The sequence below is a fragment of the Alligator mississippiensis genome, chromosome 1 (genome assembly GCF_030867095.1).
Source record: "Alligator mississippiensis isolate rAllMis1 chromosome 1, rAllMis1, whole genome shotgun sequence".
Taxonomy (NCBI): Eukaryota; Metazoa; Chordata; order Crocodylia; family Alligatoridae; genus Alligator; species Alligator mississippiensis.
This window is the reverse complement of record NC_081824.1, coordinates 396,580,249-396,652,337: the sequence shown is the minus strand read 5'-3', so window position 1 is coordinate 396,652,337 and position 72,089 is coordinate 396,580,249. Positions and strand designations below refer to the sequence as shown.

Below are 72,089 nucleotides of genomic sequence, written 5' to 3'. Positions count from 1 at the left end.
TTCATAATTAATATTTGGATAAAAGTTCATTCCTTTCCAATATGTACCTACCTATACACATGCTCAGGGATGGGAGGGGAGGCATTTTAATTAGAGGAGTTCCCGGACAGCTGCTCTAATTAAAATGGCTCATTGCTACATGTATTATACCCCTTCATGTTTCAAAATGTCTGTGGGACACTTTATATGAAGTTCATTCACCGAGGTTTAGATAAAGTGCCTCCACATCCATCTTGAAATGCACAGGGGCTTAATATATGTGCAGTGAGGCAATGCTGGAGAATTCTAATTAGAACACGGGGGAGACTAAATTAATTGAATTTGCTCTGATGTGTTCTAATTAGAAAGTGAATGAGCACATCTATAGGCACCTTTAACTGTGAAGGTTCTTACAATCCATGTTTTAAGGAGGAAACCAGCAATATTTATTTTCCGCCTTAATTCCATTCATTTCTTTATCAGATTATTGTGCTCATTCCTTTCTTTTCTTTTGCCCCACAGCCTCCTGAGTTATTGATGTCAGCAACATACTCCATACTCCTGGAATGTCTGTATTTTCATATAATATCGTAGGATCAAAAGGAAAGAAAGGATGAGTTTCTCTTGCACAGTGTGACCCTGCTCAGACAAGCACATTTACTCATGATTTGCAAGACAAATAAATACTTACCAATATGTAGATACCTAATACACTACGGGATATTTCTGTTATAACATAGGAATTTACATGCAAGCCTTTATATTGACAGTTCCAAGATTGCAGCCCTGGCTACTTGTGGTCTGAAGCATTTGTACTTGAATATGTAATGATGTTGAATGTTGTAGGTTTGTTTATGTAAGGCATATTATTTTGCATCTAATGAATATAAGGTATTGCCTCATAGATTAATTTTGTTACATGGCCTCCAAGCCCATTAACTGGTCCGCCATAAACAAAACTTTGGGAACCCCTGCTTTTCACATAAACTTTTAACACTGTCAAGCCTGGATTGGTAAAAAAATATGTCAATAATGACTCAACTTTCTTGTCAAATTTGTTTGAATTTGAGGCTATGTAAATAAGTGCCAGGTCAAGCGCCAGAACATCAAAAGAAGTGATTTTTCCCCCTCTGATTTTAAAATGAGAAACTTTTCATGGGCTGTTCTTTGTGGGGTGGAGGGTTTAGTCTTTGGTTGTTTGTTTGGTTTTTGTTATAGGCCTGGTGCTGCTACATATATAAGTAGAATGGTGTAAACAGCAACACTATAATTTTATAGCAAGTATTTCATCTGTTTGAGTACTAATTTTGAAGCAAATGACTCCCCATGGGAGTCACAACTCAATTATACATCAGTTTTATGTGTGATGCTTATGAAGTATTCTCTAGTTTACTTGAAGTTATTTTCTCTTTCAATATGTTTTTGGGGCTGAATATATGCTTTTTGTTTATTGCCTAAGTGCATTATATTCTGTTGTGATTTTTTAAATTACTAATTTGGGCTGACCCAGGTTCAAACACACATCAGTGAATTAAAATGTTTTATTGATAATGATCATACTGGAGTTGAATGCAGGTAGTGATGGATCAAAAGTACATTGTTGACAGTAGGACTGGGTGCTGGGTGTATACTGCAAAGGAAAAGAAGGTTCCACCAGGCCAATACAATATCTACAGGCTACTTTTTTGATCTTCATATCAGAATGCATACTATCTGAATATGCTTCTCTGGGCTAAGCAGTTTGAAAGTCCTTTCTCTGGAAAGGCTGCCATTGTCATTGCCACTTGTGATGTAGTTTCATATTGCCTTGCAAAGAAGTCTCCTCTCAAAGGTCCAACACACATTACATAGGGTCCTGTCTTTTATCCTATAATCAGCAGTGAACTTTGGGCCCAGCTGCAGCTGCATTGCATCCAGTGTGGTACCATTTATATATGAATGGCATAATTTTTTTAAAAGAGAATCTGTTTAATTACTGAAACAAAAAATGAAAAGGTTTATTTTCTATGAAACAGAGTCTGTGGAACAGTTTTGACAGGAAGGAATGAGAGAGATCCACCTTAAGAGACCCTGTAGCCTAGTGGTTAAGATTCCTTTAAAAAGTAAGGAATGACAAATTCAAATCTATTCCCTGTCAGATTCGTAGCAAAGTATTGGAATCAAATTATTCCATTCCTTGAAGGTGTCCTAACACTTGTCTATAGGATATTCTGAGGTGGGATGTACCCAACCCCTCTGGATGAAGCTATTGAAATTTAGATAGAAGACTGAAGTATTAAGTAAGTAAATGAGTAATTATCTATGGATAATTTTTAAAAATCAGTTGAAGGATTTGAGTTTGGGTCTGCCAACCACATGGGTGAATTCCCTATCCACTGGGTCATTAGATTAAAGATTAAGGAAGCTGAGAAGAGAGGAAGGCACCTGGGTTGCTAGAAGTTTTGTGAATCTAGACTGTTTTCCCCCCCGTGATGAAATTTTTCAGCAGATTATCAATACTTTCAGGACAACTGAAACTACATTTTTGGGAGAGAATTTTATATTTGCCGATAAAATTGCTCAACCCTTACATTTAAATATTTGCATGTGCTTAAGCATATATTATAGAATCAGGGCCATACAATGTAATCACCAGGGATCCTGGTTTTCTCTGATAAAAAATCCCCAATTTTCAAATTAAAAAAGGAATCCAAAATCAACTTTTTTCTATGATTAAGATGAAATGCCAGTCTCATATATATATGTATATATAGATGAAATGCCATATACATGACTGGCATTTCATATATATGTCAGTCATATAAATGCCTTATATATGAGTGGCATTTTACCTTAATGTATATATGAGTGGCATTTCATCTTAATCATAGAATAGATTTTGGGTTACTTTTTTAATCTGAAAATTGTGGATTTTATTTTCAGACAAAACCAGGATACCCAGTAATCACATAGCACAGAAAAAGGCTGAATGCAAAATTTGTTCAGTAAAATTGTTTGGGGCAGAAGTTAAAACTATCTGGCACAATGGGACCTCAATCTTGGTGGGTGTCTCTACCTTACATAGAACATGTGGCTTAAATATAAGATAAGGATCCTGAACATTAGTCATCCTTCAACTCAGTGCTTACATATCACATTAGCAAGAACAGCTGGTAGGAACAGAGCTTTTTATAAAATATATCAAAATATTTACAATATATTTTAGTGGGATATATGTGTGTGTGTGTATGTGTATATATATATGTGTATATAAGTATATGTATGTATATATATATGTGTGTGTGTGTGTATATGTGTGTATACACACATACACACACACATATATACATGTATATATATGTATGTAAATGTATATATATGTATATGTAAGTATCTGAGAAAACAGGGCTCCTGCAAGCAGCAGCATCAATCCACACACAAAATGATCCATCTACAATTAAATGAAAAGTAAAATACCAAAAAGAGAATTTTGCTTTTTTTTTCCTCCATGGAATTGTAGTCTGTTACTATACTATAATCTTCACTACCTTTTCCCTCTCTGTCTTCTAAAGATCACATTGTAGCTACTAGCTTTTTGAGCAATAAAATATTCCTTGTTCCTGGCCGTTTCTCCATTCTCAGTGGCAGACTAGCCAGACTACCACAGCATTTGTAATTCAGTGAAAACCCAGGTGTAGAAACTGAACTCTGTTCTCCCAGTAGGCTGAACTGGTGGTCTGAGAGAGGAATAGCATAGGTTTTACAATTTATTTTAGGAAGCCTAATGAGACACACACTAGAAAAGAAAACGTTCTGAAGTTATAAATTAATCTGAAATCACAAACTGATTTCCACTTTCTGTATGAAACTAGAACCTTTGTCTCACAATTTTTTCTTGGTGTTTCTCTCCTCTTATGGAATTCTCTCCCATTTCTAAGTTTCTTGAATCATAAATCCATACGATCACAAAGATTATCTGGATGGTTTGACAAATCTGATGCATAAATTGGCTAAGCCTGCTTTAATTAGGGTGTTGCGAAGTTCATGTGAAGTCTGCAAAAGACTATCATGAGATAACGCCTAGTAAGTTCAATATCATAAGCTCATAATCAGTTACACAGTGATGGTTGGTTTTAAAAGGTCCCTCGTATTCAATTTTTGCTGATAGCTTCATTCATATGTTTTCACATTTTAGCTTGTCAGTAGCTTATGCCAAAATATGGTGGTCTGAAAATGCAATCCCTGAACCCAGCTATCAGATTATTGGATTCTGAATTCTAAGGCACATGACATTTTCTTAGATAAGAGACACAGGGTCCTAAAATATTGCACAAAATTTCACATATGGTCTAGTTGTAAAGAAGGGACTTAGAACTATATAGTTATCTCAGATCATGTTTAGCAAGCTGATCTTAGAAGTCAGTAAAAACCAGGCAAACAACTATTTATAATACTGTACAGCACTGTAGTGCGTGCTCCTATTGACTCCAGACTAACAGCTATGAGGGCAGAAAACATTTTTTTCTAAAAATGGGTGATAAAGAAGGCAGACAGGGAAACAAATTAACAGATGTTGTCTTGAATTAGTGTTTGAGCTCATCCCTTATTCAGAACAAGGGGGTTTGAGATGTTAAAATAATCATAATATCCTTTCATTATTCCTAAGAAGTACACAAATCTCTGGTGAAATATGTTTTTTAAGACTTTATTAATTTATATTTTTAGTAGAAAAAATATTGTATAAAACACAGCTTGCGTTGTCCAGCTTCTAATTTCTAAAAGCCTATTCAGTTGCAAGGTGAAATCCCAAAGGTTTCTTCTCCTACCATTTTTTTTCTAGCCATCCACTCTGTCTCCATTCAGAAATTAGCCTACTATACCAGCAGCATAAGACATAATTGGGGTAAATTTTAACTGCCTGAAAAAAAACCAACTTGTTTCCAGGAAGCTTGAGCTTCAGAACATAACCTCTTCTATTCTGATTTAGTTTTCTTTTTACTGTCAGTGCTGCTGATGGAGCCATGGGCAGGAGATGGCACTGCTACCTATTCACAAAACCCTGGGGTTTGTTCCCTTGATGCTGGCAGTCTTCCAAACAAGCTTGTCAATCCAAAATTGATCCTTGATACCTTTTGCATTTCACTTCCATTCTTTTTACTCCTATATGAAGTGTCCATGCTTGTACTGTTTATATAGCTGATATGATAAGATTGAAGTTCATCTGGCTAGAAGACACAAGATTGGCTGGAAGTTGGAAACTGATGTCTTTTCATAGTAAGCATTCTTCTGTCATACAGCACCCATGATGTGTTCCTCTCCTCTCCATCATCTCTCTCAGACTTTCACTTGTGTACATGCACTCATAACCATGTACAAGCCTGCCCAGAGCATAGTCCTACTGCACATGCTATGTGGTCAGGCTTATGCAGCCACCACAAAGCCAGAGCCAAAAACAGCCAAGTAGAGGGATAGAAAATTGTCATTTAGATACACAAAAAGAAACTGAATCTAAAGAAAGAAACAGGGCTTAGCCTTATATGATTAGAATAGCAGATCTAGATTTTTTCCCCCCTTTTGGGTCTCTGGAGAATGTTACTAAAGGGAATATCCTACAAGATTAGAATGTCTGGGCAAAAATATTAGGAAAAAATTCCATGCAAGAATTATATGTTGGATGGACTATGCTAGTACTCATCATAGTATAGTTGGCTATTGTAAGGAAGATGAGATACAGCAAGGAGAGAAGATCCATCAAACACTAAGCTAATGGAAGGTCACACACTATCATTTTCACTACAAACCAAAGAAATAATGCTTTCAAAAGTGCTTCTCTTAAAATCTTAAACAATACAAAATACCACTAAAATCTCAAACTAACCTTCACATAATTCTTAATACAGGGAATTAAAATAAAACTCTATCATATATGTCTCTTTAACATGTGTCTCCTACAAACAGCTTTCAAATGCTATTTTAGGAAAGGCATGCTCATACAAATACGTTAATCAACATGCTTACGTATACTTCCTTCCCCAAGGAAGACTCTGCCTACATTTATCTCCTTCAAAAAGTTAAAGTTACGCTTAGGATGATCTTTTCTTTCAGAATTATTGAATATCTTGTCATTTCTTCATTGTTTGATATAGCTCTAAGATTAATGAACCATCATTCTTTTTTATGTCACCTACCTCCTCCATTGTACTGTTTTTATGTATTATTTAAACATAACACCTGAAAGTTTCTTTTTTCTTTTCTTCCTGAGATAAAATTCTTGTCCTCCCCCTTATTAAAAATGTATTTTGAGATAAAAGCTACTTTTGCCTCCATTGTTTCTTTACAAATCATATAAATATGGCATTGTTTCAGTAAGACCAGGTAGAAATGCTCATTCATTACTAGTGTCACAGGGAAAACCAGAAGGTAGGACCCCAAAGTACCAGGGGGGAGCCCCAGGGTCAGGAACCCTAGGAGGGGAATGAAAAAAAAAGCAAAGGTAAAAGGAGATACTTACCTGCAGCAGGACCTGCAGCAAAGCCGGAAAAAACCTGGGCAAAAGGGCAGAGGGGTGCAGAAAGACCCTGATGCCTGTAGCTACAGCAGAAGGACTGGAGGGGCCAACACAATTCCTGGCACCAGACCAGGTGGGACTGTTGAGGGCACCGAGAGAGCCGAGGGGATGCACAGGTGGGAGACTGGAGACAAGGGCAGCATGAGGGGCTGCTAAACACAGCCATCAGCAGCGTAGTGCCAGCCCAGCGGGTGATGAGGGGACAGGCGGCCACCGGAGGACCACAGGTGACTTGAAGAAACCAAAAACTGGGCAACGAGGGAGAAGAATTGTGGTGGAGTCTGCAAGCTACCCCAGCCACTTATAGGGCCTAACATAGACCCATAGTGTCAAGGGCACGTTGTTAGCGACTAGGCAGAGGGAGCCTGGCAAGGGGGCACTTGGGCCTCTCAGAGTGCATCAGTGATTTTCTTTTGTATTTTATGTTTCCCCATTTTGGAGGGGTTGAGGGTCAGAGCTTGTGGAGCCTGATTGTTACTTAAGCCTCGGGGTTGGTTGGTAGCCTTAGGGAAAGAGCACTGGCCTCATAGCCCGGGTAGGATACCGCAGGCTGCTTACGCTTTGGCAGGGAGGACCACCCCGGCAAAAGTAATCAGGGGCTCAATGGTCGAGAACCAGGCCAAGAGGACAGCTGTGACCCATCGAGGCTGGGTGTAAGGGCGAGGTAGAGGGGAGGTGGAACCTCGCAGAAGACTGCTGGATAGATCTTCTGCCGTCAAGAGACTCCCAGTGGTTGGACCCTCCACTGAAATAATATTGAAAGTTGTGGCAGGTGAGATTGAGGAAGACCACACCAGAAGCAAATATCTACTCGATGCACCACCGGGGACGGTAAGGCGAGCACCATCGAACATCTGGGCCAGACCCACACATGACCGGATGTTCGAGGCCAGGCACAACTAGCTATAGAAAATGTCAGCCACTAAAAATAATTCTGGGAGAGGGATCAGTACAAGTGTTCAGTCTACAATCACCCCCCCCCTCACCGTTGCAATCACCTCTTTCTGAGACTGGAGTTATCAAAGTCTGGGGAAACCATGTACTCCTCCAGTCCTCCCATTTCTAGAAGGCTGAAGCAGTGGGCCAAACTCCCTTCCCACTTCTCTCTTGGCTCCGGTGAGAAAAATGGGCAGGGGTCTCACAGCACTGATTCCTTGGCTTCAGGAACTGGGAACTAAGCATACTGAGACCTACAGTAAAGCTCTGACCACATACCAATCTGGGACTCCAGTGTGAAGAGTGGATGGGGACTTTGTCCTTCTATCCCAGGGACCACTTCCAAAAGCCCAGTTTCCAGCCCCCACAGGCTTCCTCTTGGCACTCCCACCACCCAGATAAGTGTGAGAGGCAGCAATTTAAAAGCCAGTAGAGCCAAGAGCTGTAGGCTAGGGACAAACATTCAAAAAGCCTGAGCCTGAATTGATTCAATCTTTTCATGATAGTCTATCTTGGTTAGGCTAGACCAGTATGTAAGCACATGGACATCTCTGGACTGAAGAAATGCAGGCACATGCTTGCAGTGGTTCAGGCTAGAAGCTGGAGGGGGCGCTACAGCAGCCCTCCCTTCCCTTCCATAGTGCTAGGGGACATGGCCAGGCCCAGGCAAGATGCTCTGATTAGGGAGGCCATCTACCCCCACCGCCATTTTTGGTAACAGAGCATTTAGTCACACAGCAGGGAGTTACACAAGAAATTGTTAGAATTTATCAGCCCATCAAACAAAACAACTGTTTCTCTCATTAGTTTAAGCTCTTCTTAAACAACTTTTTCAAAGGAAGGAATGGAAGGACATTACCAGCTACCTATTGACTAGCTCCAAAAAGCCCTAAGCTGACATTGTCCTGTCCACCTTTGTCCTGTCTCCCACAGCATGAACCTTAGCCAGGATGTGCTATGCTAGCTAATGCTGAGAGGTATCTGTGTAAGGCAAAAGGGAGTGGGGAATCCCTGCTATAGTGGGGAGCTGTGGGGGATGGAGTGAGTAGGAGGAAGCCAGGCAGACGTTGCTGTACCTGCAGCCTCTGCCAGAGCTCCAGCCAGAGAACAGAGGGGCGGGGCCAGCCCTGCAGGGCTGGAGCAGAGAGCAGAGTCCTACACAGAGTTGCAAAGCATCTAGGATGCTGGGGGACTCTGGTTTAACTGAAACCAGGAAGGGCTTGGGGACAAACATTGCATAAACTGGTTTGACCCAAATCAGTTAAGTCTGATGCTACATTTAGCCAGGTTTATCTCAAACTGATTTCAGCCATTTTCAAACCAGCTTATGTGCACTGAACATCTATTCTGTTACAGGCTTAAACCAGTTTCTAATCACTTAAACTGGTTTATTTGTAATGTTGGTCCCTAATCATAGAGACTTGCAGAGATTTTTACCAAACCCTGCTCCCAGCTTCTGCTTGCCACCCAGCTGAGTGGTGGGTGAAGTTGGAGTGCTGAGAACAAAGCTTTGGGAAAGCCTCCACACAACCAGCTCCAGTCACTCCAGCTTTTAAATCATCATCCCCTCCATTCAGCTGAGAAGCAGCAGCATTAAGGAGAAGTCTTTGGATCTGGGACCTGACCTTGGGAAAAGCCTTAGAGCAGTTCCATTCCCTGAGTTTGGTTCCCAGTGCATGAGAACCAAACAGAGGAAATTATGTAGCAAAGCCACTACCTGCTCTCACACCAGGAATGCCAGTGTGGGAAGCAGGTAGGGAGAAGCAGCTCCTTCTCACTCCTTCTCTTCTTATCTCCAGTTATGGAATGGAGGGAGGGACATACTGCCACCTCACCTTCTCCAGATCAATGTGACTTTGGTCTCAGGAAGGCACAGAAGCTTTCCCCGCAGCAGTGTGCAGATGTTCAGTCTCCTTGGAGAAAAATTCCAAGGAACAATTTAACTCTGGTTCCCTGGTTATTTTTTTCTCCTGGAGCAGCCGTTTTTGCTCTGGGAAAAAAAAAGCTTGAATGTCTGCACATTTTGGTTCTCTATCAGGAGAATAATGATTCTGCCAGTAGAAACTGAACATTTGTATGTGGACTAAGTCTCAGTATCCCACCATGTATAAGAACACAAATCATTCTCTTGAAATTAGTCTAAAGCAACTGGATTGTGAAAATGGCCAAATTAGAGAGGGGAAAGTTGTTAAGAAAGTTAATACACTATCTAGAGCACAAGTTAAAGTAAAAAAAAATAATAATACTATAGAACAGAATGTTCTCTTGCAATGCTTTTAGGGTAATTTCAATAAATTAATTTTCTTCTAGGCTGATTTTAAATATCTCATAATAAAGATGATAATTTATTTTTTTTTTTTAAACAGAGGTATGCATACATACATGTTCAAAATGTGCGAAGTCATAGAAGTTTATCTACATTCATTTGAGAGGACCTCTTAATTCTGAGCAGCTCTACTGACAGGTTTATTTATTAGGATTTTTTTTTACTAAATGCTTATTTTTGTACTAATTTAAAAAAATGATTCATTAACACCAAAACTTTCTGAAGAAACATATCTCTTTTATCAAAAGGTCTCTCAGAAACCAAATTTCAGGATGGAATTTCTAGTCAAAACCAGAAAGAGGGGGATCCTAAGTGTATCTAGTTGCTAAAAGGCTAAGGTAACCCCTTGGGATGGTACAAAAGCCAGATTCAAGTTCCTAGTCTGTCTGACTCATATCAAGGATTTGAAACTGAGATCCTAGCTGAATGCTCAACCACTAAGGGAAGAATTAGGACTTCCCTAAGATAATCAAAGTGAAAGGCATTACACCCTTCTTTGGGTCCCAGACCCTCACTTAGGGCAACTAGGAATTAGTTGAAGGGATTAGGTACAGGCACCCAAAACGCTGAAGACAGGGTTTTGGGTGCCTGTACCTTTCCCCACCCCACTTAAAGAACTCAGCAGGGTTCACACTTTATATGGCATACGATATACAAACATCATCTCCCTCGTTCAAGAAAGATGAAATCATTGGAACAGGTACAGAGAAGGGTAACTAGGATGATTCTTTGTTTTCCCTGGCTCTGGCCTTAAATGCAATTGTCAAAGTGTAAGAGACTCATTGTATTCTTCCTCTAAGGCCCCAGATAGATGTTAATTTAAAGGCACAAAGGAATCCCCAGCGGGAGTCATAATTATAGGATTAAGCCTCAGATCTCTGTCAGTCTGCATCTGATGTCCAATCCACATCATTAATGAAGATATTGAAGAGTACTGGCCCAAGCCCTAGGGGACTCCACTGGTAACATTGCACCACGTTGATTTGTTCCCATGAACTAGTATCCTTTGGGTCTGACCCCAGATCCAGTCCCCCAGCCATTGGACCATGAGATGGTCAAGGCCACAGTTCCCCAGCTTGGTCATGAGGACATAATGGGAAACCAAGTCAAAGTCCTTCTTGAATTCCAGATAAATTACATCAACTCACTTCCCTTGTCCAGGCAATGCATCACTTGGTCATAGAAGGAGATGAGGTTGGTCAGGCAAGATCTTCCTGTAATTAAACCATGCTGGCTGGCATTCAGTAGGTAGCTTTCTGTTAGCCTGTTGCAGATAGGTCCCTTGAAAATTTTCTCTAAGATTTTTCCAGGATTGGACGTCAGAGTGATAGGTCTGTAATTTCCTGGATCTTCTTTCTTCCCTTTCTTGAAGATTGGGATCACATTGGCTCTTTTCTAGTCTTCTAGTATATCACCCAAGCATCATAAGCTTTCAAATATCTTGGCCATAGGGCACGCTATGATATTCATAGATTCATAGATTCACAGATGTTAGGGTCGGAAGGGACCTCAATAGATCATCGAGTCCGACCCCCTGCATAAGCAGGAAAGAGTGCTGGGTCTAGATGACCCCAGCTAGATACTCCTCTAACCTCCTCTTGAAGACCCCCAGGGTAGGGGAGAGCATCACCTCCCTTGGGAGCCCATTCCAGACCTTGGCCACTCTAACTGTGAAGAAGTTCTTCCTAATGTCCAATCCAAATCTGCTTTCTGCTAGCTTGTGGCCATTGTTTTTTGTAACCCCCGGGGGCGCCTTGGTGAATAAATACTCACCAATTCCCTTCTGTGCCCCCGTGATGAACTTATAGGCAGCCACAAGGTCACCTCTCAACCTTCTCTTGCGGAGGCTGAAAAGGTCCAGTATCTCTAGTCTCTCCTCATAGGGCTTGGTCTGCAGGCCCTTAACCATACGAGTGGCCCTTCTCTGGACCCTCTCCAGGTTATCCACATCCTTCTTGAAGTGTGGTGCCCAGAATTGCACGCAGTACTCCAACTGCGGTCTGACCAGCGCCTGATAGAGGGGAAGTATCACCTCCCTGGACCTATTCGTCATGCATCTGCTGATGCACGATAAAGTGCCATTGGCTTTTTTGATGGCTTCGTCACACTGCCGACTCATGTTCACCTTGGAGTCCACTAGGACTCCAAGATCCCATTCCACCTCTGTGCCACCCAGCAGGTCATTTCCTAGGCTGTAGGTGTGCTGGACATTTTTCCTCCCTAGGTGCAGCACTTTGCATTTCTCCTTGTTGAACTGCATTCTGTTGTTTTCTGCCCACTTGTCCAACCTGTCCAGGTCTGCCTGCAGCTGTTCCCTGCCCTCCGGCATGTCCACATCTCCCCATAGCTTTGTGTCATCTGCAAAATTGGACAGAGTACATTTCACTCCCTCGTCCAAGTCACTGATGAATACATTAAAGAGTATCGGTTCAAGGACCGAGCCCTGAGGGACCCCACTGCCCACACCCTTCCAGGTCAAAACCGACCCATCTACCATGACTCTCTGGGTGCGACCCTCCAGCCAATTCGCCACCCACCGGACTGTGTAGTCATCCAAGTCACAGCCTCTTAACTTGTTCACCAGTATGGGGTGGGATACCATATCGAAGGCCTTCCTGAAGTCTAAGTATACGACATCCACCCCTCCTCCTGTGTCCAGGCGTTTCGTTACCTGGTCAGAAAAAGAGACTAGATTGGTCAGGCACGATCTACCTGCCATGAACCCATGCTGGTTTCCCCTCAGCATAATTTGTCCTGCTGGGCTCTCACAAATGTGAGCCTTGATAATTTTTTCAAAGACTTTGCCAAGGATGGAGGTGAGACTGACTGGCCTATAGTTGCCCGGGTCCTCCTTCCTCCCCTTTTTGAAAATGGGGACCACATTGTCCCTTTTCCAGTCCTCCAGGACTTGGCCTGTGCACCACGAGCATTCGAATATTCCCGCCAGTGGCTGTGCAATGATATCCACCAGTTCTTTTAAGACTATGGGGTGTAATCCATCTGGGCCCACAGACTTATGGATGTTAAGCTTCTTGAGGTGTTCTCTTTTATATACAAGAGAGCAGTTGCATGAATACTGTTAGATTTAGTTGTTTTAAAAAGCTGACTCATAGGCATAACTCTCTCCCTTTGTCTTTTGGCTTACATAGCATAATTGATTGTGAACCGGTTTAGGCTAGCAGCATGATTATTTCAGCCAGTCCTCATGGCTATTTAACTGTGTACAGACAGTGCTATATTACACTTATTTATGTTAAAACAATATAGAAGATAAAATAAAATGATATTCACAGATCTTATCTAATCTATTTTGACTTCATAACTATAGTCTTTCCACATCACTTCTTTCTGCATGCTTCATTTCTTGCAACTACTTAATATAGTAAATGAGTATAAGATCCAGTCTTGCAAAAAATGTTCACGTATGGGCATGTATTCTTGTATACAGACCTACTGAAGAGTAATCAAAAAACTCAAAATGCTTTTTAAATGGAAAATGTGTTTTTGGAACAAATAATGTTTTCTACAAGGCATCTGTTTGCCTTGTATTTTGTAATCATAATATATTATCAAATATTTTGATATTTCACTATGTTTATTTTGTTAATTCAGGGTTTTAGTTTTTCAATGGAAAGTAGAAATATTCCACAATAGATGATTCCCAACCAGCACAAGAGTTAATAGAGCACCATGTGGTTTTAAAGATCTTTAAATGTAACATCCCTCCCCTCCCTCCCACCCCAGGAAAGGAGCTCTCTTTTTATTTGTTTATTAAGCACCATGAATGCTTCTATCATTAGATAACTAGTAAAGAATGAAGAACAGGATTGAAAGGATTCCTGTAGGTTTTAGTGGATGCATCTATGTGTGCAACTAATGCAAAACAATAAACTCTGGCACACATCGCACCAGAGTTTATTGCTCCCAGGCACCACATAGACACATGCGCCCAGGACAGCAACATGTTGAGCCAGGTCAGAGCAGCTCCAGCTGGCAGTGCACCTAGAGGGGCATCCTACCAGACCTGGTAGGCTGCTGCAATCTTGTTCAACATGCTGTAGATGGGCTGGCTGGGACATGATGGTGCTCCAGTGCATGGCTAGCACTGAAGGAAGGGAGGATGGTAGAGAGGAGCTGTATTGGGTGACAGGTATTGTGCAGTTCACAGCTCAAAAAACAACAAGCACATTTGCTGGCCAACTTTGCTGGCACTTATCAGATATCCTATGGGATTCTTCAGCCTGGAAAAGTGCAGGCTCAGTGGTGATCTGGTGGCTGCCTAAAGTTTATCAGGAGTACTCACCAGGATCTGGGGGAATGTCTGTTCACCAGAGTGCCCCAGGGGATGACAAGATCAAATGGTCACAAACTAATCCACAACCATTTCAGGCTGGACATATGGAAGGGCTTCATTACTGTCCGAGCCCCCAAGGTCTGGAGTAGACTACCGCCAGAGGTGGTTCAAGCACCCCCTTTGAACACCTTCAAGAGACATTTGGATGTTTATCTTGCTGGGATCCTATGACCCCTGCTGATTTCTTGCCCCTGGGGCAGGGGGCTGGACTCAATGATCTTTCAAGGTCCCTTCCAGCCCTAATGTCTATGAAATCTATGAAATCCTCTTTGGCAGATGTTGGAATGCAAGGTAGTGGATCAAAAATGAAATCTGCCACAGTTATTGTGTTTATGTGAGATGTGCAGGGGGAGAACAATGACACATTATATATGATGTTTTAAATCAGAGTAATTGGCACTACAGCCCTGTATTTTGCAACTAGGCAGTAAACAAGTTAGCTCAACATCATGCTGGGAGCACATAAGATGCTCCTTACAGCCAGGCTTCAATGAGTTCTTTTCAGTTGTGGTAACCTACACAATCTTAATTTTAATTGGTTTGGCTTCCAGAGAACTTGCCCCCCTGTGTTCCAGATTTCCAAAGCTGTGACCCAGAGACACGCTTGCACCCCAATTTCTATTGTTTAAGACTTTTCTCCCTTTGATTTTCTAATTCATTTGAATGGCCAGATTATATGTCTTAACTTTTAGAATTTCTAGAAACAAGTTTGATCAGTGGAGCAAATAATAATTAAGGCAAAAGGAGCAGCAGTGTAAAAGAAAGCATTTTATTATGATATGAATATTAGGTAAGGCTGCTCATAGCATGAGCACATCTTGTAAAACTAAGAATCAGGCTTTAAGCACAATTTCACATTTACAAGTTCATAGTTCACTGTCTATGAATATTCTCTTAATACTTCCTTAGAATATGATGTTTTCACACAAACCAACCAGTAAACTCCTCTCTAGAAAAGGCAGAATAAAGAAACAAAGCAAAGAAAAGGTCGCAATATTGTTTAATCAATTCAATTAGTATTTCTAGATATTTTTGACATTTTGCTCAGTTCTCCTCTGTTTTCTTTAATGGATAAAATGTGAGGAGTGATGTGTAATTTGTATTCTTTTGCTCTTGGTATAGTACTTCCCATAACTCTATTACAGTCTACCTCAGCAGAAAAGAAAAAAAAGGAACCCTGCCAATTTCTCTGTTTAAACCTACCTCTTTTCCTAATATCTCTCTCTTATTAGGATCATTTCAGCTCATTACAGCTCCCTTCTTAAGATTTCAAAAGAGCCAATGAAGAATGTTATCAGTCCTAAAACAGCCAAGCCGTATTGGATTATGTACAAGGTCCACCAGAAAAACAAACAAACAAACCAAAAAGCCTTTGAGTTAAATCAACAATTTGTTCAAGCGGACCTGGTTCAAAAATTGACAGAAGCACATTTTTTATTGTGCAATTCATGCCAAGGTATTTATATTATGGCAACTGAACTTCTTGTAACTTTTTAAAGTATCCACATTCATTATTCCAAAAGTAATATCACCTTTTCTTTTTGCCAGGGTCAATTTTTCATCTCTGTTCAGGACAGATGAACACAAATGAAGTCATTTGATAGTATTGACATTGGTCCCAAAAGCTAGAATTACAGAGCCAGTAAATACACAGAAACTTGTGCCTTGATATTAAATCAGCAATATAGAGACACACTGTGCCATTGACCTTAGAGAGGTTCTGTCTTGACATCATCTCAGCTTATTTGAAATAACCAGGCCAATTAATTCTGTAAAACTGAGCCTGGATGTTTCACAAGAAGCAGTTACTTGCTCGAGATAGAAATACCAAAGAAGCAACTTCTCCCAATATTTTGACATTAATACAACCAATCACATCTAAACCAAAGAGTGCAAGGACATTTTCAAATTTAAGGTGAGTTAACACACTGTTTACTATTTTTTAAAATCGTTAAAGGATAGGCATAGTAGCTGCATATTATTACTGAAGCCAGAACTCACCAGGGTTTAGAGTAAGATTATTTAGATAACAATATCTACAGTTATAACAGGAAATATTAAAGCACAAGGAAGGAAAATGGAGAAGTTTCAGCAGGAGAAATCTTTCCAATAATTTTCTCTCCAAGGGGTTTTATCCATCTTACTCTTCAGCTGCTGTTATTGGTCACTTTATGAAAAGAGTCTGGCCAAGATGGACCACTGCTTTGATCCAGTATGGCAATTTCTATATTATTCTGTCGATAAAAAGGTGATAAAATATTTTAAATCAATACTTCTTACATTGCAAATACGAATTCCATGATTACACCAGTCTATTTTGCCTTGCTTCCATCTATATAACCTTTCATCTCCAATTTAGTGCATCACGCTATTATCATCTTGATATGCTTTAGTGTTGTTAATAGAGTGTTATGCAAATGGTTCCTAACCGTAGGAACTTTCTGACTGTATCAGACAAACAACGGAGCTCTGATTCACAAAACAGTAGAGGAAAGTCCACCTTCAATACTGTAAAAGCACATTTTGGGCATCATCACATCAAGAATTGACCAAAAGCAATCAATGCTGGGAACTGTTTAAAATGAAACAAAAGGAAGCCATTTTGCAGGTTCCAAGTAACAGATAACTGTATAATAATAGCTTTCTTGTTAAGTAGATAGTTAGCTGTGTTTGTCTGAAGTTAGACAAAAGGATCCCTTCACAGCATCTGTTGAAGTAAACTACTGACTGTTAGCAAAAGGTTACTATGCATCTCTGATTTAGTTTATCTATAAGATGCAAATCTACCATGCCTTCTGTCCTTCTTGCTAATTGTAATTTAAAAAAAAATATTTGCCAATAACGTCACGTAGCAGGTTGTTACTCCTTCAGGCCCAGGAGGTAGGAAAGCCTTCCCCCTTTCCTATCTCAAATTAAACAAAACAGCAGCAGAAACCTCCCCACTAGCCTTTCAGCATGATCTGGGTTGAGGTCCAAAGAATTCAGGGTCTGAGAAGAGAAATATTTCCCCCAGCTCTGGCTCAGTGGAATTGGGGTAAACCTGTTTGAATCTTTGAACCAGTCATAACAGTTTGGCCATTGAGCTCCAGTCTGGCTCCATCATCACAGGGTAAGCTAAATAGTTGGCCACTGCAGCTGTCATGTTAACTTCCTGTCCCCCAGCGGTCAAGCTTAGATGCTTTATGGGGTCTGGTTGGGTATCTCCATAAATACTCCATGACATACACATTCATTTACTGGGAGGTCTGCCGGATTCACAAATTGCTCATGGACAAAAGTCTGGCTAGACCCCAAGTCTGAGCCCTACAACATGGAAATCCCCTATCTTTACTAGGACCACATACCTCTTCTGATCTGGACTGCCACACTTCTGACATATATGTGTGGGTATATCTTGGCCATAGGGCCTATGAAGGCAGTTCTGATATAAATAGCCCTTCCTCCTGGAATTGAAATGAGTCATCACATATCCTTTCCTCCTCCTGGGCTGTGGGGATGCCCTAGGTGGCTATCTTCTCCAGAGACCCTTGCCTTGGCTAGGGTTTCAGAGGAGAAAAAGGTTGCACCTCTACAAGAGGCCTCTTTAGAGACTCTGCCTATTTCTTCCACAGTCTAGGCTCTCAGCCCTGGAACCTGCTGGCCTTCCAAGGAATCCATACAGCCTAACTCCACCTCCATGAAGTCCTCTACTTTCTGGGTGGCTTCCTCAAAACTGGTCTCCCCGTCACATTACACCCACCTCCAGGTTCCTAGGAAGATATCTCTAGGGCCACCAGTGCCACTATTTCCACATAAGACCATGAGTCAGGGTTTAGCCAGCAGATGCACCAGTCATTAATTTCTGAGCCTTGGCTTGAGGTCACGCATTTGGGCCCCAAGTCTCTTGTTGAAACTTGTGGCAACAGGCCTCCTCTGTGAGACCAAACTGGTTTAGTATGGTAGCTTTAAGGGTCTTATAATCCTGGGTTGAATGTGATCCCAGGGCCCTGCACCTCACCCTCACAGCCCCTATATCCTGTGGTCACTGATAGGCCTTGGTTACCCACTCAAATGTTACAGGAAGGCTACTGGATCATCTGCACATTTCATCTTAGTGAGTACTCCACTCTCTATCCTCTGGGAACCAGGTAACTCACCAACTTGGGTGGGGATCTGTCTTGACTCCAAATACTATTTTGGAACTCCTCCTGTTGTTACTGCTGCTCCCTCTGAAACTGCTGCAGTTGCTGTTGCTATGCGCTCTGGAACTGGTGCTACTAGAGTTGGAGCTGCTGAAAAAGCCTCCGTTGTTGTTGATGCAGCCCCTCCAGCCATTTTAACTGGGCTCCTGACTCCATTGCTGGAATTAGAATCATAGAAAATTAATGTTTGAAGGGAACTCAGGGCTCGGGACAGACATTACACATAAACCAGTTTAAGTGATCAGAAACTGGTTTAATCCTGTAACAGAACAGACATTCAGCGCACATAAACCAGTTTGAAAATGGCCAAAATTGGTTTGAGATGCATCTGATTGAATGTAGTATCAGACTTAACTGATTTGGCTCAAACCAGTTTATGCAATGTCTCTCCCAGACCCCTTGCTGGTTTAAGTTAAATCAGAGACCCCCAGCATCCCAGCATGCTCTCTGGGCTGCTCCACAGCAGGGATGGCCCCTCCCCTCTGTTCTCTAGCCAGAGCAGGGGTGGGGCATGCTCAGGCACTGGCTTGTTATGGCCCCTGAGGCAAATAACTACTTCTGTCCCCTCTCTCCCTGCTGGCAAACCTTGCAGACTGCAGTTGGGGTTTGCCAGCCCCAGCTGCACCTCCACAGCTTTCCTGCAGCCAGGCAGAGATGGAGTTAATTCCTCCCTCTGTCCAGCCTGCCTGCAGCCAGGGAAGGGATTAATTCCACAGTGGTCCCAGAATGGGGGAGAGAGGCAAGACCTGCACCAGTGAGCCCAGAATTAAGATCTGCAGGACCAGACTGAGAGGAGGGGAGTGTCGGCAAAGACCTGACAATCATCGCACATTTGCTGGAGATGGAGTTAAGGGAAGTTGCAGACTTCTCCTGGCTGGAAGTTGCAAACCAAAGAATGCAGAGAGCTACATTTACATTATAAAGCAGAACCTTTAAAACCTAAACAAAACCTAGACGCTTTGCCCTCAGGATTAGTAAGACTTATGCAAGGCTTTCTCTTGTCTTCCTGCTTTACATTTTAAGTTAGACTATATTGTGTGTGCTGTGTTTCCGTGGGCTCTATCTTAGCTTAGATGAAGGTTTTGGTAGTTCCCTGCTGTATGCTTTGCAAACTTCTGTGTTCAATACATGCTTGCTTCAGAGAAAGGACTTTTTTCCAATCCCTACTCATCAGTCTGGCAGCAGCTCCCCCTACTCCCCCCCCACCTCCAGGCTGGTGGCTGGCATCCTGTGTGTCCTGATAGTCCCAGCTGATGCCTGGCCATACTCCCTCTACTCCAGCAGGAAGGGGTGAGAGCCTTGGAGGGTGCCTCTCTTCCCTCCCTTCTGGCAGTGGCTGGCAGGCATGCTCTAATATCCACTGGCTTCTGACTTGTGCCACTGCAGGCATGTGCCTGCATTTCCTGATTAACAGAGAATGTCTGTCCAGTTATTAATCAGTTTAAACTGTGCAGCTTAGACTAACCTGTAAAGAGTGAATCAATTCAGGCTCAGGCTTTTTGAATGTCTGTCCCTAGCCCAGGAGGTCATCTAGTCCAACCCCCCTGCTCAAAGCAGGACCATCCCCAACTAGGTCATCCAAGCCAAGGCTTTGTTTGGCTAGGTCTTAAAAACTTTGAAGGATGAAGAGTCCACAACTTCCCTGGGTATCCTGTTGCAGTGTTTTAATATCCTCCTAGTGAGAAAATTCTTCCTAATATCTAACCTAAACTTAATTAACTTTGAATGTCTGGATTCTTCACCACAAGTAGTAGGTTGTTACTTACTCAGCAGGCCCAGAAGGCAGTCTTCCCTTTTCCTTCCCCAAACTAAACAAAATAGAAAATATCAATAGAACTCCCCACCTCATCTATTTATCCTCCCATCTGTACATCTATCTATCTGTCTGTCTGTCCATCCATCCATCCATCCATCCATGGCAAGAGCTCCACCACAACACTTAAGTACTTCCTATCTTCTCAGAATCCCTCCCTCCCTAGCATCATCTCCCTGGGAGTTTTTAACTTCCTCCAGGGACAGCCAATTATCCCTTCCAGCTTGCCCAGAGCTCCTAGGCAGGCAGGCTATTACTTTATAACCCCTTCAGCTGGCTAAAGCCCCTGAGCCATGCACCTTGTTATACTTCATGCATCAGGAAAACAACACCTGGAGCAATTCATGATGAGCCCATGGGGGATTTCCTACATCTATAAATCTTCCTGCCAGCTCTTGAGAATTGTATAAATATCCTTAGGTTATAACCCTACCCTCTTTTTTAGTAGCACTTCCTTCACCATTTAATTCTTAGAATTTGCCCCAAATGGTACAGTGATAACAATGAATCTAGAGGAAAAGAGAAGACATTTGTTTTCTTTTTTCCTCTCTTTTTTTTCCCTTTTTCTTTTTGTTCAATTATTATTTACATCCCTATATCTTACCTAAACTTTTAATGATTAATCAGTACAATCAGGTTACTTGTGAAGTGAAAAAGTTCTTTAGAATGGCATGCAGTATAGTCCCAACACATTTTAAATTTATGCTATTTCTTTTGAAGAACAAAAAGAAACAGATAAAAAATGTAACTGCCATTGCCATTATATGATTCTGTTTCTGTTTTTTGATCAAAAATGCACTTATGAAAGAATGATCTTACAATAGGGTATGCTAAATTCAGTATTCACATCCACATATAGAACAATATTATGTTTTCATTATTTTTAATTTTTTTATTCTAGCAGTACCCTTTGTTACTGCTGGAATATCAGTTATCTCGGGCCAGGGGGGAGAGGGGAAGGAGATAAAAAAGAAAAAAGAAAAATATTCAAGACTGAAGCTTTTGTGAGCTAATGGGAAAATGACCAGCAGACACATAGTGCTCTTGACATACCTGTTTCTAAAATATATTCTCATCTGTTTGTGATACATTTTAGTATATGTTACTGAATCATATGTACAAAATAGATATGTGCTTGATAATTATTTGATATATAAGAATGATTTTTTTTTTAAGTTGTAGAGCAGCCAGAAATAATAGAGGTCTACATTTATTAATTGTGCAACTGACAAAGGAAGAGTTACAACAATAATATTATTAGTATCTTGATATATTTCTGTCATGCTGAAATATGCTATTCTTTTTTTTGTAATATTGTAATTGTACATGATTCTATATTACAGATAAGCTCTCAAAAACAATGGTTGTGCTTAAGGTCTTCCTAACTTTGCACCACTGGAGTCAATGAGAATAACAATATTGACCTCAACAGCAGCAACATTTACCAGCAGACCAGTATCTCTCTTGTGTTACCATTATGGTTTTCATAACATCTCATAAAAGACTGAAACAATTCTTCTCTTCTCAGAGCCACAGGAAACAGCTTACAAGAAACTCTTTTAAAGAGAGAGAAAGAGAAGAAGAAGAAGAGAAATAGGAAACTGATAAAGGTTTCAAACAGTGTTTCATTTCTAGAGAATTTCTCAGAAATTTCTGCAGCTAGAAATCTTTTCAGGAGAAAAAGCCGTCCTACAGCTGTCCCCTCTGCCCTGATGTCTTTGCCTTCCCCAGATTGGCGTGACCCAGTTCCCCAGACTGGGAGGAGGGTCAAGTGGCAAGGAAGTGTACAAGCATCCTTTTCTGCAGTGAAAAACTGCCTCACAGAAGAGATCTTGTTAAAAAAGAAAGATCTTTCTCCAGCAGGAGAGACATTTTTCCAGTGGGAGAAAGTTAATGAATGTTTATACACTTGTGGTTTCTATCAGGAAAGTGGCGGTTCTCTCAGTAAAAACAAAACGCCTGTGCATAGCCAATATTAGGAGAGAAGTGGTTTAGGAACTAAGAATGCGTCAACTGAAACAAATTCATATAACAAGTACACAAAATCTTGTTCTAGGCTAGTCAGGTCTATATCCCTGATACACAGGGAGCAAAGCTGTCTTGGCCAGGAAGGAGGAACAGAACTGTGCTGAGAGGATAACTCAGACCACCTAAAAGTACTGATGTACTTATGCTGGTGAGGGAATTCATTGTAGGGTTCACAATGCTGCTTCCTTTAAAATAGCACAATTCTGCCTAAAACTTCAGGTTCATAATTGCACATAGGTTGAGGAATTGAGGATTGTTTATGTTCCTTCAGAGCCATGGCATGGTGCTTGAGCCTGCCCGCATTTCTATAAAGATGTCTCTACTATCCCACCCTCCCTATAGCACCTGTGCATAGAAAAGGATTGCATTTTCCTTTCATCAGCAGTAAACAGGGCAGGGTACAAAAGCAATTCACATCAAAGGAAACTTATGGGATGCAATTTTACTTTTTTTTATGCAATATATTATTAGATGCATAACTCCTTTAACAGATAATGCTCTATGACTTGCATTAATGAATAAAGGATGGCAGCTGCTTCTGCAAATAAGAAGCTGGCACAAGAGAAGTACTGGTAACTAAATGATATAACAAATAGTGATAGGAGATGAACAACCTTCAGTTCAGACAAGCATTCAAAAGTTCAGATGCTTGAGAGAGCCTTATCCAAGATAAGCAAGCCTTCTGGGCCACATTTTCAAACACATTCTGCAACGTGGCTTCTGCATTCAATTGCAGGTAAATTTTTTAACCACATAATGAAAATAGAATTTACATTTATAACTGCTTGTTTTGGGGTTATGTGTATTCTTGTGCCTGCCAGAGGCAAAACAGGGCATGTCAGTGCCCTGGAGAGCAGCAGCTCCTAGCTGCAAGTGCAGTCATATTGCCATGCAGCCCCTGCAGTGGCTATTATCCACCCCACTCCACACAATGTTATGCCCAAGGCTGCTTCCCCAGGGTGCATCTACATGAGATGCTACTGTGCAGTAGCATCTGAAAAAAACTGTGTGGGGACACTACTGTGCAATCATTTAGTACTTGGTTATGCAAGTACTAAATGACTGTGCACAAGCAACTGCACAGTCTGCCATTCATGTAGACATGGCTTCAGTCACCCTGATTTAGTTGCACTACTAGTACCTGCAAATATATTTCTGCAGAAGAAAGTCCCAGTCAGGACAGGGCTGAGTGTCCCTCACCCACCCAAGTGGAGAAGCACACTCCCAGCCTAATGAGGCTACTCTGGAGTTTGATTTTGAGGTAGCTAAACACCTATTTCTGTAGCTATGCTGGTCTCCTGTGGTTCTTACTATTACATTTTAAAACAAAGAATAAAATAAGACATAGGGTTGAAATCTTGGCTTCTTTTAAGTCAATGAAAAAGCTGTCATTGACATCAGTGTGGTTAGTATTTTACCTCAGAAACATAAAGGGAAAGAAGAGAGAGGGATAAATAACTGTATTGTCATGAATAAGCTAGAATGCTATCAAGAGACCAATCATAGTGAATATATGAAGAGTATAAGCTTTGATCGGATAAAGTCAGATAAGTTGCTCCTCATCTACCCACAAGTGACAAGAGTAGGGAAAAAGGGAGAGTGTTAAAAATAAGTTTGTAGAGAATATGCAGGTTTCAAGCAGAAATGAGAGCCTGAAAAGCAAAACAAAAGATTCCTGTTTAGTAGGAACATATATGGTATAAAATCTGTGTTTGTAGCAATCTAGTTCAGCTATGTAATTTGAGTCCTAGGAGGTATAAATGAACTAAAATAAATAGGAATAATAAAAATAAATGCCTATTTCTCAGTATTTAAGTTAATCTAATATATCATGGGAAATTCTTCCTAAGGCAGGTAGGAATTCTATGAACAGTGCCTTTGAGGAGAAGGATTTTTTGTGCCAAGAAAAGTTGGCTGCCATGGAGGAGGAGGTAGGAGAGGATGTCTCCAAGAGAACTGATGCCACTCCAAGCACAGCAGAGGCCAAGAGCTACCAGAACACCAAGAAGAAGAGATGTCAGGTCCTCGTCATCGACAATTTCATCCTGAGAGGAGTGGAGGGGCCCATCTGTTGCTCTGACCCCATGGCATGTGAGATTTGTTGCCTGCCTGGAGCTTGGATTCAGGACATCAGGGAGATGATCCCAGACCTCATTTGACCCTCTGATCATTACCCCATGGTCCTCATCCATGTGGGAATGAATGATGCGGCCAGGAGTAACCCAGACTGTATCATGAGAGACTACAAGGCTCTAGGGGCAAAGCTCAAGATGACAGGGGCACAGGTGTTTTTTTCTTCTATCCTTCCAGTGAGCAGACATGGACAGCACCATGAGACATGCATTGGTGAGGTCAACTGGCAGCTTCAGAGCTGGTGTTACCAGGTGGGTCTTGGGTTCTTGGACCATGACCCACATTTCCACACAGAGGATATGCTCAGGAGGGATGGGCTTCATCTCTCCCCTGAAGGTAAGCGTTTTTGGTTTTTTTCCAGGTTGGCTGATTTCCTATGGTGAGCTTTAAATTAGGTTTTCCGGGGGATGGGGAGGCAGAGGAATGTGAGGACACTTCACCGTCAAGCCAGATGACATGCACAGGTAGTACCCAGGGAAGTGACAGGGGCCAGGGCAAACTTAGGAACAAGGGGGCATCATGGGCATCTACAGGAGGCCTCAAATGCCTTTACACAAATGCTCAAGCATGGGGAATAAGCAGGAGGAACTTGCCTTCCTGCTAGCTAGCAAAAACTCAGACCTAGTGGAGCTCATGGAAACCTGGTGGGATTCTACCCATGACTGGGCAGTGAACATTGAGGGATACAGGCTGTACAGGTGAGACAGAACAGAGAAAAGCCAGGAGGGTGGGGTGTAGCACTATATGTCAAAGAACAATACACGTCCTCAATGATCAGGATGGGGTCAGAGGAGGGGCAAAATGAGGTGCTCTGGATAAGAGTGCAGGGGGGGGGCATGGAGAAAGGGACTTGATAGTGAGCGTCTACTACAGATCACCTCACCAGGGGGACGAGCTGGACCTGAAATTCTCAGGTCAGCTCATGGAGGCTGTAAAGTCAAGGGATGTGGTTGTCATAGGTGACATAAACTACCCAGACGTCTGCTGGGAGGAGCAGTCAGCCAGGTCCGACCACTCATGTAGGTTTCTAGCCAGGATATAGGACCTCCATCTAACCCAGGAGGTGCATAGTGCCACCAGGGGAAATGCCTTGCTGGCCTTGGTACTTGCCATAGGTGATGACCTGGTGAGGGTTCTGTGAGTACTCGACCACCTGGGCAACAGTGATCATCACCTGCTGTGATTTGCACAGTGAAAGCAAGCAGCTAGTCAGAGGTCCTCGACTTCAGGAGGACTGACTTCTGTAAGCTAAGAAGGTTAGTAGCAGAGTCGTTGGGGTAACAGACCTTCAATGAGCTGAGAGTCCAAGACAGGTGGTTCTTCCTCAAGGAGACAATCCCCTGAGCTCAAAGGGAGTCAGTCCCAATGTGTACCAAGGGGGGCAGAAGTGCTAAGAAGCCCCCATGGCTCAGCACAGGCATCCAGGGATGCCTGAGGGCAAAAAAGGAGTGTACACACAGTGGAAGCAAGGGGCTATCACCAAGGAGGATTACACCTCCATTGCTTGGGACTGCAGGGAAGCTGTTAGGAAGGCCAAGGCAGAGATGGAGCTAGGGCTAGCAACCAGAATTAAGGTTAATAAAAGTCCTTTTTCTAATACATAGGAAGTAAAAAGAAGGCACCGGGTAATATGGGACCCCTACAGGACAGGCTTGGCAATCTGATGATTACGGCAAATGAAAAGCTGATCTCTTTAATTAATTCTTTGAATCCATATTCCTGAACAGGGACTGGTACATCTCCCCCACTAGAATTGTGGACAGACCCAGGGGAGACACCGCCATGCCTAGCATCAGGGATGACCTAGTTAGGGAAATTTTGGAGGGGCTGGACATGTTTAAATCAGTAGGTCCAGATGCTCTTCACTTGAGGGTGCTGAAGGAATTGGCGGGGGTCATAGCGGGGCCCCTGGTATGGCTCTATGAGTGCTCATGGGGCACTGGCCAGGTACCAGAGGCTTGGAAAAGGGCCAATGTGGTTCCCATTTACAAGAAGGGGAGAGAAGAGGATCCCAACAGTTATAGGCCAGTCAGTCTTATCTTGGTCCTTGGGAAGACCTTTGAAAAAATTATCAAGAAGCACATCTCCAAGGGTCCAGAAGGGGGGATAATGCTCAGGGGCAACCAACATGGGTTCACTGAGGGCCGGTCCTGCCTGACTAACCTGATTTCTTTTTATGATCAGATCACAAAGTCCCTGGATGAGGGTGTTGGGGTGGATGTCATCTTCCTGGACTTTAAGAAGGCCTTGGACATGGTTTCCCACCACATTCTCTTAAAAAAAAACTTGGTGACTGTGGCATTGATGCCTACACATTCAGATGGGTGGCAAATTGGCTAGATGGTTGCACCCATATAGTGGTGGTGGATGGGTCGTTTTTGACCTGGAGGGATGTGGGAAGTGGAGTCCCCCAGGGCTCATCCTGGGGTCTGTACTGTTCAACATCTTTAATCGCCGATCTGAATGTGGATGTGGAATGCACTCTGTCCAAATTCACTGACAACACCAAAGTGTGGGGTGAGGTGGGCATGCTGGAGGGGAGAGACAGAATCCAGCTAGATCTAGACAAATTACAGAGGTGGGAGGATGAGAATAGGATGGAATTCAACACAGACAAGTGCAAGGTACTGTATCTAGGGAGAAGGAACCAGCAACACACCTATAGGCTGGGGAACACCCTTCCTGTCAACACAGTGGCAGAAAGGGGTCTTGGAGTCATTGTTGACTCCAGGATGAACATGAGCTGCCAATGTGAGGAAGCGGTCAATAAGGCTAACCACACCTTATCATGCATCTACAGATGCATCACAAGCAGGTCCAGGGAGGTGATCCTTCCCCTCTATGCGGCACTGTTCAGGCCACTGTTGGAGTATTGCATCCAGTTCTGGGCACCGCACTTCAAGAGGGATGTGGCTAGCAGTGAGAGGGTCCAGAGGAGGGCCACTCACATGGTCAAGGGGCAGCAGGGCAGGCCGTGCAAAGAGAGGCTAAAGGGCCTGAACCTATTCAGCCTCCACAAGAGAAGGCTGAGATGGGATCTGGTGGCCATTTGCAAAGTCGCCAGGGGAGACCAGTGGGAATTGGGGGAGAATTTGTTCCCCTGGGTACCACAAGGGGTTACTAGGAATAACGGCCACAAATTGTTAGAGAGAAGGTTCAGGCAGGACATCAGGAGACATTACTTTACAGTTAGGGCTGCCAGGCTCTGGAATGGGCTCCCAAGTGAGGTGGTACTCTTTCCTACCTTGGAGGTCTTCAAGAGGAGGCTGGACAGATATTTGGCTGGTGTGATATGATCCTGGCACCCATTCCTGCCCGGAGCAGGGGGTTGGACCTGATGATCTGTTTAGGTCCCTTCCCACCCTAAGTACTATGATACTATGATAAACTTTATGATATAAAAGCGACTTCTCGTCTCAGAGACAATGAATGCTTCACTTTTCTGTTATTGTTAAAAGGAGATTTAGGACTTTTTCAGCTCTATAAATGCATCAGGCAGCAAGACAGACCAAAGAAACACAGATTCCATTGTTCAACAGTGACAACGATCTATTAAAAAAGATGCAAAGGCTGTTAAATGGTTACTTTGCCTCAACCTTTAAAACAAAAAGCAAATAGCACCCAAAAAGTTAGCACAATTAATACAGACAAAGCAGCAGAGGGGCTGCAAATTGCAACAAGAAAAGACCAGAGACCCCTTGGCAAACTTTAATGCATTTAAGTCAACAAAGCATGATGGAATTCATTCCAAAGTATTGAAGGAATCAGATGAGCCACTGGCAACCATTAGTTGGAAAATCATAGGTGACAATGAAGTGCCAGAGGGCTGGGGTTCAGCTAATATTGTTTTCTTCTTTTAAAGTGTGGGGGGAGGAGGGGAGGCATGGAAAGCAGAAGAATGGGAATTATGGCATGGTCAGACTGACTTCAATACCTGAGAAGTTACTGAAGTAATCACTAGCACCTAACATGGATTTCCTAAGGACAAATCACTCCAAACTAACTTGATTTCTTTCTTTGAGAGGGTAACCAGTTTTCTGCATGGAAGGAATACACTGGGCACAATATACTTAGATTTTCATAAAGCTTTTAATACAGTCCCATGTGACATTCCCATAAGTAAATTAGAGAAATGCGAGCTGTTAGGTAGCTATATATTGAATAGTTATTCAATAGTCTCACTAGCAAGCAGAAAGTAATTATAAATGGATTTATGTCAGAATGGCAGGAGGGATCAAGTGCAGTTACACAGGTATCTGTTCTCTTTAATATTTATATCGATGATTTGGACACACAAGGAGAGAACTTCTAACTAAGTTTACAGATGAAGCAGAATTAGTCTAGGACTTACACAGAAAAATCTGAGGGCTTTGGTGGATCATAGATTCAACATAAACCAGCAATGCAAGGCAGTCACCAAAAAAGGGAATTTAAATTTTGGGCTTCTTTAAATAGGAATATAGCATATAAGATAGAGGCAATGATTCTACCACTCCACTTAGGGCTGGCCAGGCCCCAGTACTATGCAGTTCTAGTGTCCACAAAAGAAGGATGTAGAGAAAGTGTAGAGGATCCATAGGCAAGCAATAAAAAAAATTAACAGGCTGGAAGACAAGCCATATGAGGAATGGATAAAAGAGCTAGATGGGTTTAGTTTGGAGAAAAGGATATTAAAGGGGAAAATGATAGCAGTTGCCAAATATTTGAAAGGCTACCATAAAGAAAAGGGAAAACAATTGTTATACTGCGATGCACAATACAAAAATGGGTATAAAGTGAAGCAAAACGGATTTAGATTAAACATCCAAAAAAAAAAAAAAAAAAGGTCTTACTGTCAGAAGAGTAGGACAAGCTGCCAAGGAAGTTATTGAATCTTCTTTGATGGATGCTTTGAAGAACAGGCAGATAGGACTCTTCTAGTACGTGGCAGCCTGCTAAGATAGGATTCTATATATGAATATAATTTGTACACATTTAGGCCTGTGCGAATAGGGAAGTACTTGATTTGGATTTGGATTCACCAATTCAGAGGGCACTGATCTGATTGAGAGATTCATCTCACTGCCCTGAATTGATATGGCCAAATCAGCTTCAGAAGATTTGGCGCCGATTCAGAGAGATTCGAAGATTCGGCCATAGACTATAATGGGGAATCACTGAAATACCTATCACTTTGTCATTTTTTGGCTGATTCAGATAAAAATTGCAGGGATGGTAGCCCCCTCTCAGGGCATGAAACCTACTAAGATTCAAGGAGTTAGATATAGAGGTTTCTGGGAAATTGCATCTCAAACTGCTGACAAGCAAAACGTGTCATGTGTGTGTAGTAAGGCACAGAGGGGTTAAAACTGCTGGCATGATAGGCCCTGCTGAGGCCACAAAGCCTCCAAGATTTCAAGGAGATAGGTGCAGGGGGTTCTGGGAAACTGGACCTCAGGCTGCTGACAAGCAAAACTCATAACATGGGTGACACTGTGTGTGTATTAAGGCATGCCCTCACTGGCTCTGGGGCCTCTATATGACATGTTAGTGTGCCCCAATGAGGTCTCCTCTTCCTCTATAGCTTCAGTTTGGTCCACCATTTTAAATGACAACAGGTAATAACTAAGTAAGCAGTACAGTAGCACCAGAAGTATCTCAACCAGCCAAACTGTCACAGACTACAGACTTCCTTTCCTTTCCTGCAAGATCTTCTTCTCTAGCACCTTACAGAGAACTCTCCCTGCCAGCCCCAGCCCTGGAGTTTACATGTGCCCAGGGCCCGGCATCCTTCCGGTCAGCTGACTGGGGACAGGTACTAGGGGTGTTGGTATAAGGACATGGCACTGATAGTCAAGGTCCTTTGGATCAGTCTGGTATCTTTTAGTAGACCAACTGAATAGTTAAATATATCTTAGCAACCTTTTGGGTTGAAAAAACCTTTTTCAGGCTGAGGAAGCTCCTGCAGTTGGTGTGTGTGTGTGCTGGTCCTGGATAGAAGGTATAGTAAAGAAACCAGAAGCTGGCATGCAATGCAGGCAAGAAAGCCTCAGTGAAAATGGAAATCATAGATTCATAGATTATAGAGTCAGAAAGGACCCAATGGATCATCGTGTCTGACCCCCTGCCCATGGCAGGAAAGAGGACCAAGGTCAGACAACCCCAGCCAGGTGATTGTCAAGCCTTCTCTTGAAGACCTCCAAGTTAGGTGACAGCACCACCTCTCTTGGAAGCCCATTGCAGACTCTGGCCACTCTTATTGTTAAAAAATTTCTTCCTAATGTCTAACCTAAATCTACTCTCCACTAATTTACACCCATTATTCCTAGTTACTCCCTGAGGCACTTTGGTAAACAGCACATCCCCAATTCCCTGCTGTCCTCCCCTGATGAATTTGTAGGCAGCCACAAGGTCACCCCTCAGCCATCTTTTGTATAGGCTGAAGACATCCAGATCTCTCAACCTCTCTTCGTAGGGTCTTTCATGGAGACCACCAATCATGTGGGTGGCCCTCCTCTGAACCCTTTCCAGATCCTCCATGTCCCTCTTGAAGTGCGGCCCCAAAACTGGACACAGTACTCCAACTGCGGCCTGACTAGTGCTGCATAGAGGGGGAGCATCACCTCCCTCAATCTGTTGGTCATGCATCTGCTAATATACGACAAGATGCGATTGGCTTTGTTGATGGCCTCATTCCACTGCCAGCTCATGTTCATCTTAGAGTCAACTATGACTTCAAGATCTCTCTCAGCTTCTGAGCTGCTGAGGAGGACATCCCCCAACCTGTAGGTGTGCTGGGGATTCCTCCTCCCTAGGTGGAGTGCTTTACATTTATCTTTGTTGAATTGCATCCTATTATGTTCTACCCATTGATCTAACCTGTCCAGGTCAGCCTATACTCCCTGCCCTCTGATGTATTAACTTTGCCCCATAATTTGGTATCATCTGTGAACTTGGAGAGGATGTTCAACACACCCTTGTCCAAATCACTGATGAAGATATTAAATAATACCAGCCCAAAGACCGAACCCTGTGGGGACCCCATTGACCACCTCCTTCCAGGTTGAAAATGACCTGTCAACCACCACTCTCTGGGTGTGGTCCCTAAGCCAGTTAGCCACCCACCTGACTGTGTAGGCATCCACTCCACAGCCCGGACGTTTCATGGAGTGAGGGACAGGCGGGGGGCGGGGGGCAGAGAGTTGTAGCAGTGCAGGTAAAAGTGGAGAGGCATCTGGGGAGTCAGATGTCTGGTAGGTTGTAGTGTGTCATAAATTCAATGTCTATGTTGAGTTCATGACTTTCTGTACCTAGGAGGCTGATGAAGTGAAGTTCATAGGCCTGGCTGTGAAAAGTGGTTTGTAAATTCAAACAAGCACTGAACCTTGTTAACCTAACCTCATCACCATAAGCCAGCTTCCTACAGCTCAAAACACAAAACCTGCCAACAATCTCCGATACCTCTAAAAACTGTACACCTGAATCCATCAAAGACAAGAATACTCAATTACCTGTGGGGGCACATTTCTCACAGAAAAACCACTCTGTCTCCAGTCTCTCAGGCCTGATCCTGAGAGAGATTTTACAAACCACTTTTCATAGCCATGCCCTCCTTCAGCCACCTCACCAGTGCCTTCACATCTGGTGACAGCGGCTTGCCCCAGGCAGGAACATTGATCCCCTGGAACTTTTCCATTTGGTTCTCTAGGTCCCTCATTATGGAAATCACCTGGCTAAGGAGGGCATTGCCAGTGCTGAGGGTGTCGGTGGCCTTGAGGAAGGGCTTGAGGACCACCAAGATCTGGGAAATGTTATTTCACTCATTTCTGTTAAGGGGACTGCTGATCCCAAGCTCCCTAAGCAAGGCCATGTCATGGATGGCCTTCTGTTGCTCTATCAGCTTTTCCAACATCAGGTATGTGGAATTCTACTGAGTCTCCACATCCTGCATGATTTTGTGCTGCGGGATATTCAACTCTGCCTATTTCTCCCATGGCATCTTGCCCCCCTTCATGCTGTGGTGGAAGTAGCTCACCACCTTCCTACATTTTGAAATCAGCTGGGTGGTAGTGATGGCACCATCACCAGCAGCCCTGTCCCCCTCCAAGGCATCCCCGACTATGAGGTGCAGGTTGTGTGCCACACAGTGGATGCCAACAAAGCTGGCATCACAGATGACTTTGACCATATTGGCCCCATTGTCAGTAACCATGAACCCACAGGTGAGCTCACCCTGCTCAATGAGCCACCCCTGTACCATATGGTTCATGGCCACCATGATCTCCCTTGCCGTGTGGGTCTCATCTATCATCTTGGCTTGAAGGAGAGCCCACCAACAGCCTGACTGATCACACCAGTGCCCTGTGAGGGAAAGGTAGGTGTGATCTCCACCCCAGCTGCTCCGGATATAGGAAGTGAAGTGTAAGACTACCTGCAGCCATGCCTTGCACAGCTTTCCCTCAAGTACTCCCTGCCTGCCTCATACAGGGAGGGCACCACCGTCGTGCTAAAGGTGGTGCATGCAGGCAGTTGGTAAGATGGGGCCATGAGCACCATGAGCTGCCTGAACCCTGGCCACTCAACTAAGTAGAAGGACAGGCCATCCAGAGCAAGCATTTCCCTCATGCTTTGGATGATCTCGCTCACCCTTCAAATTCACCCCGCTTTGTCTGCAGCTTTCTCCCACTGCTCCAGGGTGGCCTGCCTCTGCTTTGGTGGGACAGGGGCTTTGAAGCAAGCGGGGGACTTCCCTTTGGGCATGCTACCACTGGTGCCAGGCTGAGGAGGAAGAAGGGCAAGGGGGTGCTTCCTCCTCAGATGCAGCAGCATCACTATGGTGGTGAAGTTTTTCACCTCCTTGCCCCAGCTGATCTGCCTTCAGCAGTGCTTGCAGATAGCATACTTGGGATCATCTGCTACTTCAAAATGATCCCACACTACACTACTCCACCAAATCTGAGTTGAGGGTGGAGATCCTGCCTTATCCACCTCCTCAGCAGGCAGAGGCACAACAACAGGAGAAGCTGACTCAGCTAAGCCACTTGCCTCCACAACCTCCTCTGAGGTGCCTTCCTGACAAGGAAACCTGGGTCTAGGGTAACTTTGAGGGGTATGAAGCACAAACTCAGATTCCCCCTCGGTTCCCAGAATTTCTTTAGCTAGGGCATTTACTGTTTCTAGACAACTGTAAAGGTGTTCTGTTAAAATTTCTTCCCCAATTAGTGAAGAAAAGATCAGGTTAGGGAACCAAGTAGAGTTGGGGTTCTCAACCCTTTTGGACTAAAGGCTCCACTTATTAGAACCAAGGCATGTCTCAAAGAATGCTGACTCCTAGTTTTTCCTCTTTTTTTGACTACAGAAAAATGCTAGATGAATTCTTCTGTTGTAAAGAATTCAAGAAGGCTGAAAACAGGTCAGAATGTTTTTAACACTATGCATTTCTATTTGAAATCTCTGGATTTATCTTGTTAATCATGTTTGCAGATGTAATAATACTAACATTGTATGGCACTTTGCAACTCCCTTGATAGGATCTCAAGGCAACCAGGATGCCACAGTATCCTGGTTGAGAATCATTGTATTAGAGCAGGGGTCAGCAACATATGGCACACATGCCGAAGACATCATGTGGCATGATTTTGATTGGCACGCAGACTGCTTCCTGCCCTGAGAGGCAGGAAGAGCTGTGCACATACCTGTGTGCAGATCCAGAAGTATGTGGCTGTCCCCACACAGGGAACAGCCTGTCACTGCCACCTACCCCAGGCCAGAAAGAACCTTGTGCCACTGCTGACTCCAGCCTGGTAAGAGCGCAGAACTGCCAATGGCCCCGTTCCCATCCCAGCACCTCCAATGGCCCCAGCTGTACTTGGGCACCACTGCCAGTGTCAGCCCTGCATGGGCCTGGGCCCTGGTCCTGGCCCCGGGCTGGTGGTGCTGCCAGCCCCAACCATGGTAGGGCCCTAGCCAGGCACTACCACCAGCCCCAGCCCCATCTCAGGACTGCTGCTGGCCCCAGCCCAATGTGGGCCCTGACCCAACCCCAGCCCAGTGCCACCACTAGCCCCATCCTGGCACTGCCAATGGTTGGTGGCTGCACTGGGCTGGGGCCCTTGCAGGGCCAGGGCCATCAGTAGCACTGGGATGGGGCTGGGGCCTGTGCAGGGCTAGGGCTGTTGATCTGCATGGGCCCTGGCCCATCCCAGCACTGCCGATGGCCCCGGGTCCAGCCCCATCCTGGCACTGCCAGCTGCCCCATCTCTGTGCAGACCCTGGCCCCAGCTCTGCACTTCTGATGGCCCTGGCCCTGCATGGGCCCCAGCCTCAGCCCCACACTGCCAGCGGGTCCTGGTTCCACCCCCAGCCCTGTGCTGCTGATGGCCCCACCCTACGCAGACCCCAGCCCCAGCTCCACACTGCCAACAGCCCCGGCCCTGGCCCTTGCCCTAGCCCCAGCCTAGTGCCACCTGTAGCTCCATTCCCAGTACCACTGATGAACCCAGCCCCATCCTGGCCCCAGCCCTGCTTGGGTCCCAGCCCCATCCTGGCACCTCTGATGGCCCCAGCTGCAGCCAGGCACCACTGCTGGCCTCAGCCCTGTGCAGGCTCCAGTCCAGTGCCCCTGCCATCCCCAGCCCCAGCCAGGCACTGCCAAGCACCCCAGCCCAGCTTGGGTCCCAGCCCCAGCCTGGCACCAGGGGATGGGTGCTCCCACTGTCCTGCCAATACAAGGATTATTAAAACACAGAGAGATTCAAGGAAGAGGGCCAAGTCGCTTGCTACAAAAGAAGGCAAATACTCCAGCAGTCCATACCATTCTGACCATGAGATAAAATTCCTTCCTGATCCCAGCCTGGTGCTACTGACAGCCCCAGCCCAGGAAGAGCCCAACACATCCATTGGACCTAGCCCAGGAGGAGCCCAGTGCCACTGTCTGTTGTTATTTTTTTTCCCTGAAGTTGAAGGGTACATTTGACAAAATGTCAGCTTCTAAGAAAACAAAGTTAGATACATGTTCATTTCAGCCTTCTTGGACAAACAAATTTGAATTTGTTCAAAAGAAGGTCCATGCTGTTTGTGCTTTATGTTGTGAAAGTGTTGTTTGTTGCACATCAAGTGTTCTATGACATTTTCAAATGAATTACAAGCAAACCTTTCTTGACAAAGCAGATAAAATTGAATCAATCAAAAAAGCAGTAGCAGGATACAAGAAGTGAATCAGTGTTTTTAAACACTTAAATGTAAGTAAAAATCAAGCCACAGAAGGAAGTTACAAAATTGCACAGTGCATTGCAAAAAATGGAAAGCCATTTACAGATGGGAAATATATAAAAGAAGCTTTCCTCAGCAGTTTTTTCAATGATTTGCCAAATAAAGACGTGGTCCTATCTAGAATAAAAGAACTGCCTGTCTCTGCCAGAACAGTTGAGAGACACTTGAGTGAAATGGCAGAAAACATTAGCAAAAAGCAGACAACTGCATTAAAAGACATAGCAGTGTTTAGCATTGTACTTGATGAGAGCATGGATATAAATGACATTCCAAGTTTGGCAGTTGTTGCAAGGTATTGTACTTGTGATGAAATCCAAGAGGAACTTTGTTGCCTAAAACCCCTGTATAGCACAACAAAGGGGGAAGATATGGTGAAAATGTTTGTAAACCATTTTGAAGAATGAGAAGTCTACATTAGAAAAATATTTTGTGTGACAACAAACGGTGTTCCTGCCATAGTCAGAAAACAGAAGGGATTTGTAAAGTTACTTGAAGATCAAATCAGTCACCCAACAGTCACATTTCACTATTATCCATCAAGAAAACCTGCATGCTGAAGTTTCTAATTCAGAGTTTAGTAATATGATGAATACAGTGGTGTGAATTGTGAATTGCCTTGTTGCTCAATCTGCTTTGACAGACAGTTTCAAGCACTGTTAGAAGAGATGGACAGTGCTTATAACGACATTCCACTTCACAGCACCGTCTGGTGTTTAAGTTGTGGCAAGGTTTTGATTCACTGTGTAAACTGTTTTGATACAATCAAGGCCTTTTTGTCAGAAAAAGGACAAAACTACCCCAAACTGGATGGTGACAAATGGCTGTGTAAGCTCATATGTCTAACTGACATCACCACTCACCTAAACAAACTTATCCTCCATCTCCAGGGTGCAGGGTAAACGGTTCTGGATCTTTATGAAATCTGGAAGGCATTTCTTGCAAAACTAGCAGTTTTTTCTTGGGATATTTGACCTTTGACTTTCCACTACTTCCAACATGTTAAAGAGCTACCAACACATTGCACTGTCAGTGTCAATGAGATTGGAATGTACACGCAAGAACTGGAATAGAATTTTCTGACAGATTTGAAGATTTCCAGCAATTTGACCCAATGTTTTATTTTCTAATTAAACCAAAAAACTTAAATGAAAGTGACTTGGCTTTGTCTGTATTTCAGTGGATGGCTGTTGAGGATTTCAAAATGCATCTCATTGAGTTAAAAAACTCAGAATTGTGGGCATCAAAGCTTAGAGATCTGTGCAGTGCACTTGAAGCTACTGAGAGAGGTAATAGGGCCTCTATTCTGACCTGCTAGACATCCTTGCCAGTGAAATTTAACAGTTTGAAGAAAATTGTGTTTGCAATGCTGTCAGCATTTGGATCCACATACCTGTGTGAACAGGTATTTTCACATATGAAGGCAGTCCTCTGTCCCTCTAGAAGCCAGTTAACAACTGATCACTCAGAAGCCTGCATGCAGCTTAAAGTATCCAAATACAAGCCAGACATTGGAAAACTCAGCAAGGAGAAACAAAGGCAAGCATCACAGTAAACTGGTATGATCTGCATTTTAATTTAATTTTAAATTAAGCTTCTTAAGTATTTAAAAAACCGTATTTACTTTACATACAGCAATAATTTAATTATATATAGACAGAGGCCTTATAACACTAATATATAATGTGTCCTACTATGTACTCCCCCGCCCTCATTTTGTTTTTCTGGCATAATGGCACTCCAGCACCTTCCAAGGTAGACATTGTGGTTTTTTCGGTACTCTAGCCAAAAAACATTACCTACCCCTGTATTAGAGGGATAAAGATATCAGCATGGAACCTGGTTTTCTCTGATAAAAAAAAATAAATCCCCAATTTTTGGATTAAAAAAAGGACCCCAAAATCCACATTTTTCTGTGATCAAAATGAAACACCACTATATCCATGTAAAAAAATGTGGATTTTGGGGTCCTTTTTAATCCAAAAATTGGGGATTTTTTTTATCAAAGAAAAACCCGATCTCTGGATATCAGTTGGCATTCTCTTTCCTCTTGTATGTGGGATCCTGCTAAGATAGGTTTATACATAATAAGAAAATACCCTTTTGTTAGTTTATAATAAAATTACATGTCTTACCTCCGCTAAGCAGAAGCTAGAGTAATTTCAAGAAGAGCTCATCACTAGTTGGTCATTGATAATATTCACAAATGCCTTTGCTCATGGTAAGAAGTCTCTCTCAGAGTGTGTGACAGAAGCAAGATGTACTAGTAATTACCTAGAGGTATTTGGCTTACTAAATGTATAGCTCTACTTTTTATTTTTATCTAACAAATGCAGCTTTCAAATGAAATCAAAGTTAATTTTTATTCATAAAAGTATGAGAAAAATGTGCTCTTGCATTTTTAATAATTAATTCTTTATTAGGTTTTCATACCATACATGAAAGAGAAGTCACAAGATATTTCTCTGTGTACAATGCAAAAACATAAAATAATCAGAATGTTTTAGAAACTATAAAACAAGTTTTCTGTCTTAATTACTATCTCTTCTAGGATGCTGACTATTTTAATGGATATTTTTTCTTGTTGTTTTCCTCTTTCAGGAAGAGGTCATTGCTTATCATCTTTACCATTTTAGCACTATCAATGCTATCCCTTCTCCAGGTTGTTCCTATGTTGATCTTTTCCAAACAATTTGCTTATCTTGTATGTTCCATTAAGTATCCTTAATTCCATGTTATTGATGTATTACACTTAGTATCACAATGTAAAAATATTATTTCATGGAACATTGAATGTCTTAACAGCCTTATTAAAGGGGGAAACATATTTGCATTTCTTAGAACATTTAGTTTCCTTACAATTTTCTTTCAAGAAATCCACATTTTGGAAAAAGTATCTCAGAAATGATGAGGAAGGTGATTTTCAAAGCGAGTCTTTTCACTTATTCTAATAAAAAAAGGATGGATTGAGAAACCAACTGGTAAACATTAAAATATAACTAAATTTCTCAAAACACAGATCCAGAAAAATATGATATAGTGAGGCAAATTAAAAAAAAAAAAACAAAAACAGACTTATTTATATGCATTAAACTATTAGGCCTGAACAAAAAATGATCTTTTTGTAAAAATAGGAAGATCCTTTTGTGATACTGTATACATAATTAGATGGAATTTTATTGTTGACAGGCAAAAAAAGGCTCTTTTCATCACAATCTCAGAAACTCTTGTCATTCCTAAACCAGGAATTAAGCATATGGGTAGAGATTGCTCTATCTCAAGGGTGTGGAATTTTACTTTTTTCTTATCACAACAAACATATTTCAGACTATATCTTCTCTTTCTTTCAAAATGTTATCCTTGAGACTTGATTGGTTACATTTTTTAGACATGCAACATAGGCTTCTCCAATCTTATTAAGCCCCCAAACAGATATTAATTATTAGAGGGGAGTGAAAAAAGAAAAATTTCAAATTCCAGTTTCCTTTGAATTTTTCTGTCACTCTGAAGTGTTTGTACTCCCATGCTAGAGTTGATTACCAGGAAATATCAAGATATGTAAGGGACAAAATCAGGAAGGTAAGGGTAAAAAATGAGGAAAGTTAAGGGTAAGAAGAAATTCTATAAATATGTGGCCCAGAAAAAAAGGACCAAGAAAACAGTGACACCACTATTAAATAGCCAGGGCAAGCTCTTAACAGAAGATGCAAAGAAGACAGATCTACTCAAAAACTACTTTGCCTCAGAGTTCACAAAATATTAGGCTGCAAACAGACAGATAACAACGGTCATTTGGACGAGGAAAGGGAAAAACTGAAGGATGAGATAAAAGAAACAGAGAGTTTGAATGAATATGAATGAATTCAAGTCAGCTAAGCCTAATGAATTTGATCCCAGTGTACTGAAAGAATTGGCAAAGGAGATCTCAGAGCACTTGGCAATGATATTCTTAAAGTCATGAGAGGTGGGCAAAGTACAAATGGACTGCAAAAGGGCCTATATTGTACCCCTCTTTAATAAAGACAAAAAAAGAAACCCAAGAAACAGCCTCACTTCAGTATCCAGGAAGTTACTGGAACATATCATAAAGAAGTCCATTTGCAAGCAACTTGAGAAGGAAAGATTGGTCGACCAGCCAGCTTGAACTTACTTAAAACAAGTGATTTCAGACAAACCTGAGCTCCCCCTTTGACAAAGTAACTACTTAGGTGGATGGAGGGAATGCTGTTGGTATATTGTATTTGGGCTTCAGCAAGGTTTCTGACAAAATCCCACTGTCCCTTATGACTAGGGTGACCATACATACCGGTTTGGCCAGGACAGTCCCAGATTTCATAGACCATCCCAGCTAGCTGTTGAAAACAGAAATAAAGGTCCTGGATTGAAGCCACCCTGCCCACACTGCCCAACCTGGCTCCTCCTGAACAGTGGCTGGAGGCAGGGAGCAGGCTGGTGTAGGCAGAGCTCTTCCTGCCTGGGGGAGGACAGTGTCCCAGATTTCATTAAAAATAATATGGTCACCCTACATATGACTGTCTCATAAAAAGGGATTTTGGTTTTCTCTGGTTAAAAAAAGAATCCCCAATTTTCAGATTTAAAAAAAGTAACCCAAAATCCACATTTTTCCTTGATTAAAATGAAACACCACTAATATATCTATACTAGTCAATTGCCCATCAAGAATGATGAGGTGGGGGCAGGGACAGAGCACCGCCACCTCCCAGGAGTGGGAGCGGGGATCTTGCCCCACCATCCCCTCCATCCCTCTTCACCAGTGCCCCATGCTGCTGCCACCTCTAGTGCTGCTGGCCTCGCCTGAGCCTTGCTCCTCGGAGGTGGCAGAGCACTGCCATGACAGTGGGGATGGAGTGGGGGAGTGAGGCTAGCGCTACTGGCCTTGCCCCCCACCCCGCTCTGTCCTCTCCATTCCCACCATCATGGCGGTACTCCACACTCACTTACAAACGTGCTCCAACACATACAAATATTCTAGGAATAAACTGATCTTCACTGATGTAAACTTATTTTTAGTCATTTGAAATCCACAAAATTTAAAGGATGATAATAACTAACGCTGGAAAACACTGTGTTTATTTTTTTTTAATCAAACAAAGATACAGACCATGCCCTAATTTTCTTACATTCTAAAAATTCATTATTTTTTTGTCAATCGTTTCTTTCAAGTACAATATTAATGATTACCATGAGGCACTCATCATCTACCGAGTAATCCACCACTTATAACTAATACAGAATTATCTTCAGGCTCTCCAATTTAAGAATTGCTGCTATAGTGAATAAAGTAGTCACTGATTGTACTGAATTAAATTGAGTCCATCCATTTATTTCTATGAGTAATATATTGCCAAACCCTGTGCTCACAAACTATTGTCTCAGCAAATCTAATGATACTTTCAGAAGTTTTGGGGTGGGATGGAGCTATGGAGAAAGTTCAAAAAAAGTTGAATGTACATAAGAGTATTATTTTACAGATGTGAATCTTGAATGCCATATTAGATGGCATACACTCTCTTTTCTGGAAACTAGCCAGATCCTGTAATCAGCAGCTCAGCTATATATGTCACATGACACAAAAGAAAAACAAATCATGACTAAAATTGTGGATTTTTCCAAGACACTTTTTCTGTGAGTTCTTTTTGTATGTCCAATATGAGAAAGTCCTTATGAATATGAAAAAGATCCTTTACAGTAAACTGAATACCATCATACAGTAGTAGTAGGATGGATGGCTAGGACAACAAATCAGTTTACAACAAGAGACAGTGAGCAGAAGCATGTTGTGGTGCTACTTCAAGCAGCTTTTAATTGAACAGAGGATGAAAGGATAGCAATGGAAGGAAAATTACTGGCAGCTGTATAATCCAATGAGGTTATAACTTTGAAGTGAGTAGAGCACCTTGCCTCCATCATCTCAAATTTAACAGCCTTAGAATAATGGAAACTACAGACAATCTGTCTTCCAAAGCATCTATGTAAACTAAAAATATATAAGAAGCCTCTCCTTTCAAGGAGAAAGCATTATTGCTGGAACACTAATATTCTAAGATTCATATTCTTAAATGAAGTGGGCATCTCCTGTAGTTTCCTTAGCATTCTCAATACAAATCGTGATCTGCTGTCCATTTCCTGTGTATTTAGCAAAATACTAAAACAAAAATCAGGTGTATGTAGCCAAGTTACCAGTGATTTTGTCATAACAAACCGTTCTCTCCTCTCTCTTTTGTCAGCATATCACAAATGATCATTCCATCCATTCTATTTTTATATCAGGCAGTTTATTTTTCTAGCACACTTTTCACTTATTGCTTCACCAGTGCAAATAGAGGTCTCTATGACTGATTTGCCTTAAGGTATGAATTAAAATGTAAACCTGCAAAATATCAATAAAACTGACATGAAACTTTTTTGTACTCTAGGACATAAGGCAAAAAAGAGTATGGCCTCAAGGCAATATACTGTGCCTAAAGGCTCAGAAAGTCTCCTGCCACACATTATATTGGGATATTATTACACTGCGTCTATTGACATAGTGCCCTTGGGATTTTACAGGTCTTTGAACATGAATTGTAAGATTGTTCACATTTTAGCTAGTGCAGACTAATATACTGTTGCTCTAATACTCAAGAGTAGGCCAAAAATACCAAATCTTTTCTTGCATTGGCTAGTGTGAGTGTCAAATTACCAGCCTAAACCAAGCAAAAGGGAATGCTAATTAAAAGGGCAGGATGTGTTCCAGTTGTTCTAATCAAAGAGAGCTTAATCCCTCCATAAGCTGGCTGGCTTTGTTGGAGGAAATTCTGAACAACCTTGTTACTTTTGATAACTGTAAGCCACTGACTCATGGCCCCTTGACAGCTAGCTGAGCATGTAATAACATTTCTCTGTATTTGGGGACTGGCTTAGCTGGCTTTATAATAGATTATTGTGGATGTTAAAGTGAAATGTTAGTCTTTCTTTAAATCTCTGTATTCCCTAGTAATTAAGGTTATAAAAAGGGCACTGAACACAATACAGCTTCAAGGTCGCCAAACATGGATATAAAAGTCCTCAGTTTGTGTAAATAAGGAATTAACCATGGGTTTATTCTGCAGTATTATTAACAAAAAATGGTGGCTTTTCCCCTACTCATACATGTTTTCACAGAAAGTTGTTTTTTTTTTAAATGAACAACTGCCTTTCACTTTAATTAGTCCAGTTAGCAAGAAGTAAGTACATCTCTAAAATAACAGAGCAAGAGAAAATGTTAAAATCAGGGGCAAAACCCTTGAGTAAGCAGAATACTACCACATAAAGTGAACAATCAGAAGACACCATATAGTTTCATCCATAGAAGTAGAGGTTATTGGGTATAACAAGAACCTCAGAGAAATCTCAACCTTTGGCATAGCAAATCTTGAGGGACTGTAAAAACTAGAATTTCATTTTAACTTTCTAGGTAGTGACAGTTATTGGTGGTTTATGTTTTCTAGTCTGTGTACTTTATTGTAAATGGAAAAGCTTTAGGAAAGAAATTGCTCAAACTGCAAGCATTAAACCCCTGATGTGGGGGAAAGCATACTAACCCTTATTATGGGGAAAGAATATGGAACCTGGGTAAGAGAGAAGGGAATAGAGAAACAAAGAGATCTCCTGACACAAATAAAGACAACGGTGGGGCCTAGTAGCTAAGAAAAGAGATCACATTTAATCTGGTATATGATTGATGACAGCTATTAACGGTTTTGGAATATAGCACTGGAAGTAGTGTCCCTTCATTGCAGGGAGCCATTTGTCCAAGAGTCTACAGGAGTATTCACTGTGATGCTTCTCACACACCATAGTTACAAAGCTGTGCTGTAGCATAACAATAAAATATGAGCTAAATAAACATAAGTCTAGAGGGGACTTAGGCTCCTTTAACCAGAATTTAGGTACCATTGGGCATGTCTACATGAGACACTTAACTGTGCAGTAGTGTAGCTTACTGCATAGTAAGCATGTGTGTCTACATGTACATACTCTTATTATGCAGTAAACCTCAGTAGTTGTGAACAAGTGCAAGCAGCACATTTACTTTTTATTAGTAACAGCACAGTAGCAATCATGTAGATGCTTGACTGGGAGCAAATCTGCTCCTGGTCAACTGTCCACCAGATGGTGGGGGATTGCTCCCTCTTGCCAGGAGCTGCCTGCTGCCAGGGCAGGTTCCGCCACCAGAACCCAGGCAGAGACTATGTCGCCCTGCCCCGGGAATCAGGGAGCTCCAAACTCCCTGCTCTGCCATCATGATTGGGAAGCAGAGGGCTGGGAGATCCTTATCTCCCAGTGCCAGATCCACAGCCACAGGGTTTGTCCTGGCAGATCCTGATCTCCCAGCACCAACCCTATAACTGCAGAGTGGGTGCTGGGAGATAATTGTCTCCCAGCCCAAGCCCCATGACTACAGAGCTCAGGCAGGGAGATAAGGGTCTCCAAGTGCAGGCCCAATGGTGCACAGCTGCACTGGGAGCTCCCTGCTGCCATGGGCTGGGGACCCTGTTCCCCACTCAGCTCTGTGAGCACAGAGCTGAGTGAGGAATAGGCTGGGGTGCCTGTTGGAGCTGAGCCAGGAACAGGATCCCCAGCCTCCGCCCTTCATGCGAGCTGGGAACTACCCTGGTCAGGGGCAGGTCCTAGCCCCATGTGCCAATTGAGCAATCAGGGCACGGGGCTTGGAAAGAGCTGCAAGGGTAGGGAAAGTCCCAGCCCCCTCCCCTGATCTGTCGGTGCAGGAGCTAGCAGCAAGCTCGCTGCTAGCTGCCCCACTGATGGATCAGGACAGGGGACTGGGACCTGTCCCTCACCTGTAGATATTTCCAAATCCCCTCCCCCTGACTGGGGAGTCTGAGCCAGTATCTCCCTGCTGCTGGGGCAAGGGTACATTGTCCTTACCCTGGCAGCAGGCAGCCCCTGGGGGCAGGGTGTAATGTGCCAGCCCCAGCCAGGAGTCTTCTAGTCTGTTGCTCCCAGCTAACCCCTGGGCTAGCACCCAGGTGGATCATAGAGCTTCCCCTGTGGGGAAGATGCTTACCATTGTGGGGCCCCAGGAAGCCAGAGCAGTTTACTGCCATTAGCAGCAGATCTGCTCCCACTTTTCTGCATGTGTATATGCCTGTCCAGGACTGTTTATGCTTGAGAAGTTTACTTACAAGTAAACTAATCCCAGATCAAATGTATGATGACACACCCAGTGCTACCTAACCTAAAGTACCTCTAAGCCTATGGTTCTATTAGCCAATCAGTATTCACAAATAAACTTTCCCCTGCCTGTCTTGACTGTAGGGCCCCATCTGGGAAGTATCTTCAGAACTATAATTCTCTTCCTATGATGACTGAAACTCACATCATTTATCAGAGTTCTCCAGCAACTAGGAAAGAAGGATTCTTCCAATCTCTCCAATGGAAATAGTTCAACTTTGTATTACATAATCAATGAGACCAGGAGAAGAAATAAAGAAAATTACTCTATAACTTAGTGGCTAGGCTCAGAGACATACCAGGTAGGTTATGCACCATGTATCAGTACAAAATAGCTGCTGCTGTGGGAAGATGTGGCCACCAACTACTGGCTTCAGTGGCACAGAACAGGGGGACATGTCCAGCAGCCAAGGGGGGATGGGGGGGATGTGGCAGGGGGCTGAGGGTCCAGCAGCTACAGGCTGTGGCCACATGGAGTGAGGAAAGTTGTCTAACACTCAGGAAGATTAGCTTCAGTCCTTCCAACAGCCCTCTGGAAATCCCATACTGAGCAACACTAAAAAACACTTAATTTGGTGGCAGCTGCAGACCAGAAAAAAGGTGTAACCTGATGGCTGCTGGTCATCTCCCCACATTCCACCTGACCAGATCCTACAACTGCTACAAACATGAGTTCTCTTGCCTCCATTATGGTCTCCCGGTGCCTCTGTTCTGGCATTTCCCCTTAGTCAAGGCTTGGGCCTGGTGCCTCCCTCACCCACTGCTACTTATGCTACTGGTTAAGTCACTCAGTAGACAGGGTGAGACCTGGGTTCCACTGCCTACTTCACTGAATATTTATTTTTATGCAAAATTAAAAAGCTTCTATAGGAGAAGTTGAGATACTCCCAAACAGGTCTACCTAATAGCTTCATGGTGAAGGCACTGTGGGTTCAAGTTTATTTGGGCAGAGATGGGACTTGAAGTAGGCTCTCCTAACTTCCTGGTTAGTATCTACTTTCTGAAATAAAAGAGTAGGAGCACTCACACCATTATACAACCCTTCACTGTGAAAAAAAAAATTGACTGCTTAGGCACCTACTTCAGGAGAGATCCATGGTTATGAATTATGAGCAGAGATAGACACCACTCTTTAGTACAGAGTTAGGTGAACTCTAATTTCTAAGTACCTCTTGAAATACCAGCCCATAGTGTTTTTTCTACGAGGACATAAAAACACTATTTTACCCACAATCGGTTCACTCTGGAGCATTTTTGTCCCTGTATATCTTCTTTTCAGTCAACTGGGAGAACCTATTTTCAGACTCCTGAAGAATATCTAATATTTCTATGGAATGTGTTAGATGGGATAAGTGTTTTAATGGGAAATTAATTACTGTCACAGTTCTTATAGTCTCAGCTTCTACAGCTACATCACTAGTTTCTGTGGCAGCCACAATGAATTGTGTCCATACTCTCAATACTTTTTTCAGATGATCACTACATCTAACAAGCATTTATATTTAAAAATGTGGGTTAGCATTAAGCCTATATAAGCATTAGGCTTATATAAACAGAGAAGTGTATATACTTCAATTAATGTAACCTTTTCTATCAATTGCCAGTATTATATCACAGAATGTCACAAAGTAATATGATACATGTATATCACAAACTGATATGATCTCTGTATAGGTATCATATCAGTTTGTAACATTTCCTGATATAATACTGATAAACATGCATCTGTGTGCATACATTTGTGATACACATATACCATTTTGCCTAAGTTAGGATAGATTTGTCTGAGTAGGATTGTAAAGAGAAACAACTTCCCTTAATGCAATGGAAGAGGTTAATTGTAATATTTCCCGCTGAGATTAAAAGCCTACAGATAATGACATTCTGCAGGCCAGAAAAATCAGTCCTTTGTTAACTGATTCTCATCGCTGTAAATCGGAACCAATGTGCTCAAAGGCCAGATACAGAAATTACACTTACACTGATCTATTTGATCGGAAAGTGATCTAAACCTGTAACTATACAGAAGTTTGGTGCACATAGACTGGTCTAAAAATGGTGGAACCCGGTCTAAGATAGACCTAGATCAATGTGTCTCAAACTGAATCGATTTATGTTAGACCAGTGAATCAAACATCTGTACTAGTTCCCCTATCAATTCAAATTAGATCACTGTCCTCTGGCATCCCAGACTCCTTTGTGGCTCCCTGCAACCCCCACCTGCCCAAAACTCCCTCTCCCTGGCCCCAGACCCCAACCTGGATTTGACTGGAAGGTGCAGTCCCCACCCCCTGAAGACTGGGCTGCATCCCCAGCTGGCCTCCCGCCCCACCCCCCTCCCTTGTCAGCCAGCCCTCACTGCTCCAGCTATGGAGCACAGGAGCAGGGCTAGCCCTGCTCCCTGGAACAGACAGCACAGCCCATCCCAGGTCAGGAAAGCATCCCAGGTCAGGAAATCAGGCTGGGATGCTGGGGGACTGTGATTTAACTTAAACCAGAAGTTCCATAAACCAGTTTGACTCAAATCAGTTAAGTCTGATACTACAGTCAACCAGGTTTATCTTAAACCAGTTTCAGCCATTTTGAAACTAGTTGATGTGCACTGAGCTTCTGTTCTGTTACAGGTTTAAACCTGTTTCTGATCACTTAAACCAGTTTATGTGTAACTTCTGTCCCTAGCCATAGAATACTAGCACCTGCAACTAGTGGTTTGCTTAAGCAGGCCTATAATGATAAAAAATATCTCATGTCTCCACAAGACCATAAGAACTTTTTTTTTTTCTTTTAAAAAAGAAGGATGGCTGTTTTGTAGAAAAGAAGGTACATATGGTTTTATGATAGTGTTGAGAACTCTGTTTCAGTAACCTATTTACATTTTAACTGCCTAGCAAGTAAAGACAAAAATTGTATGTCTTACAGATTCTTGGGAATTTATATCAGTGGATCTAAAACTTAATTGCTAAAGTAGCTCAGATGGCAGAAATGATAACAAATGTAACAAAATGCAATCCCTCTACATCATGTAACCATCCCAAGTACAGTATCATAAAAGTGATTATGTAACCTTTCATATGATATACAGTGGCCGTGTCTACATGAGACGCTACTGTGCAGCAGAGTTAGCAGGCACTAACTGTGATGCAACACTACTGCGCAAGTAGTAATGAACAGGGATCCTGGTTTTCTCTGATAAAAAATCCTCAATTGTCAGATAAAGAAAGTAACCCAAAATCCACATTTTTTATGATTAAAATGAAGCACCACATATATATGTGTGTGTGTGTGTGTGTGTGTGTGTATAAGTGGTGCTTCATTTTAATCACAGAAAAATGTGGATTTTGGGTCACTTTTTTAATCTGATTATCATGGATTCTTTTAACGGAGAAAACCTGGATCCCTGGTAATGAGCTACTGTGCAGTAGCTCATTGCTACTGCACAGCAACATCAGAAAAAAACTGTGTGAGGATATTAGTGCACAGTAACAACAGTTACTGTGCAGTCATTTAGTATTTGGTTAAGCAAGTACTAAATGACTGCACAGTAAGTACTGCAGAGTCTGCTACTGATGTAGATGCAGCCAGTAAGTATCAATCTTCATCTGAACTCAGAAAAACTGCTGCCCTATTCTCACATTGTGTATGTAAGGCCTGATCCCAGTCTTACTGATTTTAGTCAAAACAGTATTAAGGCAACATAAATATGTGCTAGATTTAATACAGTAAAGACTTGGTACACTGAGGGCATGTCTACATGTGCTTTTACATGCACCAGAACTCTATAGGCATTTATACACATACTTTTTTGTCCCGTGATACACTGGAGATCTGCCACTTTGGAGCAAACTCAATTAATCACTGCATGTCTGCATGCGCTAAGGCCACCACCTTAGTGGATCAACTTGAGACTAAAGTCAGTTCCAGGTCAGTCAACATAATGCACCTTAGCACATCTACACATATGTTAAGGCACTTTAGCTACTAGTGCCTAAATTTGATACTTGTTTTTTAGGTCTGTGTGAAGCTTCAGGTGCTGATTTGATTCACAGGAGATTCGGCCTGATTTGGTGGCCGAATCTCTGAATCTGAATCAAAATGGGGAGCAATTAAAAGATCCAAATTGATTTGAAGCTCTCCAAATCAATTTGGAAAAGATCTGTAGAACTTCGGAGATTCAGGCAGTCCCTGCCTACTACAGCAAGGAGCTAGACTCCGAGCTGGTAAGTAAGAGCCAAGGGAGGGGGGGATGGAGGAGGGGGGGAATCATGGGAAGACCCCTGCCTGGCTCCATCACCTGCCTGCTCCCCCAGCCCCTCCCCCCATGTAGCATGTGGCAGTGGAGGGCAGCAGGGATTGTCCCCCCCACCCGGCAGCATCTGGTGAGTCAGGGCTTTTTTTTTTCAAGAAGCCCAGAGCTGGGGTGGGCGGGGCAGCCATTGAGAGTGGGCAGGGGATAGGGTCTGTGTGATTTGGAGATTTGGTTGACTCGGCAGCAGCCGAATCTCCAAATCAGATTCAATCAAATTGATTCATGACTGTGATTCGAATCACCGAATCAGATCACTGTCCCCCGTATCAGCCAAATCCAAATCCGAAGTGAATATTAGCCTCTTTGCACAGGCATACTGCTTTTGCAAGTATCAAATTTAGGCATGAATATCCTAAAATCACCATTTTTAAGGCACATTAAGGGTGTTCACATGTAGGCCCATGTCTCTAATATGCCTTAAAATGGCTAACGTGCCTTAAATCTGCATGTGTAGACATGCCCTAAGACAACAAAGTAGTGGGGGGGACTAACCTGGATTATGTTTTGTTCAGACCTAATATGCTTAAAGATGGTAGCAGCAGACTTTTAACGTAAAAGTCTGTCAGAAATATATTGGTTTTCCTGAAGTTAGAGTTAACTTTGAATGTGGTCCTGAGAAACTGAATATATGCATTTTGAGCAGTTTAATGCTAAAAATGAAAGGAGGTTTTATGGAGATTTGTGGGTTTTAAGGGTGTTGTAGTGTTTGGTGGTGATTTCCTAGACTCACACGGTATTTATAGATGTGCTTCAGGAGGTGGGGAAGGCACTTTAATTAGCACAGCTCTGACAGCCACACTAATTAAAAGCACCTGGAATGCCACATGTATCAGTGTCCCTGCACTGAAAAATGGTGATGGGGTGATTTGAGCTAAAGCTCAATGAACCAGCTTTAGTTTAAAGTGCCCTGCCTCATTTTTCAACATAGGGACGCTGATACAAGTGATGCTGGAGTCTGCTGGAGTGTAGTAATTACCATGCTCCAGCAGACTCAGTTAAGTGAATCTGCTCCAACACGCTGTAAGTATAGCATGTCAGAGCAGCCTCCCTGCATCTGTACAGGAGTCCTTAGGTTTTCTGCTTAAAGGAAATATGTTTTCCCAAATTTGAATTCCAGCTTTACTACTCTTGTGCATTAATTTAAACAAGCATGGGTTAAAACTACAAAGTGGAGGTGAGCTTAGCACTGCTTAACTCTTAAAACTCTTAGCAAGCTTAATGCTTAGAAGTGCTGCCATTCAATAGGAAAAGGAAAATATCAGTATGAAAACAAACAGGTATGAATTGATTGTGTACAAATTTAGCCTGGAAATTAGAAGCACCCTATATTATGTATGGTAAGATTCGAATTCAGAAAACCCAACAAGCTGAGTGGGGAAACACTTAAGAACTGTTAAGGGGAAGGACTTAAGACCTACTCTTTTCAGAGACTTAGCATCCCTCTGTGCAAGATTCATACCATTGGCCCTTATCCCAGAATGCAGGTGCCTAACACATATAAGTCCTTTCTCATGAAAAAAAAAAGTAATTAATAGAATAGAACAGAATAGAATAGGGGTGAGCAAACTCCAGCATGTGTGCCAGAGCATGGCACACAAAGGCATTTTACTTGGCACATGTGCCCCAGGCAAGGAGTCGGGGCTGCACTGCCACTACAAGGATCTGATCCCTTGTGGCTCTCTCGTATCCACCCCTGGCATACCAACATCTTACTATTTGAGGTTGCGAGTGTTTTTGGCACTCTGCCCAAAATCATTGCTGCCCCTGAAATAGAATATTCCCTTTAAGTCCAGTAGCCCAGAGTTATGTCACTTACCTGATCTGGACCAGGATTCTGAATACAGAGCTGCTGCATTTCATATAAAATACCTATTGAGCCTGAACAGAGTAAGACTGACTATACTGAGAGATCCAGGGTCCAGGCTGCTCTCTGATCAATGTTTATGCATCTATACACATCAGAACATGTTCATGACTGAGGTACCAGGGGCCTGGCACACAAAGGTAAAGTTTATTTTTTGCCTCAAACTGAAGCAAAGAAAATTTAGGTTGGGAATTAGGAAGAGCTTTCTAACTATGAGGGTGGTTTAGCATGGAAAAATGTTAACTAAAGAAGTTATAGAATCTTCATGCCTTGAAATGTTCAAGAACAGGTTAGACAGACACTCAACTGGGATAGTTTAGTCAGGGATGATCCTGCCTTGATCCTGCCTTAAAGGGGCTGGACTGTGTTTCCTGATGAACATGCACATGCGGTTTTTGATATGTCAAAGCATTTTGAGGTGCCACAAACCACGTGCATGTGTACCTCTTTGCCACCAGGTTCTTTGGACATAGTGAGATCCTGGGAGATCCCTTGGTGCCACTGCGGCCCTAGAAGGTCCTCAGAATCTCGGATGCTAACCCCAGCCTCCCCTACCTCACCCACAAATAAATGCTCCTGATATTTGTCCCACAGGAAATGTGAGCCCCTGCACTTGTGTACTCATTGCAACATGCCCATGAGGTCCCTTCCAGCTCTACTTCCTGATTATCCTAATCAGCCTGAGCTCCTTTGTATAGCTAATCCTGTATTTTTATACAAAAATGGGCAGAGGAATGCTTGAAAACTGCTCTGAGACGGTCGAATCTAATTTATTTTGTACATATGCATCTGATTTCTGCATTTCACTAGATTTTAATTTCTGTGAAATTACGTTTGCTTAATATGAGTAGTATGTAGGTAAGACTCTTCCAGTTAATAAGAATCATAAAACATTCAGTAGTCATATATACTACATTTACATACATACACATGTGCACGTATATTTAATAATATAAACACAGTACCATACAAATAAAAGTGTTGCACTTATTTATGACAGTCTTAAACAGGCCCTGCTTCCCATATATTCTATGAATTTCTTAGGAACCAATGCAATCTTAGTGCCCTTTGAATAGCTTATTAAGAAAAAAAAACATTTTCCCCAAAGAAAAAAAATCCACTCACTCGTATCAACTAAAGCCATTATGTATTCACCAGTATTTATTTGTACTTACAGAAAAATACTAATACTAGTTCTAATTACAACGGTGAAGTTCTGAGTTCTGAGCATAGACGACGTTTTCCATTTTCATTGCAGCAACAGAATTCTAATTGGAGTTATTCACAGGAGGACTTCTGTGCTCTAAGGCTATAGCTAACTGTAGACCCAGTCTTAAAATTGGATGCCAAAACAGGACAGGTAAGTTCTGCTAGATAATAGTAAGGGTAGAACCTTACCTGATGTAAACTGGCCTATTTCCATTGACTTCTGTGTAGCTGCGGGAATTTACACCAACTGAGAATCTGGCTAATCTGTGATAATAACTTTCTCATTTGAAATCAGTTCTCACAGGCCTTTGTTTATTTAGCTTTATAGCTGTTTTGATACTCTTTTAGGAATATAAGCATTAACCAAATTTACTAATAAAGCATGCATTTGTTGAGATAATGGAACACTCAGTCTAAGGAGTTAATGGAGAATTAAATGATCCACTCCATATCTAATAGTTGTCTACACAATCTTCATTATTTATATTTACAACCTAGGTATTTATTAGTCTGTTAATAATGACTATTTTCCCCCACAGGAATGCCATCAAGGAAGAAAGTGATAACTAGGAAATTTGTAATGAAACATTTCACCAAGTTTAAGCATTCCTAAAGGCTAGGATAGCAAGTTAGGTAATTATAAATTATTTCTGCCACTAAGTCTGTTGCAAGAAGAGAATAAGAAAATCAAGAAAAGAGGCTAGGGACCAAAACAGACATTTTGGCGAGCTTTACTTAGCCAGTTCCTCAGATTTTATGAAAGCTTACAACTTTACTGACCTGTCATTCAGTTTTCCTCTCTGTCTCTCTCTCTCTCTCTCTCTACACTGAAGCACAATCTCCACCATGAGGCCTAATCACTGTAACCCAGGTTCATGATCTCATCATTCCCCTAAAATTGGTATTTGTCCCTCTCTCCAGAGAAATGATTTCAACTTCTTATGCTTTTCCTAAAAACCCCCCACAGAAATACAAAACACTTGGAACCATGTACAGTGGGTTTTACAGATGGTTCCAATATTTTTTTTTGTTTCATTAACATCCAGAGACTTCAGTGTACATCACAACAGTTTTGTTCTACTGCAATAGATAGATAGATAGATAGATAGATAGATAGATAGATAGATAGATAGAAATGTTGCAGTAGAACAAATATATATATATATATATATATATATATATATATATATATATATATATGGCTGAAATATATAAAATGATGGTGCTTTATTATGAGGGACAATGAATAATATTAGTAAAATCATGTTTTACTTACTTTTGAACAAATCCCATTAATACTATCAGAGGGCGTGTCCAGCTCAGCACACACGTGTGGTTTGCGGCACTGCAGACCCCTCTGTGGCACTGGAAAAGAAACTGCATGTGCTGCATGTGCAAGCCCTCACTGCACTACTAATCTGTAGAGTGGCAGGGGTTTTTGACACCAGAAAATCCCAGTGTCAAAAAAATCCACAGTGGCAAAAAGCGGGATGGCCCAAAACCAGAGCCTGGCCAGCCAGATCTACACTCCGGCTACTGGCCAGACTCCGCACACCTGGATCACTACCACCAGAGTCCCAGAAGGCCCCCAGGACTCCAAGTAAGGCTTCTGGGGCCAGCTCAAGTGCTGGCCACAGATGCCCCTACCCCACCCAGGGCAACCTGCTGTGCACCAGAGTATGCATGTACAGGTGTTCCCTGGGGACAAGTAACAGTGGCACAACTATGTGCTGCTATTTGTCCCTGAGGAAATGCACATGTGTGTTCATCTGGAGGTACCCAGATAGTGCAGATTCAATGAACAATATATGTAAGCAAATATTGTTAATGTTAATAAATTTATTTTAATGCTAATAAAATAACTAAATATATTTGAACAGTATTGTTTCAAAGAACTAGCAGTTATTCAAACTATGTTGAAGCACATTTAATTCTTATATTTTATATAACAGCGATAATACCCTAACCCAAGGACCAAAAAGTTTATATCTCAACTATGCTTGGTACTATAAAAACACATACTTGGAAAAAAGATCCTGGTTCAAAGGACTGGTCTAAAGTACTGTGTTCTTTCCTCACTATTTCTATCCCCACACCAGGCCTGCATTCACAGGAGTATATGTTGTTCTCTGACACTCTGATTCTTTCTGTTATCCATGACTGGGAGCTCAGTGGGATCCCTTCAAGTACAATTTTCCAAAAACGCAATGCCATTTTGATTTCCCTCCAGAGTTTCATGGAATATTGCCACCACCTCAGTTGTCATAAGCTACAGCTGTCTTAGATTATCTCTATGTTGAAAGGAGCATGAATCTATAGGTATGTGTTAAGCATGCCCTGAAAATGCCACCAACATTAACCCTCTCAAAGAATTTATGCACCTCATTTCTGTCTCTCAATCAGGTGCTAGGTTCCTGAGTTGCTCTGGAAGAATTTTGAGCACATACAGAGGAGCGACTTTCCATACATATGGAAATTTACAGTCAGAAAAGTAAGGGATCTATTGTAGGAGTCACCATGTTTCAGCAGTGGCTGAGCAGGGATTTTTGCAATTCATTTGGGCTTCAACATGTAGAGCCAAGTTCTACTCCACCTATTGGGTATCTAAATCAACTTAAGTGCCTCCATTTGATTCATATCCATATTGCATCTATTTTTGTAACACCATCACCTGATCTTTAAAATTAAGTTACAAAAAAGTAGGGAGGGGAAAAGGACCTACCCATTCTTTACATTAACATTCTTTCAGGGATTTGAACAGCGTGGAATAAAATTCCACTTAGGCCATTAAATACATTTATTCATTTAATAAATGGAATATAATCTGACCCTTAGTGCCCTGTTCAAAGCTTAAGTTCTTCACTGGATATATTCCAAAGACTCTAGAATTCAGGGTAATAAGAAAAGAATAGCAAATAAAAGAAAAGAAAAGATACTCCAGCAATCCTAATTAATTCTTACATTATTTCAAAGCCAGCAAGAATTAGGAAGCGCTGAAAATATTTTGCACATTAGAGACAGAGCTTCCTTTCAGCTGATTTACAACATATTTCTTAACTAAAATATCCCACATAAATTCGACAGATTTCCTAAAAGCATACAGAGACTTTTTGGTTTTACCTGCCACTAACATACACTGCTATTTGCATATGGTATGCTTTTTAGGGAAAAAAATTTTAAAAAAGAAAGAAAGAAAGTTGCACTTCCTTGCAAAATAGAATGTATGAAAGTGTCATTATTAACATAAAACAGGAATGAAGCTCTTGAGTAGAAAGGGGGCAATCAGTAACAAAGAGCAGTAATAATATAACAATCATGTTATCATCAAATGATGACTGCTTGATTGTGATGGATTAAACAATTGCAACATTTTATTACTTCATATCCCTCCTGCAGTAACATTACAGAAGCAATCATGTCAATTTTTTCCTGTAAATTTGGCTCCTGCTGACTTAATGTCATTTATAGGATGTTGTTAAGTTGGTTTCTTAATGCAGGTGCTAAGTTGCCATTAACATGCTTAATGACCACGAGGAATATGAAATTGGATCAATTAAAGGAGGGGGTAATCCCACCCACAGCTCCTAATCACATGTGGACAACCACTAATGAATTGCAGTCCTCTTGGGTATCTATTCTCCAAATCAAATCTGCTAGACAGTTAATCAATTGAGATAGATATCAATTGGGCTTATGCTCAGCTGGATTCCACTGCAAAACTGCTAGGGAGAGAAAAAGAGGTCAAGTGAAAGAGGTGAGGAGATGGGAAGGAATTTTAAAGGGGCTTAGCATCACCTGAAGATATGGATAGTAATTCATTATTCTTAGGATCATTCCTGAGATACTGGAAATACTTAGTTATATAGTGTTAGGCAGAAGGCAGGACAGGGTGTTATGACACTTTCTTGCTGCTGTATTCTATGCAAAGATAACAAAAACTTTTAAAAAATGACCAAATACTTTTTCTGTTGTTCTCAGATCTTGGACATTACTGCTGCCATGGAATAGCTGTGGGCAAAACATCTTTATTAGAGTAAACAAAGCAAACCTCCTCCTCAGCTTCCAGACTATTACAATTACACTATATTGCCAGAACACATGTAGCTTTACTGAAGCCAAGACTGCAACAATGCATATTTTTCTTGGTTTTGGATTTGTTAATATAGCACTTGAAAAACATGCCCTGATACAGGTAAACTATGGACAAGTCCACCTATATCAAAAGTCACAGTGGTTAAAAGAAACTTCCTCCAGGATTTTATACTACAATTCACCATTGTTGTGAATGTTAATTAATTAGAGCTGCAAAACTATACTTTTAACAGCCTGTATAGACATTCAGTCCTAGAAGAAACTCTCCTGGGAGTGATTCAACCCTGGTTGTTCCCAAGTAATTTTTCTCCCAGATTGGCCATTGTTACACTGGAAGAAAAAAATCCGAACACTGGTGCACTTGTGGTTTCTCCTGTAGGAACAGCAACTCTCCCAAGAGAAACTGAATGTCTGTATGAGGCCTAAGATTCTCAAGTCATATATTGTATAAGTTATTGGCTTATAACTGGAGTTGTTTTAGCACACTGTCTCTGAAGGGCCAGTATTCTGAACTGCACATATTTCAGCAGCATGAGACTTTCAGGCATCAAGTAAGCTGTGACTGCTGAGGTTGAGAGTTTGTAAGTATTTCACATCTCAGATCTGACACTTTTATACAAGTTTACGTAAGAGACTGTTGCCCCAATCACTCTTAGGTCCTTTTTACTATCAATATATGAAATACCAGCTACAGACTCTAAAAATGGTGGATAAGAAGGATTCTGCAGAGGCAGCATACTGAAAGAATTCCAGATGAAAAACCTGCTGATCCCCACTGAGATTTGCTTCAGAAAAAACACATTTGGGAGACTGACTAGCACAGAAAATTGCTTGGTGAAGGAAGGCTGAAGACTACATATAAATAAGCAGGCTCCAGAAGAACATGGGCTTTAGCTTCTAAACCAAGAGAATGCTAATCAGCAAAAAAATGGGAATAGAGCTCCATTTGGCAGCTTTACACATTTCAGATGTTTCTCAAAAATGTAGTAGAGACTCCCCAAGTTTCAATCAAATGGGTTGTCATGCCTTCTTGAATTGCAGTATGTTTTACGAAATACATACTAGCTATGAGGCCTGATTAGGTAAAATGACTAAAGAACAGACTGATTCCCCTTTCTATTTATCCTTAAAATCCAAAAACAGTAACAAAAATGTATTAAAAAATCCTGGAACATTCAGATCCCAAAGGATTGCCTAATCCCTGAAGAGAGGGGAATACAATCACTGCTTTCCTGGGTCCTCTATTAGAACTGAGACCCCACATATAGATCCAGAAGTCTTATTGCAGCCAGACAGGCTGACAGTTATTGAATCTAAAGAGCTTGAACCAAATAATTCATGTTCCTAGCTTTAATAGCATCTGAAGGCATACATGGTTATTCACACAGTCATGAATTAGCAATCCATAGCTACTCTCTGTCACCAGGATATCCAGATCTGTAACAGTAGACCCTAGGAATGGGTATAATTCTTGAAATCATAATCCCAGGCTACATGACTCAACCAGAAAACAGAGAGGAGTCTTTTACCCAATCTCCTGTGTACCTTTAGTACAAACTCCTTGCCAATTCTTTGATATATGTATAGACACTTTTTTGTCTCTGCGAGTGTTTATGTTGCCTTAGATGAAGCATTATACCTTTACAGGCTTCAGAGCAGATTAGAACAGTGACAAAAAGCCATTTGTTTTACAGTTCAAAGTTTACAAATGAGTTCCATGTTTGTTTTGCTATCAAATGCCCTTGCTGGTGTTGTCATAGGTATACTCTGCCAGTCCAAAAGGAAAAGGTCCTCTTTATTTTCTGACCTCTGCATGAGTGCACTTACTGTAAGCTAGTTGCTTGAACACCTTAAATCATTTGCCTTAGAAAACAATGATAAAAAGCTTATCTTACAGTAACGCAATAGAATGCATGTGCATCAACATTCATACCAGTACTAAATAAAAGAGAGGTGAGTTGTAATATCATTATATTTCCAGGTTCATTTTTCTTTCTTTTCCAGCTCTCCAATTTACTGGCTTAGGATTAAATACTTGTTTACTTTATAAATTTACTTGTTTACTTTAAAAGTTTTTCATTTGACTTTTTTATGGAAAGTCATCCACTGACATTCTAATCACATTCTTCTGGCACACTTCTTAGTATTGGCTTAACCTAATTAATGTTCACAGCTAATGCAATAGCTATTGGTGATGATGGGCTGAAACAACCTGAAAAACTTCCTGCAGTCAAGTCATGTCAATGTCTGATATCAATCCAGCTGTGCTTGGCAATCATTGCTGAAAGGTCATTGTTGCCTTTTACTCAAGTTTGCCAACTTTTTGAGGAACTTTTTTTCTAATCCCTTTCTTTGACAAGCTTCTCCTGGAATGTAACCCAGGTGCAGGAAGTGGGTGAAAGAGAAATTAGAAAAATAAGTCCTTTAGAAGCTGTTATTGCATGAAGACAGCAAGGAAATCATCTGATAAGAGTTACAAATACTCTACCAACGCTAATTCTTTCCTGCTCTTCTAACCTCCATTTAGAAAAGTGAGCTATGCACACAAAGCAGTAATAATAAAAGCAGAAATGGTGTCTTCTGAAATGCCTTTTTTCAGGACTTTCGAAGGTCACAGACAAGATAATGAACAAAAAGTGCCTAACAGGGGCAAGATGAAAAACACTGATTAGAAAGGACAGTCTCAAAATTGCAATATAATGGCTTAAAGCCCCCCACCCCCGAGCATTTCAGCACCAGAAAAAAAGTATGTTATCATTAAATACTATAAATATCAGATGATGGTTACAAAGAAGAAAGGAAATCCAAAAAGGGAATTGAGAGCTCATTATGTGGACTGTAGAATGGTAATCCACACACTACAATAGTAATTAGCCATGGTAGCGATCTCTTAAAGAGATGCAATTAGTTTATAATGTATGCTGGACTTTTGACTATACATTTTAAAGGCTTTATTTGTTATTTATTTTAAAATTAATAGTTTGTTTCCAAGATAACTAATTCACTGTGAAAACTATATCTACAACAGGTAAGAAAAATACCTGTAAGGGAAGAATGAAGAAAAAATCCAGATTTAATAACATATAGTCACCTAAAGTGGCTGCATTTAAGGGACCAAGTCTAAAACTCAGGTCTTGAAATGCCCTACTGTGCTGATATCTAACTTTAGAGGCATGTACACTTCAATATAGCAAGTTACGTTTTGACAGTAGAAACAATCCCTAATTGCTGAGAGGTGTCCTCTGGACTTTTTGCCCAGCACTTACACGGCTATTATCTCAAATGGGTTCAGCTGTTTAGCATCTAACTCATTCCAGAGCCCATTCAGGCTTTCAGAACTTAGGCAATCCTCTGACAAAATCAGGCTTGTCTCAAAGATGCAGTAGTAGTGGTGGAGGTGCCATTTTTACAATAATTGTCTTTAAGCTACAGCATTTGCCCAGAAAATAGGAAACACAGGTTTAGTCAAAGTGCTGAAACCCATATATTCCATCTCCTAGTAACGTTCTATAATTACCAGGCTAGAAGGTAAGTTGGGTGCAGGCATTCTCTAGCTGAAGCTGTGTCAATGTACAAAAAAATAATTGAAGTATTACTGGGATAGAACAAGTACAAAAGGAAGCATGCTTAAGGGGTCAAATCCCTTAAAACCAGTTTCTGATATGTATTCAAATAGGTATTCATTGCCAACAATCCTAGTATAATAAAGAAGATGCTGACCTGTGCTATTATTTGGATATCTATGATAGCATGTATGTTTATTAGGATAAGGTTTTCATAGTCTTTGTAAAGTAGTTGACAAAAATATTTTAAAAGTAGTAGACCATACTGCGCAAGTATGCAAGAGCCTACCTACATTTTGTGAGAAATTTTAGTCACCTATTTTAAAAACTGGTTAGTAGAAATCTTATTTCTTTGTGTCAAGGCATATGAATTGTATGTGTCTTGCATTTTTATGTGTCCTCTTTTAAGAATGCCAGATGGTTGCCTATAAGAATGATTTGAATGCCTGGTATTTCTGGGATACTTCTCCTTTTAAGATATGCACATGTGAATGTGAATGAGCTTATACTATAGAAATGTGTGTTGTAAATAAGTTAGATATAAAAAAAATGGTGTGAAGTTATACATTCAGTTTGCTCCAAAGTTATAACCACAGGCAGCAATAGGTCAAGTATTGATAATGTATAGTTTATGTCATTGATTGATTATGGTCTTTTATAGCCATAATCAATAAACTAATTGATCTCTGTCAGATTTGTCTTCAATCCTTTTATTCAGAAACAATGATTTTTAAACATAAAGTAGTTGTGACAGCTCAGTGACCAAATCATATCTTGGGCAAACTAGGAAAGATATGGCAACCTCAAGATTTATCCTATACTCACCTAACCAAAACTTTTAACCCTACCTGTACCTCCCATGAGTAATTTTAAGAACGCTCCCTTTTAAGTATAGGAAAAAATAAATTTCACATTACACTGGAGACAATAGCCACAGCCACGAGCTACAGCCTTACACCTGAACATATTAATGGTCTAATCCTATACAACAAATACTGCACTCTGTTCCTGGGAAGGGCATCTCTACCTATACAAATGTAATTAAAGTTAATTGAGGCATCCGTCAGCCACAATAGCTGATTAAAGTTGTAAATCAGTGCCCTGTAAAACTACCCAGGTCAGACACTGGATGGAAGTTTGCCAAAGGACACTGCACTATCAGGAGGGAATTAGGAATCTGTACAGCTAAGATACAGTTGTTCTGGGGAGGTTTATCTTTAAATTGTGTTGATCCTAAAAATGGCAATGGACCCGAGCAGCTCTATAAAATCCCACATATTCCTGTATGTACAAAACTATTAAAAGTATTCAAAAGAAGATTCTACTAAACTACATTAAAAAGCAAAAAACAAAAACACCTCTTGAATTTGGCACACTGTAATATATGATGCATTTTTTCAGGAAAAAAAGAAGCACAGGGAGACTTTTATTATAACACATTTTACTCTGCTCTTTGAAATCTACAAATCTTGAGAGAGGTAAGTGCTTCACTGTCCTCTCTCAAGTAGGCTAGGGACAGACATTACACATAAACTGGTTTAAGTGATTGAAACTGGTTTAAACCTGTAACATAATATAAGCTCAGTGCGCATAACATAAGTTCAGTGCACATAAACCAGTTTAAACCAAAATGGCTGAAACTGGCTTAAGATAAACCTGGTTGAATATTGTATGAAACTTAACTGATTTGGGTCAAACTGGCCTATGTGATGTCTGTCCCAGAACCCTTCCTGTTAAACCAGAGTCCCCAAGCATACCAGGTGCTTTGCAGCCCTGGGCAGGGCTGGGTTGGGCTGTCTGCTCCAGAGAGCAGGGCTGGCCCTGCCCCTCTACTACCTAGCCAGAGCTCCAGAAGAGACTGCAAGCACAGCAGGGTCTGCCTGGCTTCCCCCTATCCCACCCTCCCCCACCACTTGCTGCTCAAGCAGGGATCCCCCCCTCCCTTCCTAACTACCATAGAACAAACCCCAACCCCACAGACCCTAGCCAGCATGTGGTATGCTAGCTAATGCTGAAAGGTGTCTGTGTGTGTGTCTCCAATTTCACTGTGGCAGGACAAAGGCAGACAGGACAGTGTCCACTTAGGGATTTTTGGAGCTAATAAACAGGTCAGCTGGTAATGTCCCTCTGTCCCTTCCTTGAAGAAAACTGTTTAAGAAGAGCTTGGACTAATGAGAAAGATTTTTGTTTTCTTGATGGGCTGCTAAACACTGTGTTATTAACTCCCTGCTGGCTCCCTCACCTGTCAGGTTTGCTGCAGACAATATGAAGAAGCAAGAAGAGGGAGATTGAAAAGCTCAGTATCATCATCAGATGCATGCACCGTGCACAAGCAGTCCTTCCCCCCCCCCCGCCCCAGCTTTGCCTCAGAGTGCTAGCTCTGGGCTGGGGTCTGGCAACTTTCCCACCACTTGAGCAGTGAGCAGAGAAAAGCCTAGGACTGTGCAGGCAGGGTGGAGGTTTATGCCATTCCCCAATCAGAGCATCCTGCTGGGGCCTGGCCCCCTCCCCCCAGCTCAGCACTCTGGAAGGGAAGGAGGGCGGCTTTAGTGCCTCCAGCTTCTACCCTGAGCCACTGCAGGAATGTGCCTGCATTTCAGCAGTCCAGAGGGAATGTCTGTGCACTTGCAAATTGGCTCAACCTAGGCCGGTTGGACTAACCTGCAAAGACTGAACCAATTCAGGGTCAGGCTTCTTGAATGTCTGTCCCTAGCCATAGAGTTCATGCCACTGATCAGCTAATTAGATATTACAAAGACAAAAATGTTCTGTTTAACTTGGTTACATATATGATATGAAAATGATGCTGAAAAATAACATCTTGGAATGTCATGTGCCCAGGAAGATGTTTTGGATAAGATAGTCATAATGCCTTTTTACATGGCACTGGTGAGAATGAATATGTACCATTCTGCTCACACATGTTCAAGAAAGAAGAACTGAAATAGGTACAGAGAAAGATTATCGAGATGACTAGGGGAATAGAAAGCCAGTGACATGAGAGTTAACTAGCACATTGTGCCACATTTAGCCTGATGAAATATAGAATAACAAGGGATATTATGGCTCTTTATCAATACAGCAGCACATGCATAGCAAGGAGCAAAAAAGAATTATTTCAGCTAAAGTGCAATGCTGGGATTTGACCAATAAATAGAAACTGCCTTTGAATCAACATTGGCAGTCCCTTGATTTGAGGATAACAGTCTTCCAGTAGGTACGGAAGTCACCAAGGAGTTTAGAAATGACTGAAGAGACCAACTGGAGATATGAATACTTGACTGCAGACATGGCATAACATTCCAGAAAGAAGGAGTGTATCCTGTTGATGCCAAGTCACAGCCCTTTCCCTTAGATTCACTCACCTACAGTGGCGATGCATAGGGAGTGCACGGGGGTGCACATGTACCCCCTGAGAGCGCTGGTGCACCCCCTATCAGGCTGCACTCCCTGTTTAGCTTGCGGGCAGGGGGGCAGGTGGGAGCACCAGTGCTTCCCACCCCTGACGAGTGCCAGAGTGAGCTAGGCCATGGGGGATCCCACCCCATCCCCGGTTCATAGATTCATAGATGTAGGATCAGAAGGGACCTAAGTAGATCTTCAAGTCTGACCCCCTGACCTGGGCAGGAGAGAATACTGGGCTCATATGACCCCAGCTAGGTAACTATCAAGCCTTCTCTTAAAGACCCCCAAGGTAGAAGCCAGCACCACTTCCCTTGGAAGTTGGTTGCAGATCCTAGCCACCCTGACTGTGAAGTGCCTTCTAATGCCTGAACCTACTCCCAAACAACTTATGGCCGTTATTCCTTGTTACTCTGGGAGGTGCTTGGGGGAACAGGGCCTCTTCTATTCCCTGCTGGTCCCCCCTGGTAAGTTTATAGACAGCCACCAGGTCCCCTCTCAGCCTTCTTTTGCATAGGCTGAACAGGTTCAGGTCCCATAGCCTCTCCTCGTAGGGCCTGTCCTGCTGTCCCCAGATCATGCGAGCAGCCCTCCTCTGGACCCTCTCAATGCTGGACACATCCCTCCTAAAGTGTGGCACCCAGAAAGTCAAGACTTCCTGAAAGTCAGAGTCTTATATATATTTAGAGGCATTTCATTTTAATCATGGCAAAATGTGGATTTGGAGTTACTTTTTTTTTAACCAAAAAATGGGGATTTTTTTTAAATCAGAGAAAACCAGGATCCCTGCTCATAATATAAACTGTTCTGGGAAGAAGGGATAAGACCATAGGACTCTTAACTTTCAGGGAACAGCCTGAACTCTAAACTACTCCTTTCCTTGTCATGTTTCTTCTTCCCTGTTCCAGGCACTGTTTCTGTGTTTTACATCAGGCTACTTTAGGCAAAAAAAAAAAAAAAAAAAAAATGCCAGTAACAACCCAAGCTTCTGAAACTGGAACCCAGCACTCCCTCTTCCAAGTTATGTAGCAAATACCAAGGCTACAAAAGCAGACTCTCTTTTGCTTTTTCTCCTTTTGACCCTATGTGAAAGAGATTATATAAATATATATATTTAGTGGTGTTTCATTATAGTCATGGCAAAATGTGGATTTGGTGTTAGTATTTTTAAACTGAAAATTGGAGATTTTTTTTTAAACCAGAGAAAACTAAGATCCCTGGTTATGAGGAAGCATCCAGTGGACAAGTGAAACTAGGTGTTCAGAAACACCAATCTTTAGAAACCACTATGCATTTATGCTGAGCAATTGGTCTTGGTGCTATGAATCACAACTGAATAGAAACACTCAATGGATATCTTGCTAGTGTCTTGCATGTAAGCTCTTGAGAGGGGTCGAAAGTTCAGTTATATCTCTTTGTTTTAATGGTTCCCATTGGCTACCTCTAAGCTTCCCCAGGTATCCTTTGGAAGTGCTTAATGCTCAGTTGTCTATACACAGCATATAGGTGCCTCTCAAATGTTTTCATTAACTGTATAGGGATCCAAGATGCCTAACAGGGTATTTCTGAATCACCCTCCTGAGGCAGGCATGCACAATTTAGTAAGAAACATGCATAAACCAAGATACATACTGAGACTATTTGAATCCTTATAAGAAAAGTATATTCTGAAAAGTTTTAATTCTACGAAAACTTACGGTGTCATTAAAGATACATAATGTTAATAAATTTTGAAACATGGAGAGGCTTATTCCAAAAGTTCAATGAATCGTTCAATTTCCAGATGTACTTCCTCCATGTATCAGTAGATTCCCAGTGTCATGCTGTCAAATTCAGAAAGGTTGTGCTAGAATTAAATACTCCAGCTCCAGCTTTACCACAGGACTGAGAGCTGATCTAACCTGACAGTCCTCTAGAAATAATCATTCTGACTTGTCAAAGATGGTACATGCCAGGATCTCTACATTATTTAAAAATGAAGGAAGCAAGAGGAAAAAAATAGGCGAAATCTTAGAAAGCCCTGTGGTCGAATATTAAATGCAAGGGAGAGAGACAGAAAACAAAACAGAAACAAAAGAAATACACAGAAGCTCATAATATACATCAGTTATGACTCACAATTTAGCTCTTAACCTGTAACTGTATCCGGTGTATTTTTCAAACTGAGAAAGGGGTAAACAGGAAACTGTTGTTGAAATGTGCATTGACAGTATTTGTGCATAAGAGAAAAATATATGTAGCGTCTCCTGTTTCTATCCCAGAAGATTTAATCACTTCAATATAATCTAGCTCATCTTCCTAGAATATTTATTGTAGAGTAATGGATTATCTAGAACATGGATCTGAGGAGTTTTATTTATGTTCATGGTCAATAAGAAAAAAAGGAATTGCCTCAGTGAGGGTTTCACATAAAATACAACATTGAATACAGCACTAAAAATTTTTACAGTATTTAATTCAAAACCAAAAACTAACCAAAATTATATTAAGAATTCAAAATAACAAATGCATAATCTAGTGATTCTCAGCCAGGGTCCCATAGCAATCTGGGGTGCTGTGAGAACCTTCTTCAAGGTATTGTGGGGGGCTCTGCCATATTAACACTGGTAGATATGCAAACACCTACACATGATATACAGAATAAACCCAGAGCTTTCATATAATAAGTCATAGTGTCAAAAACATTGAGACCTGTTCTGGTCTTTCTGAGTTCTTTGCAACAGAATAATTGCTATATTCTTTGGTGTTAGTTAAAAAATAAGTGAAAGCAAAGATGTGGTATTATCTGAGGTATACCTTAAGTTTAATGAATGTTGCCTAGATTTTAAAAGATTGAAAACCATTAACCTAAAATAAGATGAACTTTAAGGATATAAATAGGAAAACCAAGTAAAGTTAAATATGAGCTTAGTTACTTTGATAGATCAGGATCTTTTTCTATATGTATACTTCACCTAATTAACTAATTTAGACTAGAAGAACTTTGGGAAGGAGCTTGTCTTTCACTGTGATCAAAAATATCTAATATAATGAGTTCCCAATCAAATAGGGATTATCAGTGCCAACACTGTACAAATAAATAGTAATAAAAGCCCTACATTTTTAATGAATACACTTGATGTGTTTTGACTTTAATGGAGTTATTCTAAATAGTGTAGTTGAAAGTTTAGTAGATGATAACTTGCCAAAAAAAAGATTTTAGTTTATATATTTATTATCTGAATATTGGTCTCCAATATATGGATGACCAAATTATTTATTGCAAACAAAGACTTTATTTCTGTTCACAACTTTTTAATGTATTGATCCTAATTTCCATAAATGGGTGTATCTGTTTCTGTATGTTTATATGTGCATGCGTAAACTGTTCTAGTCTCAATTAATATTTTAAATATGTGGCTAATAAGAATTGACATAACATTCAGCCAAAACAAATTTAAATATGTTTTTTTCAGGTTGAATACTAGCAGTAATTATTCTTTCCCTATGATAATTCATAGGACACCTACTACATCTGGTAATTCCTATAAAGTCTAAGAATGTTTGCCTGTCTCTACAGAACCTTTAGATCTTTCAGATTTGGCTCTTCTTTTTTAAAAAGCTGTTTTTTGAAATTTTAGGCATTATTCAGCCTGATTTGTGCAGATACTGTATAAAACATATGAAGAGAGAAAGAGCAAGCAGGTCAAAAGCATCATGGAGCCAGCAAACAGGGCCTTCTAACAGGGTTAGCAGTTTGCAGGCAGTTGCTGGGGGCAAGAGGAGGAAGGAGAAGAGAAGCCAGGCACCAGATCTTTCTCAGGGAAGGTAAGTGATCCAGCTGCCTGTGCCTTTGGTTTTGCTAAGTGTTTGTTTGGTGGAGTGTGTGTGTCTGGGGCATGTGCTCTGAGTAGCTAGAAGTGATTGCTGACTGCTGTGTGATTCCTGCCTGGGCCTGACAGAAGCCCTAACAAAGGGGCTGAGTCAGCTCAGGCCCAGAAGGGTATAAAAGGAGACTCCCTACGTGACCAGGAAGCCAGCAAACAGAGACTGCAAATAGGGTAAGCAGGTTTCAGGCAGTTCGCAGGCCAGTTCCTAGGCCAGTTCGTGGGTAGTAGCATAGCTTATTACCATACAATGGTGGGGATGCATCATCCCCAGTAGCTTCCCACCTTGGCCCCAGATGGTGCTGCCCCCAGCTTGCAGCACTGAGGCCTTCACCCAGATGGAACCCATAGTTCCAGCCTCCACTCACATGAAGCCCCTGGCTCCAGGCTGTGGGGGCTGTCTGGCATGGCTGCCAGCAATTGGGAATGGGAGCAAGGTCACCCCCCCGCCCTGTTGGGTATGTTCCTTAGTGAGGTCCCTGGAGTCCCAGGTAACTGAGCTTCAGGCCCAAGTAAGCAGGCTTTGTGCCATCAGGGCCCACAAGCAGGAGATTGATGACTACTACAGTCAGGCTCGTCTTCTGAAGAACAAAGAGAAAAGAGCCCAAATGCCCAGCTACATGAAAATGGACAAGAGGAAGATCGACTGGGAGTCCCATCCAAGGGATGCTTGGAAGATGGTTGTCTTGGGTCCCATTCATCCCTTGGAACTGAGCAAGAGGTATGCACCTCTCACACCACCAGCAGAGACATCAGCAGAATGGAATCACCAGTTTTGGATGAAGGGAGGCAGCTAGGTGCCACCCCTAAGAGGAGACATAGGGTGGCCATGGTGGGTGACTCTTTCCTGAGAGAGAAAGAGGGAGTGATCTGTTACCCTGACCCCCTGGTCCAGGAGGTCTGCTGCCTCCCAGGGGCCCATATCCAGGACATAGCAGAGAGGATTCCTAAACTTGTCTGGCCCTCTAACCACTACCCCATGCTCCTCATCTATGTGGGCACAAATGACACATCTCAAAGCCATCCTGGCTGGGTCATGAATGACTATAGGGCTGTGGAGGCTGGGCTTAAGAGGCTGGGGGTGCAGGTAGCTTTCGCCTCCATCCTCCTAGTTTCAGGCTGGGGCCCTAGGACAGAGAGATTTATTGAAGAGGTGAACCAAAGGTTCCAGCAATTTTGCTAACAAAAGGGTTTTGGCTTCCTGAACCACACTATGCACTTCAGAGACAGAAGTCTTCTGGGAAGGGACAGTATCCACCTCATGCCAAAGGGGAAGGCTCTTTTCTTGGCCAGGATGGTGAACCTCCTTGACCGGGCTTTAACCAGAGATCGCTGGGGCATGGGGGAATGAGTGCAGCAAGCCCAGGGGACAACAAAGAAACAATCATTACAACAGGAGATGACAGGAAGGATACTACAATACGAGCTGAGGAAATGGAGCTCCTTCAACATGACAGAAAACCAAGGACCTCCAGCGGAGGCCTCAAATGCCTGTACACAAATGCCAGGAACATGGGGAACAAACAGGCGGAACTGGCCCTGCTGCTTTCCAACAGGGACTATGGTACCATAGGGGTAACGGAGACCTGGTGAGACTCTACCCTCAATTGGACCATAGCTATAGAGGGCTACAACCTGCATAGGAAGGGTTGCATAGGGGAAAAGGGTGGAGGTGTAGTTCTATATATAAAAGAGCAGTACACCTTGGAAGCTGAAATTGGTACTAAGGGCAGCTTGAGAGCTCTGACTCAAGATATGGCGGGGGCGGGGGGGGTGTGGTGAAAGGGACATAACTGTAGAAATATATTACAGACCTCCAAATCAAGATGAGGAGCTACATCTGGAACTCTCCAGAGAACTGGAAGAGGCTGCGAGAGCACGAGATATGGTTGTCATGGGCAACTTTAATTACCCAGGAAGAACACTTGGCCAGACCTGACTGGTTGCATAGATTCCTGACTTGTATTAATGACCTCTACTTGTCTCTAGAGGCCTGAAGAGCAAGCCATATGAGGAAAGGCTGATAGATATGGGACTGTCCAGCCTAGAAAAGAGAAGACTTCAGGGGGGATTTGGTGACAGCTTACAAATATATCAGGGGTGAGCATCAGGGGCTAGGCAAACAACCATTCACCAAAGCAGGGAAAAAACAGGAGCAAATGTCATAAACTCCTAGAAGAGGGTTTCGGACTAGATATAAGAAAACATTTCTTCACGGTTCATGTGACCAGACTCTGGAATAGACTCCCCATGGGGCTGGTGCAGGCACCTACCCTGGGTATCTTCAAAAGGAGACTGGACACACACCTTGCTGGGGTTTTTTGATTCCAGCAGTCTTTCCTGCCCAGAGCAGAAGAGCTGGGCCCGATGATCTCATGAGGTCCCTTCCAGCCCTAACCTTCTGTGAATCAAACAGTAAGGAAGGTTGATAATTGCCTTATTTAAAGAAAAAAAGAGAGAGATTTAATAATATACACATTGTTTCCCCCTACCCAGAAATCATTTACAAATTCAAATGCTACTTCTGAAGAGATTTTTTTTTGGATACAAATAGGGCTAGATTTCCAGTTCTGGAGTCTGAGATTACCTATTTATGAACTCAATTGTGTGGAATGCACAAAAAAAGTACAGATAAGATGTTCTTCAATGAGTTGCACCCTCCTGAGCTGGAGAATTTGGTTTCTAATTGATGGAATTCTCCAGGAAGCAATGATTTCATTGAATGGTTTTGCCACACTGCTGAACATTATAATGGTTTAAAACAACCACACAGCAATATTATATGAGGGAATCATTTTGGAGTAGACACAATTCACTCCTTACAGCTGTCGATGGGCTAAAGCAGTCAGTCAGGAATTACTTTGTCCAAAGAGATAGAACAGTTGTTGAAAATAAGGGATTATATTATGAAAATATAAAGCACCATTGTATTGTGGGAAGATTAGAGGTGTAGATGAACTGTAGCAGCTGCAGCGTTTTAGCCTTTTTGTCCAAATTTACAAGAAAGTATTTAACTTTCAGTTGGTCAGCCAGAGTAATTATTGTAGCCAAAACCAGAGAAAAATCTGACATAGCTGTGACATAGAGTAAACATTTTATACAAATTATTTGCAAGCTGAAAGAATTCTAACCAATTTTTGTGTGGTTTATTTATTTATCTATTCATTGCTCTACATTTTCACTTAGAGGAGACATGGCCCCAAAGAGTAAGGTTCACTTTGTTTAGTCTCCTGGATTTTGAAATTTCTGCCCTTGTATGTGCACTGCTACCTACAGACTGCTCACTTGCTCATAGGCTAATAACTTATCAGTGAGAACTGGATTAAAGTGAACAGCTCATTTTACACAAACCAAAAAAAAAGAAAGGTATGAGAAAGCATACACATCCTATCACTGAATGGTATCAGGATCAGTCATTATATAAGGATTTGGATAAGCCTGCAACCTACATTTTGGAAGGAGTGAAGATAGGCTTGAAATGCAGCCATGGAGTATCTTCAGCTGTCACAAGTCTCTCTTTACTATTGTGTTATAGTTTTGTAGAATATAAGTAAAAATAATGTACTGTATTTTCTTGAATCTAAGGCAAAGTCCCTCCCCCCAATTTTTCATACAAAGTGGTAGGGGTGAAGGCAGCACCTGTGGCTCTGACTCTGAGCCTGGATCAGGGTTGGGAGGGTCAGAAGCTGTGCAAAGCTGGGGGTGGTTGGTACAGGTGGCAGTGGAGGCAGAAATGCTGCAGGGGAAAATGAGGTGGGCAGAGGGCAAGGACACTGCCTGACTGCCCCAGTCACCCAACCCCCCAGCTACTGCTTTCTCTGCTATAGCAGTAGGGGTGGGGCACACATTCAAGGCAACACTCTGATACTTAGATTAGCTACCTGAGAAATCAACAAACTTATACATTTTCCATATATATAATCTAATTATTGGAGGATTATCTTGAATTAAGGGTCATCTTATATTTGAGTAAATAAGTAATGTAAGTGTTAAATGCAAGTTCTCTATGTGTTAAGGTGAAGACCCCCATAGTGCTATCTCCGGTGATGCCTCCTCACACACAAGAGGGACTCTCCACAGACATCCAAAGAATTACCTCAATATTGTTCTTCAAATCCTTCCTTCCCTTTACTCTATTTTCTACCACAAACACAACAGCAAAACAAAACAAACCACTTGATAAAGTGTAGGCTGCTGATGTACTATGACTACTATCTATCATGCTGACCAGTATTGTTTCACTGTTTCCTCTTACGCCCCCACCTGTCTGTATTCATCTGTCTTCATTTGTGTCTCTAGGGCATGAACGATCTTTTTGTTCTGTGTTTTTATGGGACCGATCACAACAGGGTCCTGGTCTCTGACTTGGAATTCTAGGTTCTATGGTAATACAAAACAAATAAATGAACAGTAAAGAACAGCAGCGATAATAATAATATGGAGATTGGGAGTATGGAAGAGGAGAGCAATGTTAAAAACGAGTTGATCTGTCTACAATTTGCTGAGAAGCAGTATATTGCCACAGACAGAGAACTAAGCATACAAACAGTTTATGCAACTTTAACCAAAGAAATATACCCATCACTGACTATGAGAACTTTTCTCCTCTACTGATCTGACTCTCATCTAAGCACGCTGAATTCAATAGGAAGATGCCCATTAACTTCAGTGCATTTTTAATCAGGATTCTGATATGGATTAGAATCTGAGACACCATTTCTGTAGCCCATAACCAACCTCCTGAATCATCCAGTACTGTTACAATCTCCATTATATACTATGCTTTCAGCCTGTTTAATTTTTAATTGGGATATGCATAATATATGCAAATAAACATATATTTAAAATGAACTTTTCAGTGTCAAAGCCTCACTATCTTTGGCAAAATCTATTTCCTTAGCAGTGTGCTACCTCATCAAATTATTCACCCATTAGGCTGAGGAAATACAGGTTTAAATCCATATTCTACCTAATTCAGAGCAAGAATTCCAACCTTTATCTCGCTG

General features: G+C 41.8%; 1 long non-coding RNA gene across 1 annotated transcript; it reads right to left on the bottom strand.

Moving 5' to 3' along the window:
* Nucleotides 1-14,895: 14,895 nt before the first annotated feature.
* On the bottom strand, nucleotides 14,896-53,545 carry LOC132248683 (uncharacterized). Its single transcript, XR_009460006.1, has 3 exons — nucleotides 53,437-53,545; nucleotides 18,279-18,481; nucleotides 14,896-16,376 (listed from the first exon to the last, which is right to left on the bottom strand). It is a non-coding gene; the product is annotated as an uncharacterized LOC132248683 (long non-coding RNA).
* Between the last annotated feature and the right edge of the window lie 18,544 nt (nucleotides 53,546-72,089).